Source organism: Zingiber officinale, chromosome 7B (assembly GCF_018446385.1).
Source record: "Zingiber officinale cultivar Zhangliang chromosome 7B, Zo_v1.1, whole genome shotgun sequence".
Taxonomy (NCBI): domain Eukaryota; kingdom Viridiplantae; phylum Streptophyta; class Magnoliopsida; order Zingiberales; family Zingiberaceae; genus Zingiber; species Zingiber officinale.
In genome coordinates, this window is record NC_055999.1 from 57,780,354 (window position 1) to 57,852,442 (window position 72,089).

General features: G+C 40.0%; 2 protein-coding genes across 4 annotated transcripts; both read right to left on the reverse strand.

The window, feature by feature from the left end:
* Positions 1 to 1,701: 1,701 nt before the first annotated feature.
* LOC122005776 (protease 2-like) lies at positions 1,702 to 23,674 on the reverse strand. The gene is made up of 10 exons (XM_042560973.1): positions 23,107 to 23,674; positions 19,940 to 20,162; positions 19,728 to 19,869; positions 19,445 to 19,642; positions 7,291 to 7,425; positions 5,932 to 6,060; positions 5,100 to 5,509; positions 4,607 to 4,823; positions 3,042 to 3,232; positions 1,702 to 2,335 (listed from the first exon to the last, which is right to left on the reverse strand). Exons 1-10 carry the CDS (start codon positions 23,669 to 23,671, stop codon positions 2,155 to 2,157), a joined length of 2,391 nt encoding a protein of 796 aa, XP_042416907.1. The 5' UTR covers positions 23,672 to 23,674; the 3' UTR covers positions 1,702 to 2,154.
* Positions 23,675 to 27,597: 3,923 nt separating this feature from the next.
* LOC122005777 (diacylglycerol kinase 1-like) lies at positions 27,598 to 34,204 on the reverse strand. Of its 3 annotated transcripts, none has more exons than XM_042560975.1 (8): positions 34,051 to 34,204; positions 31,329 to 32,451; positions 29,985 to 30,351; positions 29,833 to 29,909; positions 28,844 to 28,963; positions 28,356 to 28,520; positions 28,126 to 28,263; positions 27,598 to 28,007 (listed from the first exon to the last, which is right to left on the reverse strand). In XM_042560975.1, the coding sequence occupies exons 2-8, from the start codon at positions 32,439 to 32,441 to the stop codon at positions 27,858 to 27,860; spliced, it is 2,130 nt and encodes a 709-aa protein (XP_042416909.1). In that variant the 5' UTR covers positions 32,442 to 32,451; positions 34,051 to 34,204; the 3' UTR covers positions 27,598 to 27,857. The 3 variants fall into 3 exon arrangements, with proteins under 3 accessions (XP_042416909.1, XP_042416910.1, XP_042416911.1); XM_042560976.1 differs by lacking the exon at positions 34,051 to 34,204 and adding an exon at positions 32,921 to 33,895; XM_042560977.1 differs by lacking the exon at positions 34,051 to 34,204 and having other exon boundaries at positions 31,329 to 31,467; positions 31,568 to 31,699.
* Positions 34,205 to 72,089: the final 37,885 nt, after the last annotated feature.

A 72,089-nucleotide genomic window follows, 5' to 3' on the forward strand; every position in this document is an offset into this window, starting at 1 on the left:
ATCTTTTTGTAAGATTTTTATAAATATTTATAAATTTTATGGAAACTTGATTTAAGAGGGTGTATCTAATCTTGACAAAAAGGTGGAACCGCCATCCTAGCGGTCCCCTGGCCCCTAGGTGTATCTAATCTTGAAAAAAAGGTAGGTGGTCATGATCTCGCATGATATTTATTTTTAATAAAACCTAAAATACCTAATTAAATTTATTTTTTAATAAAATAATAAATATCATATTTGCCCATAAATATTTTTTTTCAACTTTTTATACTTTTATTTGGTTTTGGCTAAAAACAAAAAGAGAATAACGTCTTATAATTTTTTTTAAAAAAATTAATAATATAATTTAAAATCCAACAATATTATAACAATTTTAAATATTTTTATTTACAAATTTTATCTAAATTATCATAAAATATTAATCAACCCTTTAATTTGATCAAATTTTTAATAAAGTGTTGAATTAATAAATTTGATTAGTAATAAAATTAATAATAATATTATTACTATGATTAGTAATAATATTAATAAAATAAATAAATATTAATATATAAAATTTATTTAGAAATTTTTAAGACTTAAATAAATTTTATAGAATATTTTTAGGGAGAAATTAGACTTTTATTAAATTATTTATTAATTAAGTTTAGAATTAATTTGATTTATTAATATATATTTTATATTAAAACATAATGTCTCAAGTTTTTCTTCCCTGTACGCATAGCGCCACCGTCCAAATTGACTTCGACCTGCTCGCAAGTAGCTGACGAAAGCATCACCAACCGCTTCAAACAATTTTTCTGTTTATTTTCCTCCTTTCCGACGCACTGCAAGCTTAACCTGACTCCTCATTATTTCCCATCACAAGCAATCGGAGAAAATTCTCCGCCTGTAGCTTGCCATTGTGAGCCGCCGCCGAAGAAAAGGTTGCAAGCGGCGTCGTTCCGTTCTAGCCGTTTTGATCCATTTTTTTGTCATTGTAACGTTGGAAAATGGTGTTTCAGAGGACTTACAACTTCACATGAAATGCATGCTGAGAGGTTGATGCATGTTGCCGAGAGGTTAAAGAAGGACAGAGCCTTTTAAATCAAAGAAATAATCAAAATTGAAGAGTCAGAGAAGTTGAAGAAGGACATAGCCTTTTAAATCAAAGAAATAATCAAAATCAAAGAGTGGGAAAGAAAAAAGACTTATTCATAAAAAATTAAGACGATTTGAAGTCGATAGAAATCTCAAGGATGAGGAGAAGTCTTTTTATTTTATTTTTAAAGTTGTACCAAATGTTTTGAAGAGCTCTTATTGATTAAAATTTATATCCATGAATTTTAAAAAAAAAACCATGAAAATCTATTAAAACCTTAGATACCAAAAGATTTTCATAGAGTTTTAAAAAGTCAAATTTTGAATACCACAAAGGGCTTTTTAAAACTCTATAAAAATTTAATTTGAATACCAATAGATTTTTATTAAGTTTATAAAAATCTAGATTGAATACACCTAAAATTTTAAAATCTATAAAAATCATTCAAAATAATTAAAAATAGAACATTGAATACATCTCCCTTAATTTTTAATCATTTTAATATAAATAATCTTCCTCTTTCTTTATTTGAATACTGATCCTAATCATACAAGATTTCTAATGGAATTATATTAAGATAAATAGAAAATGATTAATTATTTTGTTTCCCACTACATTGCCTATTTTATGAAACTATCCAAGATTATTTACATGCGTCACATAATAAACAAAGGTACATTATGAACTCTGATGAAACAACCGGAATAAAAAACTAACTCAAGACCAAATAATTTATATCTTGCAAAGTCCTCGTTCTACTCCGTAACATTGTTTAACAAGCTACAAGAACAAAATCGCTTTAGCATCTCAATCGACGATCAACAAGGCAACTGTTGTTAGGGTCACTGAAACATCCACTGTAAGTGATGGCATTTTAGTTCGTTTATCTGAGAATCACATTGATAATTCAGATGATCTGCTTAGGTTGGAAGCTGCTTTTAACTTCACTAGTTTTCTTCCTTGGCAAGACCTGGACGCAATTAGCACATTCGCCAGAAACCATGAGGAAAGGAAACCTCTGAAGAAGGCAACAAAAGCATTGGATTCCATCCATGTTCGGTGCATATGGCTTAGGTCTAGGATTCTGACACCATTTTTATGAGAAAAGCAGCTTCCAGGGCACACTCTTTGGCCTCTAGATACTTACTTTCTTCGACTATATCCGCTGTCAGATTAAACAGGATTGGCCTCTGAGGATCATAGACGGTCAGCTCTCTTACTTTTGCAACCCATTTAGCTGCTTCCCATATCCCAAACCTATCACATATGAAACAGGTTTCAAACATATGTAAGAACATCTTTTTGCAAGTTTTAACTTGAAAAACTATTTGGCTACAATGCAAAAATATGTATATTCAGAGGAATCAGCTAATTATGAAATTAATTGGAAGCTAAAACTCAAAAATACAGAGAAACTTTAAATCACTGAAGCATAATTTAATGTTATAATTGATACTCATAAAAAATACCAACCAAAAGCTATCGAGCTAGAATATGATGCATTATTGTTGAACAGAAAATTCAATGGTACCAACTATTAGTTCAGACTCCAGATATGAGCAAATTAATGATTTTTGTTTATTTTCTCAGTTTGTGAATTGTGAGTTATTGTTAGTTTATGGTCTTTAGGAGAATTTTTTTTTTTACAATGGATATAAATTCATGTGTAATGGACAACTTGGTCTCCAAATTTAAGCTAATTACTACTATCTTTCTTTTCTTGAGACATAACAAAATTAAATAATAAAAAAAATTATATGTTCAGAAACAAGAATGCTTTTGACAGTGCTACAGAATGAGCAGGCACTTGCTTCTAATCTTATAGTCATCTAAACTTCAACTCACAAAAAAGTAAGGCATAATAAAAGTTTGAATAGGGTGGCAAATATAGCCAAAAGCAAAAGCCAGCCACTAAATTCAGTTCGCAATATATTTTATTTTGGTAAATAGAGCTGGAATGCACCTTGTATTCAAAGATGACGTTACCAAAACAGCTGGATAAGGAACATCCTTTTGAATATTATCGTAAGGGGAATACTTCCTGATGGCAAGAAAATCTTCAACTTCAAAAGGATAGCCAAATTCCTCATAATCAGCAGGTGTGAGAGGCAAAACAGGGTGGAGCAGAGTGTTACAGACATCTAGAAAAGGAACCTGAAGATTGAAAAGGTAACCAAGTTCTTTCAGTATAGCAACCGAAGGAAGAAGATACAGTTCTATAAGGGAAACAAACATATGAAAAGAAATAATTAATTATTAGAAAGAGATGTTAAAACACGTTTTTATAGAGGAAACTAATAGTGTTGCATTGGTCTAGTGATGATCTGAATTTAGCACAAATATAAAGCTAACACAACAGATTTTTTGTATCACAAAAGTGGCATCTATAGTTCCAAACTTATGAACAGTCAAAGCTATATGGCAAATACTTAAACAATTAGATTTGAAGCTGTCTGATTGAAAATACCATAAAACAAACATGTAGAAATTTCTCCACAGGGATAATAGAAAAGATAGGAAAAGGACAACCCAGGTAAAATAAGAGATAATAATAATAGTGTACTCTAACCAAGATTACTACAACATGTCGAATACTGGTAATCAAGAACCACATTTTAAACTTTCATGAGATGCTAATAAATTCTTCTTAGTATCAGCAAAAAATTACAAAAGCATTTTTACTGAAATAAAACTGTTTGGTGTATTGTTGTAAACAGTCGTGCAATATATGACCCAAAGCCCAATTAGTACAATCTGCATGCTTCCAAACCTGCAGCTACAAGTGAGCTTTAACTATGCTTCAGCTTGTTTATTAGACAAATGAACAAACTCAAGCTAAGCTCAGTGTTAACCAAGCTCAAACAGGCCAAAGGTTTAAGAAATTGTATATACAAATTTGGTCATAAGGTTAGCTAAAAATTATCTAATTAATGAAACTATTGTTTTTTTATCAGTTCTATATATGTATTTTAGAGCCTTAAAATTTTTATGAAAATTTACAAAATATTAACACAAATATATATATAGTTTATTATGGACTTTGTGAATATACAGTTTATATTCATTATACATTAAAAAGCTATCAGAAACATGACAAGCAAATTCTTCATGAGTTTTGTTAATGGGTGTTAAAATCAGAAATCACTAATGTTTAAATGTCTGTTTTTATTGTCAAGCTTAGCATATATTCAAACTTACATCCCTATTTGGACCACAATTTGAAATTGTGAAAAGAAAACTACACAAGCACTGAGTCTTCTTTAAAGTTTAAACTATTGTTTATCACGATCCTTCTAGAGTTCCATCATCTAAACAGGATCCATATCTTGAAACAAATGAAAAACATCTCAAGCGAAGCAATTTTTTGGTGTATTACCCCTTATCTAAGGCACTGGAAACATTTTTAGATGGGCACCATTGTCCCCCCAATGTCACAATATGGAATATTTATCATTATCACCTCAAGGAAAAGTACAATGCCTTTTACACAACTAGTTTGCATAGGAATGCATCAGCCATCATATGTACCTTCAAAACTGCAGCCTTGAACAAATCTGGACGACTGTTAAGAGCTGAAGCAACCAAAAGCCCTCCGGCACCACATCCCCAACCCGCAAGCTTGTTCTCTTGCACAATACCTTCTTGAACTAGAAAATCAGCACATGAAATATAGTCGATGATTGAATTCTGTTTTCTGCTACGCTTTCCATCATTGTGCCACTTCTTACCACCACCACCACCACCTCTGTTGGCATATTTTAGACACTAAGTTAGCTAGCAACTTACTAAGCAAGATTTCAATATAATAGTGAAACATGGATTTATAAATTCTGAATATTTAGGAATGGAAAAAGGTTCTTTTTTCTTTTATGTTTCTGACCACTAAAACACTGCCACATCTAAAACCTCCTATTCTTTTTCAGTTCAGATCACAAAAGATACTGAAGCAAAGAACCAAGACCATAGAGATTTACGAATGGGTAACTAATAAGAAATCTTAAACTAGGCACAGAATAAAAACCTGACATCAGCATAAGCAATCACCCAACCACGATCCAGTAGGCTTTTGAACTCACTTTTCCAGCGCTTATCTAACAGTTCACCATAAGCACCATAACCATGAAGCAGTGCTGGACTATTCTCATGCTTGTGCTTTCGAGAGTATATGATTGTTAAGGGGACAAGGACCTCATTGTTTGAAGGAACCTCTAAATATTCACACACATAAAACTCAGTAAGCTCGTTCCACATACCATCTGAACCATGGGGATGATCATGGCTGCCTACTCCTTTTGAAACTGGTGCTTCTTTAGTGTCTGAAATGGCTGCAGGGCCATACAAAGTTCGCGTGCGCTCATGCAAAATATTATGTTGTTGCACTATGTGCCACTTTCCATTTGTTAAGTTATAATCAACAGTGGCATCCGGCATCTGCAAAATCATACTCTAAAAGTTACTATTCACTCAAGAACAATCTAATTGCTGCTAAGTTTCAAGGTGTTGATGTCATCATAAACCATTAATTAAACTAGTGTATTAATTGTTACATAATCCACTCTAGACATAAAAATCTAGTAAACCTCTTTAAAAGACCAGAATAAATGGACTAAATTCACGTTCTTCCAAGGAAAACAAGTAAGGAGATTAGTTTTAATTTACAATATTTCAGTTCAGTGTATTCACCAAGCTAGAGCCTCTGCTGACAGAAACACAACACTAGAATGAGGCTTGGAGCCGTTATCAAAATTAATGACAATATGACAATCTTTTCATAAATTTATGGATCCATACCAGAATTGACTGCATTCAGAGAAAAAAAAATACTAGACATGTTGAAATGGTAATCTGCATACCACAGGTGACGAAATTATAAATCGCATAATGGAGGAATGATAATCATAATTTGGACCAGGCATAATCTGACAAGCATGTTCAGGAAGTGGCAAAAAGCAAGGCTGGAGAGCTGAAAGACGCACAGGTCCCTGCCATTAAGAGTTAGGGAAACCTATGTGAAGTGACATAATGCATATAGATAATAAAAAGTGACAGGCATTTGCAAACAAGAAGAAAAATATGGTTATGCTGTAACTCGACAACATTGAGACAATGCATATGGCAGCAGTTCAACAATCACCTGTAAAGTGTTAAAAGGTCAATTTTGACTTGTCAGCTCAAATGGTTTAAGGAACATCAGGTTTCTAAATATGCTACAAGCAACATGAAATCAATGAATGTGAAAACTAATTACAAGTTTTTTTTATCCTTTTGTACTGTGTAACAGATAAGATATGCAAATCATTGTCCAATATGAAATAAATAAAATCACAACTAAGGTTTATAATTTTGTTCCATGACAATCAGCACCATAATATACTTCTCCACCTTTGGGGATAAATCAACTTCCTCACTAGGCAAGACAACTTCAGATGAGGCTCGTGTGGTCTGCGAGTCTATGATCAAGCTTCCTGCAAGACTCGTGGAATCTATGATGGTAGTAAAGTAGTGATACATGCACCCTCCTCCTCTGCTATTGCCGCCTAGTTCTCCTCTGCTTAGATTGATGCTCAGCACAGCCACCGATGTTAGTTGTTCTTCTGTGCGTAGTTCTCCTCATCCTGCCTAGTATTGGTGCTTGGCGCACCCACTAACACTGGCACAAAACACAATCGACATGCCTCATCCTAATCAGGGACCAAAACTCCAGCTAAATATAAGATTTCAACCTTGATCACAGCTGACTAACCCAATCCTTTTGTACATCATATCAAACATGAAATTCAAGTCAATGTCCATTAAAGAATAAAAATATCACAATCAAAGCCACTAATCAATATTCATCCACACCCAGTTTAAGTAAGAGTTCTGCTCACGAGATAAGAACCCAACTGTAAACCTTATCCCTATTTCTTATTTAAATTATACTACAAGTTATTGCATTGCATCTAATACTAAATAACTGCAATATTTTTTTATGACACATTTATCCATGACCAAACGGTCTGAAAATAAGCAACAAATAATTTAAGGTTAATTGGTCTTCGATAAATACACCCTTGTGAAAGGTCAATGAGAAAAATACAGACACATAAATGTATTAATTCTTACAAACTACCATATGTAATCATTCAGGTACAATTAGAGGTAAAGATAAACATATTCTAATATTTTATTTGAAAATTATAATTAGATGAATTTGCAGAGTCATAACTTACTTTTCCATCCACAGATAGAGGTAGAGGTATAGAACATAATCTGAACAATTTGCCTTCTTTAAGAATAAGAACCATGTGAGTTTCACAAAAATCAATGTCTACAATGTTAACACCAAGATCCTCAAGAAGAAAACTCTGTGAGATGGCAAGGAAGAATCATCAATTAAATCAGAAAAATGGGAAAATGAAAATACCAAAATTACATTTCATTGCATCATGGACAACAGCAAATATGATGCAACCGAAAGCATCTTAGTAAACATGACCAACCCAATTTCTTTCAATTACCATAAGCGATAAAAGGCAATCAGGAACTTCCTTTGATGACAAACTATCATGAGATAATTCACCAAACCACACGGAAGCTAAATGAGCAAAGCTTTCTTCTTGAATGAAGTTTCTATCAACCTGGTGATTATCTGTTACCAGTATTGCTTCTTCTGATCTGTGCACATAAACCCGATGATGTGCATCATCTCTTCTGGAATGATATAGTACCTCTGCAAGTACTATGGATGCTCGCTCTTGCATTGAAAGTTGTAACTGGGCTTCTGGTTCCAGTTGTTGTTCAAGGGTATATCTTGTGGTTCCTCCACCAGTAAGTTGACGCCCAATCCGTCTTGCTGCTTGTTGAGTGTTATAAAGGCGTCGCTGACTCCTTCTGTAGCTTCTTATTTGATCTTCAAATAAAGGTGTAGCAGCTACCTGTTGTCCAGTTCTGGTGATAGCCATGTACCTTTTAATTTTTCCTGCTCCTGTTTTAGGATTTTATATGGATCCTTAAATACCCTTAACTTTCCTGGCTTTTCCTTGGGTTTAGAAATTAAGTCTTGTGGGAGAGGAGTGTTTTGTCTTCGAAGCTCCTGCTAGATTTCCCTTAAGGTTTCAGCTATTTGGATAAGTAAATGGATTTTGGTGTTGTTTTGCTTAATAATAGTAGCGATTCCAGGCGTTAAACCTTGAAAATCACTGGGTTTAGCAAATCCAATAGAAGGGGTTTCTATGGGTTCAGTGGCTGAAACAGCTTCTCGATAAGAAATAGTATTTCTTGCAATAACAAAGGTGCTCATAAAAACTTATCAGAACTTACAGGGACTCTTGTTCTTCAGGCGAGGGCAATTCCTTCCCGGAGAATCTCATACAAATGTGCCCTTGACTTCTTCAGGCCTCCTTGCCTTTCTTTATCAAGTTAGGATCTGTTCTTTTGCTTCTCAGGGTTGCATAATACCAACAAGCTTAAAGAACTAGAGTATGACAAGCTCTGATACCAAAAAGAGAGATTGGCGAAGTGGAAGCACGGAAATTAAGAAGAAATTAGGAAATTGATAAGTTTGCACCTTACAAGCTACCTCAAGTAAGATTTGAGTGAATGCTCGATATCCCACAAGAGGTTCAATTCCCATTCTTATAACAAACGTCGGGTGCGCCTTGGGCCCCATCGTCACGTTTGTTGATAAGAAGGAATCTTTAGTACAGACTCCATTTTACAGCTAGTGGAGCATCTACTTTAGAAAAGTAGTGCAGACTCAACTTTACAGCTAGTGGAGCATCTACTTTTAGAAAAGTAGTGCATTATTTGATAGGACAACACTACTTTAGCGCGAATCTTTGGGTCAACCATGCTTATACTTTAAAATTGCCCATTCTGGTTACACAATCCTGAAGGAGATACGCAGCATGTGAGAGTTGTTTGTCGCATTGCTCTAATGCGGGGTACCAGTCGTTCCACCAATTATCTTTTCCTCGGCACTTATTGCATTCTTGCCTTTTGAGGGAATGGATAATTCTGAGCTGTTGCATCGCATTGACGGCTCGGATGGCAGCTCTTTGCTCAATAGTGTGTAGATCTTCTGTGATTTGGTTGAACTCTTTTTGTGGGATTGGTTTCCCATGTCTTGTATTAACCTTTCTATGGTATTGCTCAGCGAAATCAAGAGGGTTTGAACCATCTTGTTCAGCAACTCCTGAGCTTGCGGATGTGGCTGGCTCTGGACTTCCTTTATATCTGGTACCAGTAAAGTGTGTTGGTCTAGGTGCTACTCCGGCCATTCTGAAAATATTAACACGTGAATTAGACGAGATAGAGAATCAGCTACTTGATTATTTTTTCCGTCTATATGTTCGAATTGCACCATTGGTCCAGCTCCCGTAATGTAATCAGTAAAAGAAATCCATCGAACCCTAGAGGGTTTATGATTTGCCGTTTTCCCAAAAAAACTTATAATTGCCTGGCAGTCTGTTTTAATCAGAAGTTCAGCTTTATCCAGGAAATAGATCTTTAGTGCTTCCATAGTGTTCATAACAGCATATAACTCAACATCTATTGTGGATTTCGGTGGGTTAAACTTGCCGCTAGAATAAGCACAAATCTTTTTCGAGGAGACAGGGTCAAATTTTTTCTTTTTCCATTTGCAAATACCGCCCCAACCATCCATGCACCCGTCTACTTCTAGAATCATATAGCATTCTGGTGGAGGTATTTCAAAGTCTGGTAACTGCCGTACCTTGGTCTTGAGTTGATGAATCAGATCTCAGTCGTGCTGATTTAATTTTCTCTCTCCATTTGGGGATGTCTTAGCATATAAAGGCCCAAGTAGTTTAACTAAGTTAGGTATGTAATTCCTGGCATAATTCAGGAGTCCTAGCCATGATCTCATTCCTTTGGTTGTCTTGAGTTCATTATCATTGAAGTCCGCAATCTTTGTAATTACATGGGGTTGAAGTTTAATTCTGCAATTTCCAATAATAGCCCCTAAGAACTCAATTTCAGGGACTGCAATTTTCATCTTCGTAGGGCTCAAGATTAATCCATTCTTCTGGCAAATGCTCAGCATCCTTTGAAGATGTTGTTCATGACTCCTTTCATCCGGAGAAAATACTAGGATGTCATCTATATAAACAGCAATGAAATCTTCTGTACCCCTAAAGCATGCGTCCATCTTTCTCTGAAAAACTGCTGGTGCGATTTTGAGTCCAAAGGGCATGACCAGCCATTCATATAAACCATCAGGGACCCAAAATGCAGTTCATTCAATTGAATCAAGATGCATGGCAACCTGGTGGAAACCGCTTTTTAAATCAAATTTAGAGAAAATACAACTGTTACTGACCTTCTTTAGGATGGTATTGATACCCGGTAGACTGTATTGGTCTTTATGTGTGATATCATTAAGACGCTTGTAATTGAATACCAGTCTTTCCTTTCCTTTCTTTTCTTCTTTTGTAATGGGGTCAATAGTTGTACCAGAATTCACGATTATGACAATCGTTCGATGTCGGCTCTTACTGGGTCGAATTATCCCCAAATCCAGTAGGGCTTTAACATGCTTTGTGAAGGCTTCCTTTTGTATAGGAGTTAAGTGTTTCAATGGTCGGTCTTCTATAATAAATTCTGGATTTTTAATATCCAATTGACACACAATCTGATTCTTCTGCCAATGTTGCAAGGGGTTCTCCCCAATTATCCCTTGATCCTTTAATTTTTGTAGAAGAGGACTAAATTTCTACTCAAAGGATTGGTTTCTTGCCCCAACTGAAATGTGAACCATTTTCTTTATTTGGATATATTCTTCCTCATCCAGCTCCAATTCTTCAATAGCTGTATTTACAGAGGGTAACGTGTTAATGGTTGTAAGATTTTTATAAAACGTTACCGTATTTCCTTCAATTCTGAGTCCTCCGTGCATGGCTCTTATGAAGTTGCATCCGATGATAAATTGTATATTGTCTCCCAAAGTCATTGGAAAGCTATAGGTATAAGGGATTCTGAAAATATTATCACCGATAATCATTCGGCCATTTTTCATCTTCATTTTTGCCGTTTGCTGAGAATTAACTCCACTGAAGCTTACTATAAATGTATTCTGCTGCAGAGAATCCTTAGGTACTGATCGTTGATCTACGCAACAAGTTGTAGCTCCAGTGTCCAATATTGCTTTCAATTTGAATTTTCAAATCCCTGGAATGTCCATTTCAACCGTTAGGTTATATAACATGTTTTTTACCAACCTGGGGCTTGGATTAGAAGCTACTACTTCTTCTATTAACATGTTGGCTGTTTCTTCTTCTTCTTCTAGGTCATGGAAATTCTTCTGCAGTCTTTGTTCCAACTGTATTGCTTCCAGTTGAGACTTATAGTATTTGACCTCTTCCTGCAACCTTTTTATTTCTTCTTCACACCATATAATATAGTTTCGTTGCCATATATAAGATTATTAGGATTGAATGGTGTAGCAGGAGCGGGAGTAATTGGTACCTCTTTATTGAAGTAGTATGGCCCGCAAAGGTTGCATACTGTAAGAAGACACTCAGGACAATGTATCCTTGCTCTTTGTAGAGTTGCTCGCTTGCAACATGTGCACATATGGGATTGAGGGGCAAATATCCTTTCGTTGTGCTTCCATTGATGTAAGCAATTTGATTGTTCTTCCGATAACCGAATCTGTTGTCGATAACCCCCATCCTCTAGGCCAAGCATATATATGGAGTTTATTTGAAGAGTTTGAAGGGATTAATGTACCTCATATATACTATCTTCTCCTTCAGATATAGCATCACTCTGAGCTTCTCCTTCTTGTACTGAGAGTATATCACAATCTTCTGGAAGATCCTGCTCAAATATTGCTACTCTTTTTACATTTCTTTTCTCATTAGGGCAATCTCTTGCGAAGTGCCCTTCTTGTCCGCACAAGTAGCATTTACATTTTTTGTTTCTTAGTAAATGCTTTCTTTTTTCAATTCTTGCATGAGAGCTGTGGGGTTTACCTTTATAGGTTCTGGATGGTCGCACACCCATCTTCCTTGTTCCGGATTTCTGATAATAGCCTGGAATAGGAATTTGGCTACAGAACGTAAGGTCTTTCAATGATCTTTTAAATGTTGCATCATTACATTCTTGTTCTAAGAACTTGTGAGCAAAGATGACTCTGGGTAACACTCCTACCGTAAGGCCAGGGTGTTTTGTTTCAAAAGCTGCTTTAATCCTGTTTCCAAGATCTCCAGGCATCTTAAGCCAGAATTTTTCTGATAATTCTGGTCCTGCATATAACCGTCCCGTTTTAGCAGCTAATCTCATATAATCATTGATGTACTGAATTATATTCTTCACAATGTCATAGGAGAGTTTTTCAAGATCCCTATAGGCAGAATTTTGTATTTCGGTAGATCCTTGGGTTGGGTCTTCTGCTGAAAATACCCTTCTCATCTGGGATAACACATTTTGAGTTCCTTCTCGGCCTTCACTAATTGTTATCAAGGAATCATATTCTGTTGCATATGTCATTCGCCATTGGATCCACGTAATTTTTTCTATTTCACCCAAGAGGTTCTCGATAAATTCAACCTTCTCCTTTGTATCTGAAAATGATTATGACGCCACAAAATTTTTTGTTATAGACTCCCATCTTGAGAAAGCATCATCAAAAAGATTTAGCTGTTCCGGGATTACTAGCAGTTTTGATAGAAACAAAACCAGGAGTCTATGTCTATTATGATGGGGAAGCTGATGATTACTACGAGGAGCAAAAATCAAAATATAAAACAGGAAGATGGGATACTCTAGGGCAACCTAGTGGAAAATTTGACTACTATGTCAATTATGATATCCCAGAAATTCCTCCTTTTCCAGAATTTCCTCCTACTGGATGGGATGATGAAGATGGTGAGACAAAAAACTCACAAAAGGAAGAATCCATAGCCGCAAGTGAAAGGTATTCTCCAACAACCGAACCACATATTCTCATAAATAAAATTACTCCAAATGCAGTTACACCTTCAAGGCAATCGGAGGGATCAGCAGGGCTAGACATCTCAGCAAGTCATGCAGCAGTCATAGAACCTTATGGCCGAGATTTAATCCATACCGGCCTACGAATTGAAATCCCATACGGATACTATGGGAGATTGGCATCAAGATTAAGCCTGGCTTGGAAAACTGGAATTGAAGTTGGGGCTGGAGTCATTGACTCTGATTATAGAGGAGAAGTTCAGGTACTTCTATTCAATCGAACTAACCTCCCGATTTATATTTCTCAGCAGCAGAAAATAGCACAGCTAATACTTGAAAAAATAGTCATCCCGGAGGTTTATGAAGTTCCTCATCTTAGTCACACAGAAAGAGGAAACAAAGGATTCGGATCAACTAAAGCCCAAAACCAGATAACTATAATCCCAAAAAAGGACCAAGCTTTTACTTCATAAGATCCACGGTATTTTACCTCACAAGATATATTTGCCCTCTTAATGCCCAAGGAAACAACAGCAGTCCTTGTTCAAGATGATTCATTCCCAAGTAATTTCGAGCAAGACCATGCAGTGGATACAAGCACAGGGGCCGATGTACCACGGTCCATGGACCCTACTCTTAATTATCGGGATCTTGATGATTCTTATCTAGATTATATACAATATTTATCCACTCTCAGTGGGCAGCAACCACCACAATGGGATACTTATCCTGATTCTGAAGACAACTGGACCAACCCATTTGCAAGCGAAGGTGGTGGGAGGCAAGAGGCATTTATTCAATTAAACCCTCAAGAATGCGACAAATTCATCGAACTAGTCGCTGCCAATGTAGAAATGGAGTATCCTTGTTTAAGAAGGTTAGTGGAAGAAGTATCACCAGCCACAGAGCAAATTTATTCTACTAGCACTGTGATATCCCCATATTGCCCTCCTACAGATACAGCTATGGGTCCCCCAGGATACCCCCCAGCTGATGATTTAATAAAAAAATCCTCCGACTTTTCAGCATATCTATAAACAGCAGCCACCAAAAGCTAAATTCAAGGGAGGAATGAATAATGAGTTATGGGCGCTCCCCTCTGCACAGCAGCAAAGTGGTGCAATATTTGTAATCTCGGAATAGCTAAATCTTTTTGATGATGCTTTCTCAAGATGGGAGTCTATAACAAAAAATTTTGTGGCGTCACAATCATTTTCAGATACAAAGGAGAAGGTTGAATTTATCGAGAACCTCTTGGGTGAAATAGAAAAAATTACGTGGATCCAATGGCGAATGGCATATGCAATAGAATATGATTCCTTGATAACAATTAGTGAAGGCCGAGAAGGAACTCAAAATGTGTTATCCCAGATGAGAAGGGTATTTTCAGCAGAAGACCCAACCCAAGGATCTACCGAAATACAAAATTCTGCCTATAGGGATCTTGAAAAACTCTCCTATGACAATGTGAAGAATATAATTCAGTACATCAATGATTATATGAGATTAGATGCTAAAACGGGACGGTTATATGCAGGACCAGAATTATCAGAAAAATTCTGGCTTAAGATGCCTGGAGATCTCGGAAACAGGATTAAAGCAGCTTTTGAAACAAAACACCCTGGCCTTACGGTAGGAGTGTTACCCAGAGTCATCTTTGCTCACAAGTTCTTAGAACAAGAATGTAATGATGCAGCATTTAAAAGATCATTGAAAGACCTTACGTTCTGTAGCCAAATTCCTATTCCAGGCTATTATCAGAAATCCGGAACAAGGAAGATGGGTGTGCGACCATCCAGAACCTATAAAGGTAAACCCCACAGCTCTCATGCAAGAATTGAAAAAAGAAAGCATTTACTAAGAAACAAAAAATGTAAATGCTACTTGTGCGGACAAGAAGGGCACTTCGCAAGAGATTGCCCTAATGAGAAAAGGAATGTAAAAAGAGTAGCAATATTTGAGCAGGATCTTCCAGAAGATTGTGATATACTCTCAGTACAAGAAGGAGAAGCTCAGAGTGATGCTATATCTGAAGGAGAAGATAGTATATATGAGGTGCATCAATCCCTTCAAACTCTTCAAATAAACTCCATATATATGCTTGGCCTAGAGGATGGGGGTTATCGACAACAGATTCGGTTATCGGAAGAACAATCAAATTGCTTGCATCAATGGAAGCACAACGAAAGGATATTTGCCCCTCAATCCCATATGTGCACATGTTGCAAGCGAACAACTCTACAAAGAGCAAGGATACATTGTCCTGAGTGTCTTCTTACAGTATGCAACCTTTGCGGGTCATACTACTTCAATAAAGAGGTACCAATTACTCCCGCTCCTGCTACACCATTCAATCCTAATAATCTTATATATGAGCAACGAAACTATATTATATGGTGTGAAGAAGAAATAAAAAGATTGCAGGAAGAGGTCAAATACTATAAGTCTCAACTGGAAGCGATACAGTTGGAACAAAGACTGCAGAAGAATTTCCATGACCTAGAAGAAGAAGAAGAAACAACCAACATGTTAATAGAAGTAGTAGCTTCTAATCCAAGCCCCAGGTTGGTAAAAAACATGTTATATAACCTAACGGTTGAAATGGACATTCCAGGGATTTGAAAATTCAAATTGAAAGCAATATTGGACACTGGAGCTACAACTTGTTGCGTAGATCAACGATCAGTACCTAAGGATTCTCTGCAGCAGAATACATTTATAGTAAGCTTCAGTGGAGTTAATTCTCAGCAAACGGCAAAAATGAAGATGAAAAATGGCCGAATGATTATCGGTGATAATATTTTCAGAATCCCTTATACCTATAGCTTTCCAATGACTTTGGGAGACAATATACAATTTATCATCGGATGCAACTTCATAAGAGTCATGCACGGAGGACTCAGAATTGAAGGAAATACGGTAACGTTTTATAAAAATCTTACAACCATTAACACGTTACTCTCTGTAAATACAGCTATTGAAGAATTGGAGCTGGATGAGGAAGAATATATCCAAATAAAGGAAATTGTTCACATCTCAGTTGGGGCAAGAAGCTAATCCTTTGAGCAGAAATTTAGTCCTCTTCTACAAAAATTAAAGGATCAAAGGATAATTGGGGAGAACCCCTTGCAACACTCGCAGAAAAATCAGATTGTGTGTCAATTGGATATTAAAAATCCAGAATTTATTATAGAAGACCGACCATTGAAACACTTAACTCCTATACAAAAGGAAGCCTTCACAAAGCATGTTAAAGCCCTACTGGATTTGGGGATAATTCGACCCAGTAAGAGCCGACATCGAACGATTGTCATAATCGTGAATTCTGGTACAACTATTGACCCCATTACAAAAGAAGAAAAGAAAGGAAAGGAAAAACTGGTATTCAATTACAAGCGTCTTAATGATATCACACATAAAGACCAATACAGTCTACCGGGTATCAATACCATCCTAAAGAAGGTCAGTAACAGTTGTATTTTCTCTAAATTTGATTTAAAAAGCGGTTTCCACCAGGTTGCCATGCATCTTGATTCAATTGAATGAACTGCATTTTGGGTCCCTGATGGTTTATATGAATGGCTAGTCATGCCCTTTGGACTCAAAATCGCACCAGCAGTTTTTCAGAGAAAGATGGACGCATGCTTTAGAGGTACAGAAGATTTCATTGCTGTTTATATAGATGACATCCTAGTATTTTCTCCGGATGAAAGGAGTCATGAACAACATCTTCAAAGGATGCTGAGCATTTGCCAGAAGAATGAATTAATCTTGAGCTCTACGAAGATGAAAATTGCAGTCCCTGAAATTGAGTTCTTAGGGGCTATTATTGGAAATTGCAGAATTAAACTTTAACCCCATGTAATTACAAAGATTGCGGACTTCAATGATAATGAGCTCAAGACAACCAAAGGAATGAGATCATGGCTAAGACTCCTGAATTATGGCAGGAATTACATACCTAACTTAGGTAAACTACTTGGGCCTTTATATGCTAAGACATCCCCAAATGGAGAGAGAAAATTAAATCAGCACGACTGGGATCTGATTCATCAACTCAAGACCAAGGTACGGCAGTTACCAGACCTTGAAATACCTCCACCAGAATGCTATATGATTCTAGAAGTAAACGGGTGCATGGATGGTTGGGGCGGTATTTGCAAATGGAAAAAAAAAAATTTGACCCTGTCTCCTCGGAAAAGATTTGTGCTTATTCTAGCGGCAAGTTTAACCCACCGAAATCCACAATAGATGCTAAGTTATATGCTGTTATGAACACTATGGAAGCACTAAAGATCTATTTCCTGGATAAAGCTGAACTTCTGATTAGAACAGACTGCCAGGCAATTATAAGTTTTTTTGGGAAAATGGCAAATCATAAACCCTCTAGGGTTCGATGGATTTCTTTTACTGATTACATTACGGGAGCTGGACCAATGGTGCAATTCGAACATATAGACGGAAAAAATAATCAGGTAGCTGATTCTGTATCTCGTCTAATTCACGTGTTAATATTTTCAGAATGGCCGGAGCAGCACCTAGACCAACACACTTTACTGGTACCAGCTATAAAGGAAGTTCAGAGCCAGCCACATCCGCAAGCTCAGGAGTTGCTGAACAAGATGGTTCAAATCCTCTTGATTTCGCTGAGCAATACCAGAGAAAGGTTAATACAAGACATGGGAAACCAATCCCACAAAAAGAGTTCAACCAAATCACAGAAGATCTACACACTATTGAACAAAGAGCTGCCATCCGAGCCGTCAATGCAATGCAATAGCTCAGAATTATCCATTCCCTCAAAAGGCAAGAATGCAATAAGTGCCGAGGAAAAGATAATTGGTGGAACGACTGGTACCCCGCATTAGAGCAATGCGACAAACAACTCTCACATGCTGCGTATCTCCTTCAGGATTGTGTAACCAGAATGGGCAACTTTAAAGTATAAGCATGGTGGACCCAAAGATTCGCGCTAAAGTAGTGTTGTCCTATCAAATAATGCACTACTTTTCAAAAAGTAGATGCTTCACTAGCTGTAAAGTTGAGTCTGCACTACTTTTCTAAAGTAGATGCTCCACTAGCTGTAAAATGGAGTCTGTACTAAAGATTCCTTCTTATCAACAAACGTGACGATGGGGCCCAAGGCGCACCCGACGTTTGTTATAAGAATGGGAATTGAACCTCTTGTGGGATATCGAGCATTCACTCAAATCTTACTTGAGGTAGCTTGTAAGGTGCACACTTATCAATTTCCTAATTTCTTCTTAATTTCCGCGCTTCCACTTCGCCAATCTCTCTTTTCCAATCTCTCTTTTTGGTATCAAAATATAAAACAAAGACCTCTCAATTTAGTATCACATTATTGATGGAGGGGAAATCCATATGTAGTTTGGAGGAGCTACCTCACCCAAAGCCATTATGGATTGGACAAAACCTCACTCCAGAAAAATGATTTGTCATGTTGGCAAATAAAATACAATTTCATTGATTGAAAATGTACAACAAAGAATAATCAGCCATGTCAATTTGGAGAATCTATTAGCCAAATTGAATCTAGTTTGTGTTTGCATAACTAATCTCTGAAAAGGTATCTCTTCTATTGAAGCTAAAATATACTATAAAGTATATAGAAATGGACAATATTCCATAAAAACTCAAGAAGTATGAGAAGTGCATGAACCAAAAATAAATTTTCTTTGATGATTAATATTAGCTTAGTAGGAAGCCTGCAAAGAACAGATCAATAAGGTCTGTATGTTCAAGTGCATTATATTCTGTAAGAAGCATCATTCTAAATTGGAAGATACAATTTGTAAACTACGAGTTAATTCTCACTAGCAGAACATTATTGTAGCAAAAGGTAATTACGCTCACCTAGACACCCCTCACAACTCGTCCTCAAGCTATGTAAGGGAGATCAATCATGGGGTCAACTTATAACTGACCGTCAAGTTGGTTAGGGGTTGGGAGAGGTTTTTTTCCGAGGGCATGCGCCCATCGGGATTTGATCCCTTGCCCTATTGTAGCAAATCTGTCCCAGGTTATTGTGATGCCTCTTGCAGGTCATAATCACGAGTGAAGACTATAATATAAAACAAACATGTCAAACTTCATTTCTTTGCTTCCTGATATTCCAGATACCTATACTAATGCAGAATTGTTTGCTTTGTATCCCACATAGTAACAAATAGGTAAGGACCTTATGAAGCTTGTAGCTAGACAGAGCCAAACAAAGCTAAAGTCACAGAGAATATTGAGCCCTTGGCTATAATTTTTGGATTGTTTAAAACCATGACCTATGTACTCCAAATGGCTTTAGAAACAGAAGCCACGGGTGCCTGATTGAGTTAACAAAGAAATGTATGTAATCCACTTGGTGTAAACTGTATAAGCTATCTAGGTTTAAATGAACAAATGTAAAACACATACCTCCCAGTTTCTGGAATCATAATCTTTAGCAGCACGGCGAAGTAAATAATGATAGTCTACTGCTTCACCTCCTCTAGCAGCATCTGTAAATAAATATAACCAACCTTGGTGGTGTTCCACTATGCAATGAACATAAGGTTCACATTCCCACACTAATGTCATGCCTGAAAATGGATCAGCGGCATTTATCAAGAACACCTACCATGAGAAAACATAAGGCTAGTTTATATCATACAATTATAAGGCAGTTAATAAAAAACTATGTGTTTAATCTGGAAAATACCTTTGATGAATTGTTCGAAAAAATGTTTACAGTTATAAACTGAAAGTCTTTGGTATTTCTAATCTCCACGACAGCATTATCCTTGGATTCTTCGAAAATAAGAATATCATCTTTATTAGATCCAAGAATGCTACAAAAGATCCTAAAGAAAAATAAACAGCAAATCAGATTACAATATAAAGAGAAACAAACAAGACAATTATTTTACTGACCGATATGGACGTTTATCATTATCGGTGACAGTGTAGAGTAATGCTTTCCCATTCATAGCCCATGAGAGATTAGCAACTCGATCTGCTTGAGGTTTGTCACATAGCATGCCAGTAGTTAAATCCCTCACACATAAAGTGAAGGAATCTTTTTCTTTATCATACATAGTATAAGCAATAAAATGATGGTCTGGAGATACCTCAGATCGTTCTTCATATGAGCATCCTGGTATCAAATAGTGTAGTATGTTTAATGGCAAGAAAACTAGCATTACTTCACCCACGGGAACATAAATGGCAACACATCTACCAAAACAACATTAGTGCTGATATAAATTTAAAAAAAACTCCAAATTATCTAAAACCAAGATATAAATGGACAATACAAGAAGAAGAGAAGAAATAAAGCTAATCCAAGGGACACACACAATCCAAAAGATGCATTCTCGAATAGAGGTTCCAACTAGCTGTGCCTAGGCCGAGCAAGGAACAGACCCATCTTATTTCTGTGTCAGGCCAAGCTAGCACAAGAAAAAGGTGTCCCACTCAACCTAAGCCTGGGACAATATGCCTTAGGCATGAAACTAGGTTCATGGGTTGGATTTAATTTAAAAAAAAATCCAAAGATTTCTGAAAATTAGAAAAATATGAATAGCTAAAAAATTATTATTTCAATTAAATATCATTCAAAATATCTAATATTTATAATAATTAGTATAAATTTATAACTAAAAATTGAGCCAGACTTGGCTCGTGGGTAGGGCTATCGATGAATCAAACCAAGTCAAGCTTTGTATTATTCAAACTTATTTGATTAAGTGACCAAGCCAAGCCAAGCCTCTAATGAACCTTGCCGTTGAAATGATTGTTCAAGCTTCCTTAAGCTTGGTTGGTTTTGTTGGTGCAGAGAGCATAGACGATCGAAGTTGTGTTTTGATAATAGCAAAGGGGCTCAAAGTTAAATTATCTTGTTGTCTAATACGTTGAAATAAGTGTGCAAGAAAGTCCTAAATGATCTTAGGCAAAGGAAAGTCCTAGCTGCGGTTAGGCAACGAAGTCTTGATCCGAGGGACTAAGCGAAATCTTGGCGGATCGAGGACTTTGGGCGAAATCCTAGAATCGAGGACTCTAGGTGAAAATCCTGGAGTCGCGAACACCAGGTGGAAAACTGGATGGGTTGTGGATCGGACATTCAGCGTGAAGACCTGAAGTCTCGAACTGAGCAAAAGTCCAGACGGTCTGGAGGACCGGTCTGGCAAAAGGTAATTTCTCCTGAGAGGAGTATATGAGGACACATTTCCCGAAAAGGGAACAATAGGCGTCGGTCCGACCTAGAGTTTCAGCGAAACTCAAAGTCAGGATCGGACAGTCAGAATGTTGTCAAAATCATACCTTATTTATATTGTTTTGTCTAGACTAACTTTATTTTGCAGAAAATGAAGTTGCTAGAAAAAGCTGGTCCAGGCGCCCGGAGTTGGTCCGGGCGCCCGAGATGCCTTTGCCAAGCAGCAACCCGGGCGAGGGCTAGGTGCCCTCGCGGTCCAGGTGCCCGGAGCTGGTCTATGCGCCCGGAGCTGGTCCAGGCGCCCGGACCATGATATGTTTGCTGAGCTGGAGCGCGAGGATTGGTCGGACCTGCGTCACGGTCCGGGCGCCCGGAAGTAGATAACCTTTGCTGGATCGAGTTTCGGCAAGAGCACGCCACGTCAGCATGGTCCAAGCACCCGAGAGGGGATCCAAGCACCCGGAACAAGCTATAAACGAAGCCTTCGACCAGTGGCTTCACAACAACATTCTAAGCAACTTCCGCTTCTGTGCGCCGCTCTGATAAAGCCTCTATGACGCTCAAAAGCTGCTCCGACGACAACCACGTTTAAGATCTGATTCTCCAAGTCGTCGGTATTATTTGTTATTGTTAAAGTTAATTGCTTAATTGTAATCATTACTGTAACTTTCCTAATTGATAGTGATTGTCCAACAAAAGCGATCGATGATTGCGGGCCTTGGAGTAGAAGTCGTCACAGGCTCCGAACCAAGTAAATATTGGTGTGTTAGTGTTGTTTGCTTTTCGTTTCTATCTTTATTATCTTTATTCGTTGCCCTTATCTCTTCGATTTTTGTTTTAAAATGAACATGAAAGTCACGAGCGCTATTCACCACCCCCCTCTAGCGTGCATCAATCCTACAGGTTTAGATATTATTGAGCTCTACTAAGCTCTTAATTTGAGTTTGTTAATGATTTGAAACTTTTGTTTTTTTAAGCTTATTTGGTTGGTTAATCAGCTTGATAAAATAAGTTTATTTGTTCATTTTAAGAGCTTCTTTGTTTTTGATAAGAGCTTTATTAATGATTTTACAAATTTTGTTCGTGACCATTGTTCATGAACATTGACAAACAATTCATAATCTTTGTTATTGATCATTAATAAGCTTAACATATATGTGTTCAGAGTTGTTCATTTAATTTAGAGAGTTGTTCAAGTTTGTTCATTTAATTGACCTTGAGTACATTGAACAAATATAAATAAGATATTACCAACCCAAATATCAACCTTGATCACAAATGTTTGGTTTATTTATAGCTCTACCCGTGGGTCATGCCGAGGCAAACATGACCCAGTTCGGGCTCAAGTCATGTTGGATAGTGCTGCCGGCTAGCTAGCGCATCCAAATAACACAAGACAAAGGTAAACAAGGAACAATATAAAATATATAAATACCACAAAGGTGAGTGATTTCTCCATGCTTTGTTTATACCTGAGAAAATAGAAAATTAAATGTTCTTTAATTTGTATTGATGTGAAGATGAAATTCTAATAGAAGTACCATTTTATATGAAAATAAGAGGAGGTCATGGAGGAAGTGAAAAAATTCAGAATAAGCAAACTTTTAGTAAATGAATTTATCAAAAGTAAATGATTTTTATTCTATTTTTTAAAATAAAAAAAAACATCGGAACAAAGAGTTTGGCTGCGACCCGTTTTTTCTCTTTTCTTCTATGATACTAGAAACTAAGATTTGAGATTTAAATAAGGTTCAAATCAAACTGAGCTGGCATTTTAGTTTAAGCATTTTCCGTTGAGCTCAAGTGTCCTTGTTTCTCTCCAAGTATTGAATGGGTATGTATCTCTTCAGCTATCAAAGCAAAATTATATGATAATAACTATTACCACCAAACCGCTCAGCTTCTTGGTTGTAATCCACCAGCTTCTGCTCGATCCTTCTCCCGGACTGGAAATCGAAGCCCACCGACGGCTCGCTGTAAGAAATAAACTCCTGGTGAAGGGCCGCGGACCTCCTACAGAGCACATGGAACTGCTTCCCCTCCTCCGCCCGGCGGTAGTAAAGCCACGGGCCCAGCTTCACAGGTGGCGTGCACAGATCAGCCGCCATCCTCGGGGCCATCTCAATCATGAGCTTGCGTTGGAACCGGTCGGCGCCGGAGGCTATCAAGACGGCCTCCGTGTACTTCTCCTCCTGCTCCATGTACACATCCATGTGGCGCATGGCGACGGGGTCTTCGAAGTTGGACATCCAGCTGTAGGAGTCGTGCCAGGTAACGCCGAGGAAGGTGAAGGGGGTGGGCTTCTTCGGCGGATTCGGCGGGCTCGGGGGCGGAAGAGGGGGAGTAGGACCCTTCTTCCTCGAGGTCCCCGCCCTTCGATGCGAGGAACGAGCGCCGGCGGCAAGAAGGCAGCGGCCGCCAGAGAAGGGGTGCGTTCGGAGGCGAAGCATCGGGATGCCAAGAGTGAGTGTGGGCGAGGACAGAGAGGTTTATAGAGGACTTTCAAACCCATGCCCAGTACGTTTGGGCTGCCATACTTACATGGGCCATTAAGACTTGTAGATTGGGCTGACATTAGTGGCCTAGTGTAGGGCCTACTGCAGCCTCCAGAGCTGGCAGTCTGGCATATGTGCCGGCACTTGCAAAGTCATCCCCTTTCATAGCATTTTACACCAGGGAAAAGATCCTCTAGTCCGCTAGTCCGTAAATGTTAGACCATCTTCTAATTTAATATTTACATTAGTGGGAGATAATGATATCCACCTATTTAATATGTGAAGGTCATTGTCTTTCACCAATCCATCTTTCCTGGTCCGCTTAGAACATCCATAATAACTTGGGATATTTCTCCCAAGTATTTGTGGACCCCACTTCCACATCAATTTTCAAATATCCAACTATTCAAATATCTTAACTTTCACAATGAAATATTTCACCATCCAAATATTTATAGGTCCCACCAATCAAATATCTCACTCTCAACTATCCTCAACTTCACAATCAAACCTCCCACCAACCAAATATTTATGGGTCCCATAACTATTTTATTAACTTACATATATTTTTATATTTAAATAAAATTAATATATATTTTTAATATATTTCGTCTATCATTTATTCATAAATATATTTTAGAGAATTATTCAATATAATTTTTGTAATATTAATATTTTATTTAAATGAAAACAATACAACATCAACAATACAACATCGAGCGTACACATTTTAAAAAAAACTACAACATAGTTCAAATATTTCACAAAATCAGAATTGAATAACTAAATATTTCATATATAATAAATTAGTTATTTACTCATCACGATGGCCTGTTTCCCAGATGTGTTCAACCAAATCATGACGAAGTTGATGATGCACCTGAGTATCACGTAACTCGGAATTTCTTCGAATGTATTCAGCAAATTCACTGGTTGAGCCATGATTCGCTGTTATTGTATCTTGTTCTTCGCGATCCCAAATCGATATTGCACGGCCTTCGTCCTCCACAATCATGTTGTGTAAAATAATGCACGTATACATGATTTCTTTGCATTTGTCCATAAACCAATGTCGCACTGGACCTCTTATAATTGCCCAACGAGCTTAGAGTACCCCAAATGTCCGCTCGACATCTTTTCTTGCAGCCTCTTATCTTTCCTTAAATTTAATTCTTTTCGGATCCTGAGGGCAGGAAAAACTCTTGACGAAAGTGACTCATTCCGGATATATACCATCTGTTAGGTAGTACCCTTTTGTATATTGTGTACCGTTCACAATAAAATTAACTTCCAGTGCATTTCCTTTCAAGACATCATTAAAAATAGGTGACTCATTAGCACATTGATCTCATTGCGAGATCCAACAACTCCAAAAAATGCATGTCATATCCACAAATCGATAGATGCGACTGCCTCAAGCACAATTGTTGGATAGCCATGATCGCCTCGCGTGTATTATGCCCTCCACGCAACCGGACAATTTTTCCAGGCCCAATGCATGCAATCAAGACTTCCTAACATCCCAAGGAAACCATGCTTTTGTTCATGCATTTCAAGCAAACGAGTGATGTCAGTTACATTGGGTTTTCTTAAGTACTCACCTTCGTATATTTGTATCACACATTGGCAAAACTTGGACAAGCATTCGAGGGCAGTTGTTTCACCCATTCGCAAGTACTCGTCAAATTGGTCGGTAGAACCTCTATATGCCAGTTGACGGATAGCCGCCGTGCATTTTTGAAGCGGCGACAGACCTTTTCTCCTTGCTACATCTTCCCTCCATTTAAAAAATCCACTAGGATGATTTTCCAAATCAGTGACTATGCGCAAAAATAACTCTTTTTTCATTCGAAATCGTCTTCGGAACATATCATTAGTATACACCGGCTCAACACAGAAATAATCATTGACAAGTCGAGTGTGTCCAGCTACACGATCTATGTTAATTGTTCTTCTTCTTTGTGTACTCCCATGATAATCTTGCACGAATTCAGCTACTCTAAATTGATTGCGTACTACCATCATAAATAACGCCTCACCGGGATCTGATATTGTAGGCCTCGTTGTGTCTTCGGAAATATTATGACAAACTTGAGAACCTTCTTCACTAGAATTTTCGTCGTTACTTGGAGAGTTGAACAAATCCATTTTTCTCTAAATTTTTGGTAGGCAATGAGTATGGAAATGATGAAAATAAATGAAAGAAATGATGTATATATAGAGAGAAATTGAACATTATCCAATGTTTAAATTTTCGAACATTTATTTTTCTGAACGTTGTGTTTTTGAACGTTACCTTTTATTTTATTTTTAAGTTTTTAAAGTTCTGATTTTACTTTAATTAAAAAATATATAAACTGTAAATAGTAGCACCCACTTTTAATGTTGATTTGGAACGTTTATTTTTTAAAATTTTTTAATATTCTGATTTTTATTAAAAAAGTTACCCATTTTTTAGGTGGGACCCATCGTATTTATTTAAAAAAAATTAAAAAGTTATAAATAGTGGCAGCCCACCAAAATGGTGGGCCCTACAAGGGGAAATCACCGAGCACTAATGAGTGCCCGATGATTTCCATTACCACATCAAATATCCCCTACAATGGGGGATATTTGGGAGTGGGGGATATTTGAAGAAATATCCCCTCCAAATATCCTCCATTGGAGATGCTCTTATGTGGGGATCATTGTCTCCCACCAATCCACTGATCAAGAAAAGTGGTCTAGAGGATCTCATTCCTTTTACACTGGGTGAAATTCATTAGTTTGGGAATGGGATCCTCTAGATCATCTTTCCTTATCCTCTCCTGGACTAGGAAAGGTGGATTGGTGAGAGGCAATGGCCCCCACATGTTAGATAGGTGGGGGTCATTGTCTCTCACTAGAGGATCCCTTCCAGTTAATTTGATGGTCTCCAAGGATTATCTTATACCATTGAAAATGAGTAAATTAGAAAATTAAAATTAATCATCATATAAAAAGATAATTTTTCGATCTTTATCATAATTTGATTCTTCCTTAATTCTACAAATTTATTATATGATAACCAACTCGTACTATATCTTGGAATGTCGTCCCCTGTAATTATATTATACAATTAGAAGGGAGCAAATCAGGGAATTAAATATAATCATCACATATGAGGATAATTCTTTGATCTTTAATAGGATTAGACCCTTACTCAATTCTATAAATCACGTGAGCATCCAAGGTCATCCCCTTTCACAGCATTGCAATATGCTCTCGTGCATGATCTTTACCATAATCACTTATTGTTCTTGTGCCATCAAGGTGTAGTTAAATTAGTATCCAATTGGTAGATTTATATGTTCGAGTTATGACTACCATAAATAACCCTCCCACTTCCTTAGAAAAAAGCTGAATTAATATCCAAGTGATAGATTTACATGAATGGATAAAGATTTGAATAGCGGCTGTGGTAAATAATCCTCTTATTTAAGAGGTCGCTCTGATTTATCTCTCTTTCTCTCACCCAACCGATAAAGAGCGCTTGATAGGAGCAGTATCGTCCCCACGGGTTGGATCAACTGAAAAAATGCCTGATTTTTATACGGAGTTAAAATCCTAGTCTACTATGCCAAAAATTCCTACGACCCCCAGTCACCTCTCTTGCTCAGTATTAACCGTGATTTACTCCCTCTAGAATCCTAAGGGGCCAGGCCCAAGGGACCGCTAGGATGACAGTTCCTTTTTTTTTTTTTTTTTTTTTTTTTTTTTTTTTTTTGCAACTTGATAGGAGCAGTATCACATTTTTCCATCAATCATGTACTATTCTTGTTATTGTCGGTGATGGTAATAGTTGTACATTTGTACAAAATACCTTAATCACCTCCTCTATGAAATGAAAACAATGAGCAATCTGAGCTGAATTGACGTCTACGCAAAACCAAAATATTGTACATAACAATCTCAGTTGTATATACATCACAGTCACCTGTCGTCACCTTTTGTTTATACAAACTTAATGCTCTACAATATAATCAGAAGGATTTGAGTATCTTCATTCATTTCTCCACGAGGATTGCACTTGTGCCTTGTTGCAGTATAGATGATCTAAGAAGCCCTTGAAATAACTAATACCAGAAAAATTGAGGACTCGCAGATTGCAGGGCTGTAGATCTCAAGAGAGCCTTAAGGCCATCTCCTGAAGAAGAGATTTTTTCTGTTTCGCTGTGATAATTCCATTAATTTCAGCAGTTTCAAGAATATCAGTGATGGTGGCTACAGCATGGCCGAGAGGCTCCTCTGATACATTCTTCAACATGAAGACCTGTGTAGAACCAAATGCGGCAAACTTAAATTCTTTATGATCATGCAAAACAATGTACTTAAGTTCTTTAAGATCATGCAAAAGGTAAGGCCGAAATAAGTATGTTTAGGGTTAGAACCTGGCCATGATGAGATACTTCCAGGGTGCAGGGTTGCTGATACCATGGCTCCCCATCCACTTGAACAGGCATAGAAGCAACAAGATGGATCTTGATAAAACGCCCTTGTGCAAGCCTTCTAGCCCGAGAAAGCCCTACCTGTCGGGGAAAGAATTCATCGTTAAGCATCCGAACAAAAAATAGATACTTTAACAGTAGTAAAAGTGAAGTTCAAACAGTACACTACTAACCTGAAGCCTTCCTAAGTGCCATGTTCCAGTGAAACAAACAACTTCCAGCAACTTATCGTGCATTGATTGTGGTCTAAAGTTGTCATAATTCCCATCTTCATTTTTCCATAAATCAACCCCTCCCATGTAGCTGCCAATATTAGCCACAAGGATACCTTCTGAATCCTGTGATCCAAAGGAACTAGTCAGAGTGTCAAGTGAAGCCTCCCTTGATTAATGTATTTAGTAGCATTACTATTGTCATATGGACCCTAATTCTTCTTTTTCATTACTGTGTCAGAGGAAAAAATCAAAAACAGCATACATGGCAAGTTTCCAGTATTTCGTCAACACATTAACTTTTGACTAAACTATTGGATATATGGTAGATTGATACAAAGCTAAAATAGTAGTCATACATCTAGCACATGAAGATTAAGCCATAGACTCTAAATCCATATTTTTGTTACAATTCTACTCCAAAATGGTGAATAATTTTAGAGATGTACCTGAGGAATTTCAATCTTCACCCCATCTACCATTAATCTGATTTGCAAGGGAAAGTCAGCAAATGTCCTATCCATCAGGTTCTTTGCTCCTTCTCTTGCGTACAACATTTTGTTCATAAACTGCACATTCCATATAGGCATCAACTATATCTGGCAAGTACAAACAAAAGAATCACATAGAACAAACACTAGAATAAAGGTAAGGGTGTAATCGAATCGAGCCAAGCAGTAAGAGGCTCGAGCCTAGTTCCTTTTACAAAAGCTCAAGCTCGGCTCAAGTTCGATTCGAGCTTTAATTCTTAAGTTCAAGCTGGCTCGTAATGAAATTAAATAGTTCACAAACGGCTCAAGCTTGATTCGATAATAGCTCGTTTAAAAGTTAAACGAGCTTAGCTCGAATTCGGTTCGAAAATGACCTGTTTAAAAGTTAAATAAGCTTAATTTATACTCGGCTCGTTGATATATAATATTTATAATTCATGTTTATATATATATATATATATATGAGCCTTTTAATGAACATGTTCGTGAGCCTCTTAACGAACACGTTCGTGAGCCTCTAAACAAACATATTCGGGAGCTCATGAATCAAATATTGTTAAGCTCAAGCTCAGCTCAATAATATTTTAGAACTCGAAATCAAGCTCGAACTTGACTCGTTACCTTAATCGAATGAACTCGAACAAACTTTTTTTCGAACCAAAACCCGAATAGCTCACAAGCGGCTTAGCTTGTTTACACCCCTAAATAAAGGGGGCAAAATGCTGAATGACCAACATGTAAATATCAAACAAAATGATACAGTGAAGGACAAGTTATGTTTTTTTCTATCCTGATCAGAGTTCACTTGAGATCTAATCAAGATTCAGAAAATAAGTTGATCCATGTTTGTACCCAGAAACAAGAATTTCTCTGTCAGAATTTTATTGGTTTATCTTCAATTTAAAAAAAACAAAAAGCTTAAGCTATTAATAAAAAAGGTGAGTTACCTGGTTGTAGAACTTTTCAGGGTTTTCCTCACGCAGATTATGGATGTCTAAAGCAATCTTAGCATCGCATCCAATGCCTGGGAACATAATGAGGCATGAGTGGAAACCCGATCACATATTCATAGTGTCAGGAAATATTTCACTTTACTGACCAAGATAGTTATTCATAAACTTTGGAGATTGAGAAAGACCATTTTGTGCAGTTTCAGTTGTTATTTTCCATCTATCAAGAAGGGTGACAGCAGAATGTTCTATATCTTGCAAAATTTTGAATAAACCTCCATTCTTCTCAATGGCGCCAAGACCAGCACCCCATGATAAGACTCTTGCAAGATCATTACCAGTACCAGCTGGAAGGATTGAAATAGGCGGAGGTGATTCAAATTTTAGTTTGTCAATTGCACTGAGAACCCAACCAATTGTACCATCTCCGCCACAAATGAGAATCCTGAAATTTGGTACCTTGTTGAACAAAGAGAGTGCTTCCTCTGGTCCATGTTCCCAGCTTAATTCAAAGATCTAGAAACAAAATTTGATATGGTTTCACATGAAATATTTTCTATAGCAATACCATAGCCAAGCTTGATTTTGATCTAATGTTTATTTATGTAATTGACATGATCAATGTTTTATTGATTGAATGCATACATGCATTCAGCAAGAAAATTTATCGAGAACTCTAACCAAAGCATAAGTTCCAACCATTTAGAGCAGCTATAACACTTATCCAGGACTCTATCTAAAGCTAAATGCATGTATATGTCGATGTATGAATAAGGAGAGGACGATTGATTTAATACACTCTTTTGTAGCAAAAGGTGATTACACTCACCTCGGGCGCCCCTCGTAGCATGTCCCAGATTATGTGAATAGAGGTAAATCACAAAGTCAGCTTATAGCCGACTGACAAGTGACTAGAGGGTGGAAGGGTTTTTTTTTTTCCCCGAGGGATGCACCCGTCGGGAATTGACCCCTTACCCCATTGTAGCAATGTTGTCACCCTCTAGCACATCCTGTGGGGACCTTAATTTAATACACTCTTGCACCTATATAAGCTGGCTAACCAGTGAGCAGCTAGAAGTCTCAACTAAAAAACTTGAAAAGAAGTAGCTACTGATTTACGCGGAGATCCTATGCTAAAAAGTTCTATTTTTTCTATTTTGAGAAAATTAAATATACAGGTACATAATAAGATTTAAAAACAAGCTATCAGGATCATTACCAGCAGTTAGAAGTCTCAACTAAAAAATTTGAAAAGAAGTAGCTACTGATTTACAAGAAGAGCCTATGCTAAAAAGTTCTATTTTTTCTATTTTGAGAAAATTAAATATACAGGCTACATATTAAGATTTAAAAAACAAGCTACCAGCATGATTAACAGCAAAGCCAAAAAAAAGAGAGAGCTCCAACTATAGATGGAAAGCAATATTTCAAAGCTTAAAAATATATACAGCTATTAGCATTAGAAATGAGCATTCAGAGTAAATTAGGTCTACCTGCATAGGATTTAGAAGAATATTTAAACGCCGCATTAGTGCATCACCATGCTGAGCACCACTTCTCTTGTTGATGAAGACAACCAACGGTCTAGCATCTGAAGGCAACTCCAGAAGTTCATATTTCTGATTATTTCCTCTGTGACAGTCACCATTATTAGATGTTGACCTGTAAATTTCAGAATTTGGGTCTGTGCATGAATTGATATTCTGACTTTGGTGATTAATATTCATTGTACCTTCAGAGTTTAAACAACCCCCATTGCTTGACTTGCACAAATCCATGTTTATATCACCTGAATCAATGGATATTTCCTTGTATTTCTTATGTTTCTTACTATGATTCCTAAGACGTTCACGTACTGTAGATGCTAACTCATTTGCCCCATGAGTCAGAGAGCTTAAAAGCCCTCCAGTTCCAGATTTGCTCAAGTCTTTTACATAAAGAGGTGAAAGTATAAGCCTCCTCAGAGCACCCAAGTCACAGGAGTCACCGTTCTCATGGGCAAAACTAGCTTGGCAGTTGATGTGCACTAGCCTTTGACACCACATACAGTACCAAAAGGGTGAGCCACCTAGCAAATACCCACTGCAAGGTTCTTCACAATAACTGCAGAAAGAAGTTTCTTCAGGTTGATCCGCTATTTCAGCCCATTGTACAGCCCATTGGTGCTTTACATGCTTATAACCAATCATAGACACACATTTACAGTCTTCATAAGTGTTCGACAAGCAAGACAAGTGTGCAGCAGCACTACAGATATCACAGCGATAGATGCTCTCATCTGGTGATTGAGATGGTGATACAGAATATAAGCATACAATGCACTTAAGTCCTCTTGACCGAGAACAAGGTTCTACTTTCCATACATGTGCAGATCCAGGAGCTCTATTTTTAGCTTTTCTATTCTTCTTTGATCTTGATCTGATGGCCTTCATCAAGCTTAAACTAATATTCGCCTTCAATTGATTCATAAGAAACAATGTCATCAGGATTCCAACAGCAATAACCGTAAGATAGGATAAAATGAAAAGCCAATGTCCTGCTTCATCGAATAAAGGGGCATTCAATACAGCACTTCCCATAATCGATTTGTCTCTATTGTCATCCATTTCTCAGTGCCTAGGATCACATTCAAAATGATGAAAAGGTTAGAGAATATATTATCTGAGACAAAGTAACAAAGAAGCCATAAAGAATTTTCTGGGGGGATAGAGAGTGAGAGAGAGCTTTAACAGATTTCCTTTTGACCAATTTCCTTGACACGCCAATGAGGATCTTGGTGATTTTCTATCACTGACTTATATTATCTTGTTTATGCTTGGCATCCTTTAAAATTGAGACTTCTTTAATCAACCATATGAAATTGTAAAATTATACAAAGAGGAGGTGCAGCCTAGGATATTGCAGAGAACAAGAGGAAGCCACTAAAATTTTATTGATTTGTCTCATGTATGGGCAGAGGTGTGTTGAGCATGGATGAAAACTTTTCTATCATTTGCCTAATCTGTCCTTTTAAATGTTGTGGAAGTCTTTACACTCATGAACGAAAAGTCATTCTTGATTGAACATCATAAAAAGTACTTCATGCCTGTTGTTTCTTTTGTGCTTTTTTATGTCTTTCTCCTACTAGTCGTGCTTGGTGTAGATTTGGGTTGATTGATTCATCACAACCAGACAACATCATCTTCAAAAAAGGGGTATCATGTCATCAACCATAGTATCCATAATGAAATTGATCATAAATCCTAGGTAGGCAAAAAAAAAGCTTGTACTTCAATAAGAAAACTCGTCAAGCGATGGGGTATAGCACCTTATTCTTAAAAGGAAACCATTAACCTTTATCAGTGATTGATTGATTGATAGATAAAACAAGAAGGTAGAATTTGTCACCTTTTGTTCACCTCTACAGACGGATAAAAAGGTTGAAGCATAGGTGCCAAAGAACTCTATCCAAAGCACCTAGTGTTCTATCATCTAACCAATTGTGAATAAAAGAAATATCAGCATTTTAGGCGTGGTGGATGGGCAATTCAATCACTTCATCATTTCGCCCTGACAATTTGGGACAACTTGACTATATATATTGATAAAAACAAAAAGAATCAGTTCACTTACCAATAAGGCTTTATACAAGTGGTCAAGAAGAAACAAAGAAAGAAGGGACATCAGGTGCGGGCAAAACTCTCACTTATCAACAAGTGAATCCTCTAGAAAACCTCTTTTTTTTTGCTCATGCTGTACAAATGAGCCCATTCCACCAACTCCGCAAAATTTTCTGTTAACTTCCTAACTTTCTAACTATCAACACGTTTTCCACCTCCCATGCCCACTCCTAAAAAGTTTGTTTTCCTTATGATAGTTCAGAAACACTAATACACACTACATAAGAAACTTGGAACGAAATTTCCTCTCGAGCATTTGCATCCGTGTACCTTGACCGTCAATATCCAAACAGCAAAACAATGAAAAAACTAAAAAAGAAAAGAAAATGAAAAGCAGAAACCACGTTGCCTAAATTGACATGCTCTAGTAAAATAACATGAAGAGAGAAGAAGAAGAGAGACAGTAAACAAGAAGAAAAAGATCTAAGCTTGGCATCTCCGTAGACATTTCACACAGAAAAATAACCTAAAAGTCCTCAAAAAAAAAAAAACTCCTTTGACTGAATCGATCGTGTTCTAGTGAAAGAAATTGAAAGAATGATAGAATAGATCTTACAAAGGAAATAGTAAAGCAAGTATCAGAGAAAGCGTTGCGAATTGGAGCATCTCCTCGCCCTTCCAGGCTTCCACAGCACTCCACCTTTGCTTTGATTTCTTCGAGCCCGCTGCATCGCGCTTTCTCAATTGTCTATTCGGCGGAAGTTTCTACACCAATGACAGTCCACGACGGCAGGGCCCTACGAAACGACGTGTCGATCTTTTATACATCTACGAATGGGACCATTAACACGAACCCGTTCCAGGCTCAGTTTCTGGGCCTCCCTAATTTTATGCATTTGATTTTAACCCGATGTGGAAATATTAAATTTGGTGCATAATTTTTTTTAAATAAAAAATAAAACAAAGTAACATTTTAAAATAAAACAAAAATATTTTTTTAAATAAATAAGAAAATATTGCCATAGATATAAACAAGATTACTTCTATACTTATTATATATATATATATATATATATAAAGGAAAATATATGAGGGAGACTTAGTGAAAAATCCCTAGCCGCATATATATTTTTATGTCCGCTCTCTATACGAGTCATCCTTATCTTATACTCCCTAAAATTTATTTTACACTCCCTGATATATCAATTTACAAATTTACCCCCATTAATTACTTTACCTCTCCCCTATTTCTTCTTCAAACACGATCTCCATCCGAAAAACCCTAACCAAACAAATCCATAGACAAATCCATGCAAAATCCTAAACACTGAGATTCAGTGACCAGCCAAACACTCCGACGAGGAGACTGAAGCAGCCGTCGAAACAGATAGTCGAAGTTTCTTCACCTTGCATTAAGCCTCTTATTAGTCCGATCTCGTTTCTTCCAACTAGTCACCTTGAAAAATAGTAAGTTTCTTCCCTTTTTATAATTTTTTGATTGATTAGTCGCATTTTGTTTGATATCCACAGTTCATTATTTGTTTAATGTTAGTTATTGTTCGAATTTGTTGGCTTCTTGATTTTCAACATGTCATTGTACGATTTGTGCAAAATTTTGTGCTATTGGTGATGGTTTATAATATTTTGGTGCCCACTAAATTAATGATGACATGTTTTGGATTAAGAATCTCTGCAAACCACTTTGATTTATTATATTTTTTTAATCATTGTTCAGTGCTTTCTTGCTGGAAGGAATTTGCATGAGGATAACCACTTTGGGAGGTTGGGCAAAGAGATACTTAGCAAGAATGTGATACTGCAATGGGTATATTAAATAGATTCTTTGTCCAAAATATGGAACACTTTGTGTTGGATATTTTTATTTTAGAGAGAGCAAGCATATAGAACCAACTAATAGAGGGTTATAGAATTTGAGAAATTACATTGTGTGTTCCACTTCCTAAAGATAATTTTCTAATGTTATAGAAGAATAAAGGCCAATAATATTTGAATGAGTATATTGTTCCTCATTTATGTTGTGTTATGAAATTGTATATCATTTCTCAATTTATTTTGTAATTGATATTATGTTATGATTTGATTATGAAATTGTATAATGTTTTCTAATGCAATTTCTCAACCACTTAGGTAACGCAGGTTTTTGTTCAATTTCTTGGAGAAATGGAATCTGGATCAGGATCTTCGAATTTTTCATTTCTGGGTAGTTGCAAGTATAAAGAAGACCTCTATATGATTTCAATTTTTAATGGCTTCAGTCTAATGGAGTTGTTTCTTAATCTCGGAAGAAAATGTGAGGAGATTGTTCCACAAAATGTGATCTTGCAATATCTAGCTCCGCATCAGAATATGTATGTGACATTGAATGAAGATGATGACGTTTGTATTATGACACATCTTTACACGTCTATGAGATTGACAATAATTAATATGAGAACAGTGAAAAAAGATGAAATGGGTTCCCACAATCTTGAAAGGTAAAAAATTTCTGCCTTGATTTTTTTTCCATAGGAATTGGGTTGATATTGATGATGATGCAATTTATTTATTTATTTTTTTGCTTTGCTTGATATTTCATTTGTAGATTGCAATTGCTGATGATATCTTGTTTAGTTATTTATCATTTTTTATCATATGTTTCATGGAGATATGTTATGGGTGTGCTTCTTGTGAATCTTGATCATGCGTGAATGTAGTTTTGAAGACATTGGATCATTTGAACTATTAAATAGAACATGACTATATTCCATTTATGTTGCATTATAATTTATTAAAAGGTAAAAAATGAGAGATCAACAAAATATTGAACTACTTAAAATAGTTAAAAATGATATCCTATTGTTTAGATTTCATACGCATCCACATTTTGTATTGTACACATTTTAGTTTCATTAATAAGTCTTTGATAATTATTTTAGAATTTAATGTTGTGTGTTTTGGTATATAGATAGTAGGTTAACTAAAATTGTTTTATGCGTACAATGATATTATACTCATTGTTAAATTGATAAGGTTTGAAACTGAAGAAGAGACACACACTAGTAATGATGACCATCTTGAAGTGGGTTTGGTAAGAAATTCCATAGACGTTTGGAGTCTTTGCATCCGTGGAGAGGGTCAAATATTAAAGGATGCTGTAGAATTTCGAAAAAGTGCTAAAAATTATGCAATTGCTACGAAATGGTCATTTTTGTATAAAAAGAATGATAACAAGAAGGTTATTCTTGTCTGTAGCACAAGCAACTGTTCTTGGAGAATATATGCTTCAAGACATAAAGCTGACAAACTTTTTGGTATTAGAAAATGCAATCTAATTCATACTTGTGGAGATGACTGTTGGTGCAATCGACCTCCAAGGGTTTAATGTCAGACAAATATATTTAAGCATGTTTAAGTATGGAGCTTGATCTAGGGAAGTCCTAGTTGGAGGCTAGGCAAGAAGAGAAATCTCGGTATATCGTGGAAGCCAGGTGGATAGGTCTGGAGGACTTGATCCCTGGGTAGCCGAATACTGAGTCCTAGTTGTAGGCTAGGTAAGGGAAATCTCAGTATATCGTGGAAGCCAGGTGGATAGGTCTGGAGGACTTGATCCCTGGGTAGCCGAATACTGAGTCTTGGTGAGTGAAGCCAAGTGGAGAAAATCCTAGGGGGTGGTAACATTAGGTAACGAGAAGTCTTGGAAGAATGAACTCCAAGCAAGGTTGTTCGGATGGTTTCCGGTCGACCGCGCGCGGTCGATCGGACCAGCGAATCTCTGTAAATCTAGGTTTAGGTTTATCATTGTATTCTGTATTACTATTATTACTGTTGGCTAATGTAGTATTGCAGAAAAAGTCTTAGTGGATCGGACATTGAGCAGGCAAAAGTCCAAACAGGTATGGAGGACTATGTTTGGTAGGTAAGTAACTGGAGGAGCGACAGTGAGGTCGAGTTCCCGAAGGGAACAACCTAAGGTCGCTGATCCAACTGAAGAAACCGGGAAGGTTTCCAAGTTGAGATCAAGATAGTTCTACTGTCTAATATTACTCATGCTTAATATATTATTACTGTTCTAACCTTTGTTTTGTAGGAATATTGTTTAACTCTGTTTTGTAGGTTTGGCCTAATCGGTCGACCGAACAGGAGGATCAGTCGACCAAACCAGCTTGACTCAGCACTGGACAGCTCATCAGCAGCGATCAGCAGAAAAGGGAAAAAGGGTTGATCGGTCGACCGAACTAGAGATCTGGTCGACCGATCCAATCAGAATTAATTGCAGCATTAATGAAGATCTCGGTTGATTTCGACGAACGGGGAAATATACTGTTCGGTCGACCGAAAAATAGGTCCGATCGACCGAACCATTTATGAGCATTTACTACAAAAGATCGAGCCAGCTTCTGTTTTCGGCGAGGAAGGAATGGAGCTGTGTTCGGTCGACCGAACAAAGGGATCGGTCGACCGAACGCTCAAGGAACTTATAAAAAGTGCTCGAAGTCAGAGGCTACTTGCAAACCCTTCTGATCAACTCAAGTTCTATTCTGCAAGCTGTTCGTGCTTCATTAACTCTGCAAGTCATTCCGATAGTGCCGACCGAGCTTCGACTTTCAAATCAATTATCGGTATCTTTTATTTTGTATTGCACTTAAATTCATTTAAGATAGTAGGAGTGCTACTATCTTAAACATCTTTGTATCTGTAAGATCTGCTTCTTTCCGAGGGTTTCGGAAAGAAGGGTTATAGTACTTTGCCCATCGGTGCGGTCAAGGACCGTATGCCTTTGAGTAGGAGTCGAGCTAGGCTCCGAACGAAGTAAATAACCTTGTCCCTTTTCTTATTTCCGCTGCACGACTTTGGTTTCAAAAGGTTAAAGAAAAAGTTTTAAACGCGCGATATTCACCCCCCCCCCCCTCTATCGCTCCAAACGATCTATCAATGACAATCTTCGTAGTAGAGGACATCCTAAAGCTGATGCTGTCTGGGTTTCTAATATTGTGATGGACAGATTGAGGGGAGAGCCCTTGTATCGACCATGCATGATGTTGAAAGATATTCATAGAGATTATGGGGTCGAGCTTAATTACAACAAGGTTTGGAAAGGGAAGGAATTGGCAATGCATGACATTCATGGTGTAGAGGAGGGGGCGTATGATAGATTAAGATGGTATTGTAGTGCTATCAAAGAAACTAATCCTGGAAGTTTTGTCGAGTGTGAAATTGATCATTGTAGTAATAACTTTAAACGATTATTCATCTGTTTCAACGCATGTGCAACTGATTTTATCAATGGATGTAGGCCCTTGGTTTTCTTGGATGGCACTCACATAAAGAATAAATACAAGGGATGTATTTTGGTTGCTGTGGCAAAGGATGCTAATGATGATCTTTTCACATTAGCATACTCAGTTGTAGATGCTGAAAATGATGATAATTAGGGATGATTTTGTTTCCAACTTAAAAGTGCTCTGCTTTCACATCGCTTTATTGGGTTTCATGAGTTTACCTTTTTCTCTGACAGACATCCTGGGATAATCAAGGCTATTCAGTTAGTATTCCCAGGCAGTCATCATGCCTGCTGTTTAAGGCATTTGGTAGATAATTTCGTGAAACAGGTTTGTCTAATGGTATACTTTTGTTAGGAAACATTACTTTTTAGATATTACTTTGTGCATACTAGTTTATATTCTTTTTTTTGTTATTTGAATGTAGGTCATGCGAAGCTACCCACTTCATAAAAAAAAATATTGGTCATCTGTTTTCAAGAAAGCTGCATATGCCCTATCGAGACAAGAGTTTCAAGAACATATTAACAATATAATACGTGTTCCTGTCGAGAAGCTGAGAAGACGGATCTGTCGGAATGACGTGTCTGGAAAGTTGACTGCATCTCCATGACCCGGCTGAAGAGCTGTCTCCTGTGTTGACCGAGTCGTCAGAAATCCTCCGGTCAACCATACCTGCAGCCAGCGACCAGGTTGCCCCGGTCTCTGGTATCTCGTGTAACGACCGGACCCTTTGGCCTCTTGGGCGGCCCTTGTGGCGGCCCACTGGCGGCCCTTGTGGCGGCCCTTATGTCGTCGGCCCATTTGGCGACCTCTAATGTCATCGACCGACGACCCTTTGGCCGTGTCGTTACTCACTAGGACTTTCCACCCCTGGCAGTGGATTTTTGCCTTTCCTAGGATTCGAACTCTAGACCTCCAAGCTAAATAGTAGAGTTTATAAATCCTGGTAGCCAAGTGAGCGCCAGGGCCGGGTCGTTACACGTCGGTGCTCGAGGCGGATCCCACGAATACATAAGCAGTCGAATAAATAGTGGCACAATGAAGTAAGTAACGAGCACGAGAACGTACCCTGGCCCCGGGGGTGGCCTCAGATGGATGGATAAGCTGATCAGGATACTGACCGAGTCGTCGCGACCCTGAATAGTAGGTGAAAGTCCGCCTGGTGAGTAGCTCGGAGCTGGACGCGATATGGATCCATAGGATGATGCACTGTCCGACTACAACCTCGGCTCGTAGGCCAGAATGCAACAACGGCACGAAGGACGAACACTCTACTGGCTCGCAGACCGAGATACAACAACGGTACGAAGGTCGGGCCCTCTCTCGGCTCACAGGTCGGAATATAAGCATAATACGATACCTGAGCCCTCGGACGGCGGCTGCTTGAAGGGTGACTACGGCGTCTGATCGGGACGGCTGTGGTAGTCGCTGGAGGTGTCGTCTGTTGGTTGCTACTCGGAAAGCCTAGAGGTTCCACTGTACAAAAATTTTATACAAAGGTCTGAACCTTTTCCTAGCTACCATGTGTTCTTTTAAATTAAATTTTGGATCGCCTGCGGAACTTAACACGTTTGATCCAAAACTTAATCTATTTGTTCTTTTAGGTTTTGACTTGGATCTCCTGCGGAACTTAACACGTTCGACCCAAATCACCTTAAGTTATTAATTTCATTAAATATTAATTTCCATAATTGGTTCCCAGTACTGACGTGGCGAGGCACATGGCCTTCTTGGATATGAGAGCAACCACCACCGACTAGACAAAACCTTTTATAGAAATCTAATATTTAATTTCCTAAAATAACTTTAGGTTAACCGAAAAGAACAATCAAATCACAAGGAAAAATAAAACAAAAGAACACAACTTCGAAAAAACATATTCGAAATACTAGAATCGTAAGCCTCTTGTATTTGGTATTATTTCCAAAAATAACTAGTATGATGCGGAAAGAAAAAATACTAGTTATACCTTTTAGAAAGACCTCTTGATCTTCTACCATATTCCTCTTCTAACCTCGGACGTTGTGTGGGCAACGATCTTCCGAGATGAGAATCCACCAAAGCACCTTCTTCTCCTTTCTTCAAGTTTCGGCCAAGCACAAAGCTTCCAAAAGATGAAGATCTTTTTCCACCAACCAAGCTCCAAGGGATACAAGCTTTGTCTCCTTCTTCTTCTTCTTCTCCAAGTAGTATCCGGCCACCACAAGAGCTCCAAGCCAATAGAGAAGGTTCGGCCACCACCAAGAGGAAGAGAGGAAGAGAGGTTGGCCGGCCACAACACCAAGACAAAGACAATGAAAAATATAATAGCGTCGTTAGCTTGAAGCCTCCTCTACCCCCTCTTTTATAATCCTTGATCCTGGCGAATAAGGAAAATTTAATAAAAATTTCCTTAATTCTTTTTCCATTGAAAAGGAAAAATTATTTAATTAAAAACAATTTTCTTTCTCAATTCTATTTGGCCGGCCACACCAAAGCTACAAACAAGGAGAGTTTTAATTAATTAAAACTTCCTAATTTGTCTTCAGAAATTTATAAAATTTCTCCAATAATTTAATCCCTTCATGATTGGTTTAAAAGGAAATTTAATAAATTAAAATCTTTCTTTTAAACATGTGGATAAAAAGAAAGTTATCTCTAAAAATTAAAATCTCTTTTAATCTACAAATAAGGAAAGATATCAAATCTTTTCTCAATCTTTTGTAGAAACTAATAAAAGAGAATTATTAATTTTTAAACTTTCTTTTAAATCATGAACATGGTTAAAAAGGAAAGTTTTCTTAAAATTTAAAATCCTCCTTTAATCAACAAATAAGGAAAGATTTCAAATTTTAAACTCTCTTTTAAACATGTAGATGATTTACAAATAAGGAAAGTTTTTACCAAAAATTAAAACCATCCTTTTAAACTACAAATAAGGAAAGAGATTAATCTCTTCTCTTAATCTTTTGTAGAAAACTATAAAAGGAAATTTTTAATTTTTAAACTCTCTTTTAAAACCATGATATCCACATAAGAAATAATTTTAATAAAAATCCTTTTTAATATTCTAGTGGTCGGCCACCTAAGCTTGGGACTCAAGCTTTGGCCGGCCACCTACTTGACTCATCCACTTGGTCTTGGCCGGCCCTAGCTTGGGTTCCAAGCTAGCTTGGCCGGCCCCATTGGATGGGTAAGAAGGTGGGTATGCGGTGGGTATAAATCTCTATATACTAGAGGCTACGATAGGGACCGAGAGGAGGAATTGGTTTTGGTCTCCCGATGAAATTAAGCATCCCGCCCCGAACACACAACTAAATTTCATCAATAATAATTCATTCCACTAAAGAACTATTATTAAACTACCGCACCAATCCCAAATTACATTTTGGGCTCCTTCTTATTATGAGTGTGTTAGTCTCCCTGTGTTTAAGATAACAAATGTCCACTAATTAAGTAAGTTACTGACAACTCACTTAATTAATATCTAGCTCCAAGAGTAGTACCACTCAACTTCATCGTCATGTCGGACTAAGTCCACCTGCAGGGTTTAACATGACAATCCTTATGAGCTCCTCTTGGGGACATTCTCAACCTAGATCACTAGGACACAGTTTCCTTCTATAGTCAACAACACACACTATAAGTGATATCATTTCCCAACTTATCGGGCTTATTGATTCATCGAACTAAATCTCACCCATTGATAAATTAAAGAAATAAATATCAAATATATGTACTTGTTATTATATTAGGATTAAGAGCACACACTTCCATAATAACTGAGGTCTTTGTTTCTTTATAAAGTCAGTATAAAAGAAACGACCTCTAATGATCCTACTCAATACACTCTAAGTGTACTAGTGTAATTATATAGTTAAGATAAACTAATACCTAATTACACTACGACCTTCCAATGGTTTGTTCCTTTCCATTATGGTCGTGAGCTACTGTTTATAATTTATAAGATACTGATAACATGATCCTCTGTGTGTGACACCACACACCATGTTATCTACAATATAAATTAATTGAACAACTACATTTATCATAAATGTAGATATTTGACCAATGTGATTCTTATTTCTAGATAAATGTTTATACCAAAAGCTAGGCTTTTAGTATACACTCTAACATCGTCGGCGGCTGGAGGTGGCATCAGATGCTAGAGTCGGTGGAGGCGGCGACCACAACCGCTGTCGGCGACAATGACAACCCCTAGAGTCGGCTGCGATGGGGGTGGCGATGACCTTAAGAGGCTGCGGCGGTGCCAGTCGGGGGCGGCGGCGCGTGCTGGTGGCAACGACGCTCGCTGGCGGCAGCGGCGCATGCTGATGGTGGCTGCGACGCGTGCTGGTGATAGCAGTGGTGGTGCTCCTCGTCGCCGTCCACCGGGTCTGTCGGACGGTGCCGTGAGGAGAAAGAAGAAGGAGGGTTGCGGTCGGAGTCGCAAGGAGGAGAGGAAAGCAGTGGTGCCCGGCGCCGGCGAGGAGCGAGAAGGGGAGAAACTGCTGCTCAGGTTGGCGGCAGTTGCCCCCTACGGACCCAACCCCCTCCTCAAAGTGAACAGTGTTCTCCTTTAAAACCAAGACCTAATTGGTCTCAAAATGTCCAAAATGCCCTCCTCTGCCCCTTAATCACATCCGCATCACAAGCCTCCTCTTCAAGTCTAGTCGAAGGAGGCGCAAGTCCGACTGACTAGACCAAGCCCCAAACAGAATCGCTACCGAATGCGAAATCACTGGGCTCGTCTTATCATGCTGAACGAGTAGTTGTGGCGATGTCGAATAATGCGGTCCGGGCAACGGAGATAATGCAGATCGCTTAAAAGACAGGCGATCGAACTGAGTGCGTGATCAAAAAGATGCCGATCAGGCGATTGAAAAATGCGAACCGAGTAATCGAGAGAGCGTCGTGCCGGAGATGGTAGCGATGCCTAGCGAACTACAAGAAATAATACCAAGTCGGCCACCGGACCGATGCTGAGCGAGTGTCGAGCGCGCGTCTAGCGAGCGACGAGTAGATCGAGCGACATGTGGGACCACGAGTAGACCGAGCGATCGAAAGAATGTCGATCGGGTGGATAGACACCGGGCGGACGATGCTGAGGGTGCGACGACGAAGATGCCAACCGGGCGATCGAAAGAATGTCGATCGGGTGAATAGATGTCGGGCGGACGATGCCGAGCGTGCGACGACGAAGATGCCAACCGAGCGATCGAAAGAATGTCGATCGGGTGAATAGATGCCGGGCGGACGATGCCGAGCAGACGCATCACCCGTGAACTGAACGGAAGCGTAGCCTGGAAAATGCTGGCGCACGGACGTGAAAGTCTTTAGCCGAGCGGGCATAGAGCTCGTGAGATCTTGGTCTGAAATCAGTGGACCTACTCTCGTCCACGATCATTAAAGATGTTTGACTCCGAACGAGTGAGATAAGAGATCTGATCAACTCACCCGAGCCCAATGACGACCACTCGACCCCGAACGAGACCCGATAAACTCGACCCTGAACGAGGGAGATGGATGCTCTGATAAGTTCAACCCCGAACGGGGGAGATGGATGCTCTGATAAGCTCGATCCCAAACAGAGGAGTAAAAAATATCCGATCTGGTCCGAGACCAGTGACGACCACTTGACCCTGATCGGGGGAAATATATCTGATAAGCTCGACCCCGAACGGGGGAGATGGATGCTCTGATAAGCTCGACCCCGAACGGGGGAGGTGGGTGCTCGCGAAGACTGCTCAAACCTGAACAGGGGAGATAAATGCTCGCCAAGACTGCTCGATCCCGAACGGGGGAGATAAATGCTCGCCAAGACTGCTCGATCCCAAACGAGGGAGATAAATGCTCGCCAAGACTGCTCAACCCCGAACGGAGGAGATAAAATATATGATAGTGGCAATCGCTCGACCCCAAACGGGGGAGATAGAATATCTGATAAGTTGGTCCGAGACCAGTGACGACCGCTCGACCCTGAACGGGGGAGATAAAAGATCCGATAAGCTGGTCTGAGACCAGTGAAGACACTCGACCCCGAACGAGGGAGATAAAATATCTGAAACTAGTTTGATATCAATGATAATCACTCGACCCTGAACGGGGGAGATAAAATATCTGATAAGCCGGTCATTCAACCCCGAACGGGGGAGATACACGCTCTGATAAGCTAGACCCCGAATGGGGGAGATGGGACATCCGATGAATTGGTTCATGAAGTGGTCTTCAAGCCAGGATTTTTATAGTCGCCGGTCCGATTCTGGAGTTTAACGTTGCCGCTCGACGGTCTTTAAGCCGGGGTTTTTACAGTCGCCGGTTCGACTCTGGGATTTAACGTCGCCGCTCGACGGTCTTCAAGCCGGGGTTTTTATAGTCACTGGTTCGACTCTGGGATTTAACATCGCCGCTCGACGATCTTCAAGCCAGGATTTTTATAGTCGCCAGTTCGACTCTGGAGTTTAACGTCGCTGCTCGACAGTTTTCAAGCCGGGGTTTTTATAGTCGTCGGTTCGACTCTGGGATTTAACGTAGCCGCTCGACGGTCTTCAAGCCGGGGTTTTTATAGTCGCCGGTTCGACTCTGGAGTTTAACGTCGCCGCTCGACGGTCTTCAAGCCGGGGTTTTTATAGTCGCCGGTTCGACTCTGGAGTTTAACGTCGCCGCTCGACGGTCTTCAAGCCGGGGTTTTTATAGTCGCCGGTTCGACTCTGGAGTTTAACCTCGCCGCTCGACAGTCTTCAAATATAACTCAAACCCGGCCGATCGGCGCGGGGTCTTTGTCAACGAGCTCAGGGCTCGGATAATATACACCCGGTCGATCGGAGCGGGGTCTTCGTCAACGAGCTCGGGGCTCTGATAATAAACACCCGTCCGATCGGCACGGGGTCTTCGTCAACGAGCTCGGGGCTCGGATAATAAACACCTGGCCGATCGGTGCGGGGTCTTCGTCAACGAGCTCGGGGCTCAGATAATATACGCCCGGCCGATCGACACGGGGTCTTCGACATCGAGTCGGTGGCTCGGATAATATACGCCCGGCCGATCGGTGTAGGGTCTTTGTCAACAAGCTCAGGGCTCGGATAATAAACATCCGGCCGATCAACGCGGGGGTCCTCGCTCGAGAAACTATGATAAATTCTATGACCAAAAGAGAATATAATTGAAAAATTAATTTGCCGACCAACAGAGGATCTGATTAAATTTCTCGACTCCCGAATACCCGTGGAGTGAGGAGGATACGATATACTTGTCAAAACCCATGAAGACCATGAGGATTGCGGAACTTTCTGGGTCGTCCGTCTTCACATTCCAGACCAGGTGCGTTCCCACAGATGTCGCCAATTTGATCCTATCCGAGCGGTGAGTCGACGGATGCTGGGGATGTGGCGCTCTCCGCTGTCTCCGTCTGACGACGTGGACCTCCGGTGAACCTGCAACAAAGCTGAGTCGGGAGGGGTTTCCCGGCGACGACCCTCCGACACTTAAGTCAAACAACGAAGAAGTAGAGAACAGAACGTTACTGTGGCTACAGTGATGAGAATCACATACCTCCGTCGAAGTCTGGGGGTCCTTATATAGGACCCCGGGGAGGTGCGGGCATGCTTCTCGATGCGTGCACGCTTCCCAAGCATACCTCAAAATGTGTGTGTCAGAAAAGCGCGCCTGACGCCATACCGCAACTGTCCGAGCATATCTCTGACATGACAGTGGAAACTTCCACCGTACGATCCTCGGTACGGCTCGACTGTCGACCATGCTAATTGTCAGTGGCAGCTGTCTCGAAGCTGATCTCCCCAGCTATCCCTTTTGTCCTTTTCTTACGTCTATCCTTGGGTCGGGTGGGCCAGCCGCTCGGCGCTCATAGCATCTGGGGATGCGAGCGTATCGGAGTGAATGGGAAGGCCCCTGTCATATGCCCGGATAAGGTTGCGCTCCATCGATATGCGATTCGGCCGGGCGACCTAGAAGCTCGGCGTATAAGCTCCTTTTCCTTGAGCGTCGGAAACTCAACCTGCTGTCGAGCTGTCTTTCATCCAACCTGGAAGATTTCCGACCTTCCTGACCTGTCGGATGACCAATCCGCTCGGTTAGACCTTAGGGTTGACCCTCTTGACCTTTGCCTCCTAATATGTGTCGCTGACCCCCTCCTGTGCGGGTCCCCCATCCTTACCGTCGGATTAATACGGTCAATGTTACTTGCTAAAGACTTCATAGTATCTTCGTGTCCAGAAAGTTGGCCAAATGCATGTTTTCTAGGAAATCGTTGGGGTGTTATGAATAATAACATAGCCGAATCTTGGAATAATTGGGTTAAAATAACACAGTTTCTTCCTATTGTGCCCATGGTGGACCATATACGCATTCAAATTATGGACATGATGCACAGATCACGTGAAGCAACAATGGGGATGGTTAAAAATTAAGTCCATCAAAGGAGAATGCTCTTGCAAAAACATATGCTGAATCTCGTAGCTTAAAACTATGTAAGGCATGTGGCTGGAGTTTTGAGGCTGTGGATGGGGATAAATCATTTGTTATTGATTTGTCTGCTATGACTTGTTCGTGCAGAGCATGGCAGGTTAATAGGTTTCCATGCAAACATGCATGTGCAACAATAGAGTCAAAGTCATTGTCATTATATGATTTCTGTGACAAATACTTTAAGATAGAGTTGTATCGTGAAAGCTACAGAGGAATCTTAAATCCAATCCCTACATGTCACATGTATGAGTCCAATCCCAAGCACCCATTTGTAATCAATGCTCCTGATGTTCGAAGCCAACCAGGCAGAAGAAGAACTCAAAGGATACCTTCACAAGTCAAAAAACGTGTGACAAAGTGTGGTCAATGTCATGGGCGAGGCCATAACCGACGCAGTTGCAAAAAAGCCATTAACTAACTCTGCTTTTGTTTTGTGAAATAGTGTGAAACTGTTTGATTTACAAGTAAATTGCTGAAATTTCTTTAAGGAGCATGTACTCATATATTTGAACTAAAGATTATGGTTGTTCTAAAAATAGCTAATATGTTTTCCAATGTACAGGAAAAGGGGGATGATAGAACAAAGAAGAAGCGAGGATGCATCGACAAGAAGGTGTACTCGATCTAGCGGCAATATTCGTGGCCGGTTGTTGCATTGATGGTCCTTTTTTGTTATTGTATTCTATTAAGTCAGTGACTCCTATGTACTATTTATGAAAGGTGAGCTTATTAGTAGTTGATGTTTGAGAATGGTGTGATATCTATATTTCATACTTTTAGTAAGTGACTTGTATTTGTTGTTGTTGTGTCGGTGTATTTTCTAGTTCAGTCATGAAATTAAATGTTTAGTATACTCTTTATTTCCATGTCATTTGTGGATATAGTAACATGCGTAATAGGATCTTGTCAAAATTTCATCAGTAAATAATGATAGTGAAATAATAATGGTAGCAACTTGTTTTGCTACTTAGTTACTAATTATATGTGAGGTTGCAACAAGATCATGATGGAGGTGCCACTAGAACTTTATACTTAAATTTCTTAAAATAATACACAATCTAAAACAATTCGTACTCAATTTTTCACAATGTATACTAAAAATTTACTATTCTGTACCAATAATTTACTTGCCCTTGGCATAATGATGGTAGTAAAATTATTATGGTAATAACTTATTTTCCTACTTAGTTACTAATTACATGTGAGGTTGCTGCTAGATGATGGAGAAGCCTCTAGAACATTATACTCGAATTTCTTAAAATAATACACGATCTAAAATAATTCGTACTTAAATGGTCACAATGTATACTGAAATTTTACTATTTTGTACCAATAATCCACTTGCTCTTGACAATTTCTTGGTAGTGAAATAGTAATGGTAGCAACTTATTTTCCTAATTAGCTGCTAAATTACATATGAGGTTGACTCGAGATGATGAAAGAGACACCACTGGACTTTATACTCAAATTCCTTGAAATAATACTCAATCTAAAATAATTCATACTTATATTTTCACATTATATACTGAAATTTGACTATTTTATACTTATATTCATAATTGAGTTTGCATCAATATCATAAAAGAGGTGACACCAGAACTTTATACTCAAATTTCTTAAAATAATACTCAATCTAAAACAAATGATGAAAGAGACGCCACAGGAACATTATACTCGAATTTCTTAAAATAATACTCAATCTTAAACAATTCATAATTAAATTTACACAATGTATACTGAAATTATACTATTTTGATTTTAATAATCCGCTTGCTCTTGATATTTTCTTGGTAATGAAATATTAATGGTAGCAACTTATTTTCCTACTTAGTTGCTCGATTACATGTGAGTTTGCATTAAGATCATGAAGAAGGTGTCATTAGAACTTTATACTCAAATTTCTTAAAATAATACTCAATCTAAAATAATTCATACTTAAATTTTCACAATGTATACTGAAATATTACTATTTTATACTAATAATCTACTTGCCTTTGGCATTTCATAATAGTGAAATAGTAATGGTAACAACTTATTTTCCTATTGGTTGCTAATTACATGTGAGGTTGAGTTGACATGATGAAGGAGACGCCACTGGAATATTATACTCAAATTTTTAAAAATAATACTAAATCTAAAACAATTCATACTTGAATTTCCACAATGTATACTAAAATAATATCATTGTGTACCAATAATCCGCTTGCTCTTGGCATTTTCTTGGTAGTAAAATAGTAATAATAGCAACTTGTTTTTCTACTTGGTTGCTTAATTACATGTGACTTTGCATTAAAATCATAAAGGAGGTGCCACCTTTTACTCAAATTTCTTGAAATAATACTTAATCTAAAATAATTCATAATTAAATTTTTACAATGTATGCTAAAATTTTACTATTTTCTACTAATAATCTGCTTGCTCTTAGCATTTCCTTGGTAGTGAGATAATAATGGTAGCAACTTATGTTCCTACTTAGTTACTAATTATATGTGAGTTTGCATCAAGATCATGAAAGAGGTGTCAACTGAACTTTATACTCAAATTTCTTAAAATAATACTCAATCTAAAATAATTCATACTTACATTTTCACAATGTATACTAAAATGTTACTATTTTTGTAACGACCCGCCTTCTACTGGCTAGGCTGTAAGGCCGGACCGTCACATTATGCTGTGCTATGCTATATCCATGACCATTACTAAGTCTAGGTGTGGAAAGCTGTACCAATTTAAAACTTTGCTAAGCTAATACAAGTTCTTGGTCCTACATGTGCTAAGGGATGCAATCTAAGGTATTCATGGCATACCCTACATCCTCTATGGTCAAGGAGCTGAACTACAAGGTCTCTTGGTCGAAACCCAACTTTCTAATCGATCCAAACTGAACTCGATCGATTGCAAGCTGTTGGATCGATCCACGGATCGATTCAGATGGCTACTGTGATCGGGGTGATAATCTGGATCGATCGGCTGATCGATCCAGGCTGGCCAATCGATCCAGTGATCGATTCCAGAGCTCTCTGTTCGCGGGAGCAATTCCCCGATTCCTCGATCGATCGGTTGATCGATTCGGCAGCTTCCTGTTCGCGACAGAAAGCGACTGGATCAATCGGCTGATCGATCCAGGAGCTTACTGGTGGCGGAACAAGTTCACCAATCGATCAATTGATCGATTGAAGACCCCCAATCGATCGGTTGATCGATCGGGGTTTCTGACTTCGCATCGGAAGTCTGATTTCAGCACTGTTTCATGCCAAGATCACATACACAAGTTCTAAAACAACTAGAGAACATTCTAATAGCAAACAACTAGCATTCTAAACATGGTCACTAACAATCTAAGCAGATTTTCTATAATTCCATGCATTTAGATAACTAAATAAGCCAAAAGTCACATGATAAGAAACACTAAGTTCTTTAAATGTTCTAGTTCTTCCAGGGTCTTTATTCCAGGTTCCATCCACACACATCCTCCTTGCATTGACCTCCAACCTCCGCTAGTCCATCTTTCCTTTACCTTTATCTGCAGTATAAGGAAAATAGTATCTGTAAGCTTGAGAGCTTAGTAAGAAACCATCTACCTCACTAAAATATGCATACGATGCAATTTATGTTTTTAAAGCATGCTAATTGAAATATATGCTGAACAGGTGAGAGCATGGCATGGTATCATACAACATAAAAACCAAAATTAATCATAGAACTATCACGTATCAATAATGAGGAGCTAAACTGAAGCATGAACTGAGTTAGAACTAAAACTAAGCTAGAACTGAATTTAAACTGTATACACAACTGATTTGTGAGTTTTGAAAACTATTTATCATAGATAGATTAAAATAATAATCATGCTGCTGTTTGGGCCCGACAACTGTACTTGCTATGCGCGCATCCCTAACTAGACCCGGGTTTGCAAGTCCCGAGTTTAGTAGGGTTTACTAGGTTGTCTAAACCTAGGGACGACTGTGGGAGCCCAACCCAATGGATATCTAATCCAGTACAGTGCCACTGCTAAAATAAAATACTGATTATAGCTGAGTTCTTCTTATATTTCTATATCTAGATTATCTGAACCTAGAGCTAGGTTATCTGAACCTAGAGGCGACTGTGGGAGCCCACCCATTGGACCGTAGTCCCATATGACTATAGAAAACTGTACATACTGAATAAATGCTTCTATTGCATTTACTAAGCTATTAAAATGCCTAAGTTGCATTCTTTTCCTGTGCTGCACATATTATCGAACACTTAGTGTGCCCTATTGCACAACCTATGTGTCAAAGTTCGTATGCTACTAAACAAAACAGAAATTCACACGAGAGCTACTTATACTGCAGGTGAGGGGTTTCTTACCTCCTGCTCTAATTTTCTTACGATTCTAATCGCTAGATTTCCGGAAAAGACGATCCTTTCGACGATCTTCTCGTGTCTATGCGTTCCTCTCGCGGAGGGGAGCGTCCTCGTGTCGGAGTCGTCGCCGGAAAGTAATCCTACGCTCCTCAAGATGGAACCCTAGGTCTCCTTGAGGTTGGCGCCGAGAAATGAGGGAGAAAGAGAGAGAGTCGGCGGTGAGGTTTGACGAAAAGGTTTTCTTGTTTAAGAAAATAACAATTCCTCACTTAAATTCCCTATTTATATTAAGTGGGTAATTCGGCTCAACTCAAATATAAATATAATTGTTCCCCTTTCCTTTTAGCACGGTCCTGCTGGGTTCACTTGGTTATTAGAGTTCACCTTAAGTCATATAACCCAATAGGTCTCGGGTTCAATTCCCGCGTAGGCTATTCTACGATTCTATTTATTTTTGCTACTTTTGCTACTCTAAAAATTCTGTAAAAATATCCTAAAATTCCAGAAAAATCATAGAATATTTCTAAAATACTTTTGAGAATTTTTAGGCGTTACAATCCCCCATACCTTATAAAAAGTTCATCCTCGAACTTAGAATAACTCTGGGTACTTCTACCTCATACTAGCTTCTGTCTCCCAAGTTGCCTCTTCCGCTGTGTGATTTTGCCAAATGACTTTTACTAATGGTACCTCCTTGTTCCGTAATTTCTTAACTGCTCGGTCTATTATCTGAATAGGCCGACTATCATAGCTGAGGTCTTCGCGGACTGGTACCGATTGGGGCTCAATCACCTGGGTGGCATCTGAGATATGCTTCTTCAGCATAGAGACATGAAATACATTATGGATGGCTGACATCTCCTGTGGTAGCTCTAGCTCATATGCTACCTTGCCAACTCTTCTAGTGATAAGGTATGGTCCCACATATCTGGGACTTAGCTTGCCCTTTTTCCCATAATGCATTACTCCCTTCATGGGAGTCACTCTGAGGAATACTAAATCCCCAACTGAAAACTCTAATGGTCTGCGCCGTGTATCAGCATAGCTTTTCTGGCGGCTCTGAGCTGTCTCTATCCTCTGGCGGATCTGCTGTATAGCTGCTGTGGTATCTGCTACTAGATCTGTCTGAAGTTCTAGTTCTTTCTGTTCACCACTCTCATACCAGCAGATTGGAGATCTACACCTCCGCTCGTAGAGAGCCTCGTAAGGTGCCATGCCGATGGTGGCCTGATAGCTATTGTTGTATGCAAATTTTGCTAAACTCAGATATTTGAACCAACCTCCCTTGAAATCTAGGGCACATGCTCAGAGCATATCTTCGAGTACCTGATTTACTCGCTCCATCTGACCATCTGTCTGAGGATGGAAAGCTGTGCTGAATTTTAACTTTGTGCCCAATGCTGACTGTACACACTCCCAGAAGTGTGATGTGAATCGACTGTCTCTGTCTGAAATAATGGTCCGTGGGACTCCATGTAGTCTGACGATCTCCTTGAGATACAACTGAGCTAGCTGTTCCATGGAGTAGGATATCCTGATAGCTAAGAAGTGGGCTGATTTAGTCAATCTGTCGACTATTACCCAGATGGTATCAAAACCATTCGTGGTTCTGGGTAGTCCCACTATAAAATCCATAGAAATATCTTCCCACTTCCATTCCGGGATCTGGATAGGCTGCAGAACTCCTCCTGGTCTCTGATGTTCTGCCTTGACCCTCTGACAGGTCAGGCAGGTGCTAACATATCTAGCAATGTCTCTTTTCATCCCAGGCCACCAAAAACGTTTCTTTAGATCTTGGTACATCTTGGTGGAACCTGGATGCATCGCATAAGGAGTCCTGTGAGCCTCGTCTAAAATCTTCCTCTTTAGTTCCTCCTGATCTGGAACACAGAGTTTGTCACTGAAATATAATGCCCCACTATCGGACACTCTGAATTCTCTATTTTCTGATTCTGCTAACCCTTGCTTGATTTTCTGAAATTCAGGATCCTGTTCTTGAGCTGTCTGGATGTCACCAAGCAGGGTAGATGCTAATGTCATAGTAGAGAGCTGTCCCACTATGAGTTCGAGACCAAAATATATGATCTCTTTCTGTAGGGGCGGTGACATGGCTGCTAGTGATAGTAAGGTGGCGCTGGACTTCCTGCTAAGTGCGTCTGCCACCTTATTGGCTTTTCCTGGATGGTAGAGGATGTCTATGTCGTAGTCTTTGACCAGCTCAAGCCATCTACGCTGTCGCATATTCAGATCCTTCTGAGTGAAGAAATACTTCAGACTTTGATGATCTGTATACACTCTACACTGAGCTCCATATAAGTAATGTCTCCAGATTTTGAGAGTGAACACTACTGCTGCAAGTTCAAGGTCATGAGTAGGGTAATTCTTCTCGTATTCCTTGAGTTGTCTGGAGGCATAGGCGATCACCTTGTCATTTTGCATCAGTACTGCTCCTAGTCCCAACTTAGAGGCATCACTATAAATATCAAAGCTGTTTGTGTTTTCTGGTAGAGTCAAAATGGGAGCACTGGTCAATCTCCTCTTTAACTCGCTGAAGCTGTTCTCACAATCCTCTGTCCACTGAAATTTTCTGTTCTTCCTGGTGAGAGCTGTCAGTGGGGAGGCTATTCTGGAGAAGTCCTCTACAAACTTTCTGTAATAACCTGCTAGTCCCAAAAAGCTTCTGATCTCACTAGCGTTCTTGGGTCTTTTTCAGTTACTTACAGCTTCTATCTTACTGGGGTCTACCATGATACCATCATTTGAGATGATGTGACCCAGGAAGGCTACCTGATCTAACCAAAATTCACATTTCGTGAACTTGGCGTATAGCTGGTTCTGCTGAAGGGTCTGCAATACTATTTTCAGGTGCTCTGCCTGTTCTTCCTGAGTTCTTGAATAGATAAGAATGTCATCGATAAACACGATAATAAATCTATCTAGGTAGTCCCTGAATACTCTGTTCATGAGGTCCATGAAAGTAGCTAGAGCATTTGTCACGCCAAAGGGCATGACTACGAACTCATAATGTCCGTATCTAGTCCTGAATGCTGTCTTGGGTATATCCCCTTCTTTAACTTTCACCTGATGATAACCTGATCTGAGGTCTATCTTAGAGAACACTGCTGCTCCCTTTCGCTGATCGAACAGGTCATCTATTCTGGGACGAGGATACCTGTTCTTGATGGTGACTTGGTTCAGTGCTCTGTAATCTATGCACAGGCGCATGCTCCCGTCCTTCTTCTTCACGAACAATACAGGCGCTCCCCATGGTGATTGACTAGGGCGTATGAAACCTTTGTCAAGCAGCTCCTGTAGTTGCTCATGAAGTTCCTTCAGTTCTGCTGGAGCCATGCGGTAAGGCGCTTTAGAGATAGGATTTGTACCGAGAATGAGCTCTATCTCAAATTCAATCTCCCTGTCTGGTGCTAGGCCTGGTAACTCTTCAGGGAAGACTGCTGGGTAGTCACATACGACTTGAACCTCTGCTAGCTGTTGGTCCTTGTCCTGACTGGCACTGACTACATATGCTAGGAATCCCGTACATCCTGAATCCATTAATTTTTGTGCTTTTAGAGCTGAGAGAAACTTCTTGGCCTTTCTCTTTGGTTCTCCGATGTACTCGAATTGTACTTCTGCTTCAGGTTGGAATACGACTTTCTGTTTACGACACTCTATAGAGGCACCGTATCTGATCAAGAAGTCCATCCCAAGGATGACATCATAATCAGTCATATCTAGCACTATCAGATCACAGAAGAGTTCTCTGTCTGCTATAATGACTGGCACTGCCCGAAGCCAGTGCGTGGACGCCATAAATTCTCCCGAAGGTAGCGTCGTCAAAAACCGACCACTGAATACCTCTGGGGGTACTGCTAACTTTTTGGCGAATGCCCTGGATATATAAGAATGGGTTGCCCCAGTATCGAATAAGACAGTTGCACTTTGCTGTAAAATACTAGTCTGACCTGTAACAACTGTCGAGGCATTCGCTACGTCCTCTCTGGTTAAGGAATAGATCCTCGCATTTGTCATAGCTGGAGGGGCTTCTAGTCTGCCCTGGCTGATGTGTGGACCATCTAGAGCGGCCTGCATCTGATGTAACTGAGTTGGCTGGCCTCCATACTGAATCGGCTGTGGTAGAGGAAGACTAGTCTTGTTCGGGCATTGCTTTGCCATATGCCCTTCCTGTCCACATTCAAAGCATCCTCGTGTGCCCTTGCGACAAACTCCTAGGTGAAATTTTCCACAAGTAGCACATTTGGGATAACTAGGCTGTTTGCTGGCTGGTCCTCCCTTTGGGTAACTCCCTGGTTTGCGTTTGTTACTGGAGTTCCCTTTCCAGTTGGAGCTGTGGCCCTGTTGTTTCTGAGTACTTGAGCCTCCTTGCCCTTTGGACTCTGAGAGGACTTGCTTATATTGTTTGATACTGTTCTGGTAGTGCTCGGTGGTTAGAGCACTACTGACTAATTCTTCAGTGGTTTGCGGCCTATGAACGCCGCCAGCCACGTTCATTGCTATTTCCGGCCTCAGCATCTTAAGCATCAACCAGACTCTTTCTTTTTCTGTGCTGACTAGTTCGGGGCATAAACGAGCCAGTCTATTGAATTTCTTCACGACTTCCTCAACTGATAGGTTGCCCTGACGAAACTCAGTGAACTCGTCGTAGTGGTGGTTTGTGACCCGCATGTGAGAGAACTCCTCGAAGAATTCTTTCTCGAAGTCGGCCCATGTCATCTGGTTCACTGGGCGCTTCGCTCTAATTCTCTCCCACCACATACGTGCATCTCCGCAAGCGAGGCGACTTCACCTTTTCATGCTCGCCACCCGTAAGCTCCATCGTATTTCCAGTGTTTTGAACCGGGCTTGAGCATCCCATGGTTCACCGGTGCCTGAGAAGTTCTCGGCTTAACTCTCGCCACCGGATCGATAGGCTTCTCTCTTTGCCGCTGATACTGTGTCAGAGGTCGGATCGGTGGAACCTCTATAACCAGGGGCTATGTTTGGTTCCGGGTGACAGTGGGAGTATTCTCGATTAGCCTTTAAGGTGGCTATCTCCTGTTGCTCTTCAGCTGCAACTGAGCCACTAATGTTGTAAGGTCTGGGGAAGGCACTGAGCTGTCTGCCTCAGTAGCTGGTGCCCTTCTAGCTGGGCGTCCTCTTGCCATTTCTAAAAGAACAAAGGACATACATAACTAAAGCATCATGTTTACATAGCTAATATTATCATGTTAGTTACTATCACAGATAAACATACTTTAGTTATCTAAAAACAAGAAAGCAATAAACATAACTAAGTGAGAGGTAATCTTACTTGGAAGCTGCAGGTTCAATGCTGATGTGTGTGTAGGAAGTAATGAACTTTGCTCTGATACCACTCTGTAACGACCCGCCTTCTATTGGCTAGGTTATAAGGCCGGACCGTCACATTATGCTGTGCTACGCTATATTCATGACCATTACTAAGTCTAGGTGCAGAAAGCTGTACCAATTTAAAACTTTGCTAAGCTAATACAAGTTCTTGGTCCTACATGTGCTAAGAGATGTAATCTAAGGTATTCATGGCATACCCTACATCCTCTATGGTCAAGGAGCTGAACTACAAGGTCTCTTGGTCGAAACCCAACTTCCCAATCGATCGAGACTGAATTCGATCGATTGCAAGCTGTTGGATCGATCCACGAATTGATTCAGATGGCTACTGTGCTCGGGGTGATAATCTGGATCGATCGGCTGATCGATCCAGGCTGGCCAATCGATCCAGTGATCGATTCCAGAGCTCTCTGTTCGCGGGAGCAATTCCCCGATTCCTCGATCGATTGGTTGATCGATCCGGCAGCTTCCTGTTAGCGACAGAAAGCGACTGGATCGATCGGCTGATCGATCCAGGAGCTTACTGTTGGTGGAACAAGTTCACCAATCGATCAATTGATCGATTGAAGACCCCCAATCGATCGATTGATCGATCGGGGTTTCTGACTTCGCATCGGAAGTCTGATTTCAGCACTGTTTCATGCCAAGATCACATACACAAGTTCTAAAACAACTAGAGAACATTCTAATAGCAAACAACTAGCATTCTAAACATGGTCACTAACAATCTAAGCAGATTTTCTATAATTCCATGCATTTAGATAACTAAATAAGCCAAAAGTCACATGATAAGAAACACTAAGTTCTTTAAATGTTCTAGTTCTTCCAGGGTCTTTATTCCAGGTTCCATCCACACACATCCTCCTTGCATTGACCTCCAACCTCCGCTAGTCCATCTTTCCTTTACCTTTATCTGCAGTATAAGGAAAATAGTATCTGTAAGCTTGAGAGCTTAGTAAGAAACCATCTACCTCACTAAAATATGCATACGATGCAATTTATGTTTTTAAAGCATGCTAATTGAAATATATGCTGAACAGGTGAGAGCATGGCATGGTATCATACAACATAGAAACCAAAACTAATCACAGAACTATCACGTATCAATAATGAGGAGCTAAACTGAAGCATGAACTGAGTTAGAACTAAAACTAAGCTAGAACTGAATTTAAACTGTATACACAACTGATTTGTGAGTTTTGAAAACTATTTATCATAGATAGATTAAAATAATAATCATGCTGCTGTTTGGGCCCGGCAACTGTACTTGCTATGCGCGCATCCCTAACTAGACCCGGGTTTGCAAGTCCCGAGTTTAGTAGGGTTTACTAGGTTGTCTAAACCTAGGGACGACTGTGGGAGCCCAACCCAATGGATATCTAATCCAGTACAGTGCCACTGCTAAAATAAAATATTGATTATAGCTGAGTTCTTCTTATATTGCTATATCTAGGTTATCTGAACCTAGAGCTAGGTTATCTGAACCTAGAGGCGACTGTGGGAGCCCACCCATTGGACCGTAGTCCCATATGACTATAGAAAACTGTACATACTGAATAAATGCTTCTATTTCATTTACTAAGCTATTAAAATGCCTAAGTTGCATTCTTTTCCTGTGCTGCACATATTATCGAACACTTAGTGTGCCCTATTGCACAACCTATGTGTCAAAATTCGTATGCTACTAAACAAAATAGAAATTCACACGATAGCTACTTATACTGCAGGTGAGGAGTTTCTTACCTCCTGCTCTAATTTTCTTACGATTCTAATCGCTAGATTTCCGGAGAAGACGATCCTTTCGACGATCTTCTCGCGTCTATGCGTTCCTCTCGCGGAGGGGAGCGTCCTCGTGTCGGAGTCATCGCCGGAAAGTACTCCTACGCTCCTAAAGATGGAACCCTAGGTCTCCTTGAGGTTGGCGCCGAGAGATGAGGGAGAAAGAGAGAGAGTCGGCGGTGAGGTTTGAGGAAAAGGTTTTCTTGTTTAAGAAAATAACAATTCTTCACTTAAATTCCCTATTTATATTAAGTGGGTAATTCGGCCCAACTCAAATATAAATATAATTGTTCCCCTTTCCTTTTAGCACGGCCCTGCTGGGTTCACTTGGTTATTAGAGTTCACCTTAAGTCATAGAACCCAATAGGTTTCGGGTTCAATTCCCGCGTAGACTATTCTACGATTCTATTTATTTTTGCTACTTTTCTACTCTAAAAATTCTGTAAAAATATCCTAAAATTCCAGAAAAATCATAGAATATTTCTAAAATACTTTTGAGAATTTTCGGGCATTACAATTTTATACTAATAATCTGCTTGCTCTTGGCATTTTCTTGGTAGTGAAATATGTAATAGTAGTAACTTGTTTTCCTACTTAGTTGCTCAATTACATGTGAGTTTGCATCAAGATCATGAAGGAGGTGTCAATTGAACTTTATACTCAAATTTCTTAAAATAATACTCAATTTGAAACAATTCATACTTACATTTTCACAATGTATACTGAAATGTTACTATTTTATACTAATAATCCGCTTGCTCTTGGCATTTTCTTGGTAGTGAAATAGTAATGGTAGTAACTTATTTTCCTACTTAGGCGCTCGATTACATGTGAGTTTGCATTAAGATCATGAAGGAGGTGTCATTGGAGCTTTATACTCAAATTTCTTAAGATAATACTCAATCTAAAATAATTCATACTTAAATTTTCACAATATATACTGAATTTTTACTATTTTGTACCAATAGTCCGCTTACTCTTGGCATTTTCTTATTAGTGAAAAAGTAATGATAACAACTTATTTTCCTACTTTGCTACTTGATTACATGTGAGTTTGCATTAAGATCATGAAGGAGGTGTCATTGGAACTTTATACTCAAATTTCTTAAGATAATACTAAATCTAAAACAATTTATACTTAAATTTTCTCAATATATACTGAAATTTTACTATTTTATACCAATAATCTGCTTACTCTTGGCATTTTCTTGGTAGTGAAATATGTAATAGTAGTAACTTATTTTCCTACTTTGTTGCTCGATTACATGTGAGTTTGCATTAAGATCATGAAGGAGGGGTCATTGAAACTTTATACTCAAATTTCTTAAGATATACTCAATCTAAAACAATTCATACTTACGTTTTCACAATGTATACTGAAATGTTATTATTTTATACTAATAATCCGCTTGCTTTTGACATTTTCTTGGTAGTGAAATAGTAATGGTAGCAACTTATTTTCCTACTTAGGCGCTCGATTACATGTGAGTTTGCATTAAGATCATGAAGGAGGTGTCATTGGAGCTTTATACTCAAATTTCTTAAGATAATACTCAATCTAAAATAATTCATACTTAAATTTTCACAATATATACTGAATTTTTACTATTTTGTACCAATAATCCGCTTGCTCTTGGCATTTTCTTATTAGTGAAAAATTAAGGGCAACAACTTATTTTTCTACTTAGTTGCTCAATTACATGTGAGTTTGCATCAAGATCATAAAGGAGGTGCCGCTGTTACTTTATACTCAAATTGCTTAAGATAATACTCAATATAAAATAATTCATACTTAAATTTTCACAATATATACTGAAAGTTTACTATTTTATACCAATAATCCGCTTGTGCTTGACATTTTCTTGATAGTGAAAAAGTAATGATAGCAACTTGTTTTCCTACTTGGTTGCTCAATTACATGTGAGTTTGCATTACAATAATGAAGGAGGTACCACCAGAACTTTATACACAAATTTCTTGAAATAATACTTAATCTAAAATAATTCATAATTAAATTTTACAATGTATGCTGAAATTTTACTATTTTGTACTAATAATCTGTTTGCTCTTGGCATTTCCTTGGTAGTGAGATAATAATGGTAGCAACTTATGTTTCTACTTAGTTACTAATTATATGTGAGTTTGCATCAAGATCATGAAGGAGGTGTCAATTGAACTTTATACTCAATTTTTTTAAAATAATACTCAATCTGAAATAATTCATACTTACATTTTCACAATGTATACTGAAATGTTACTATTTTATACTAATAATCCGCTTGCTCTTGGCATTTTCTTAGTAGTGAAATAGTAATGGTAGCAACTTATTTTCCTACTTAGGTGCTCGATTATATGTGAGTTTGCATTAAGATCATGAAGGAGGTGTCATTGGAGCTTTATACTCAAATTTCTTAAGATAATACTCAATCTAAAACAATTCATACTTAAATTTTCACAATATATACTGAATTTTATTATTTTGTACCAATAATCTGCTTGCTTTTGGCATTTTCTTATTAGTGAAAAAGTAATGGTAACAACTTATTTTCTTACTTTGCTGCTTGCATTAAGATCATGAAGGAGGTGTCATTGGAACTTTATACTCAAATTTCTTAAAATAATATTTAATCTAAGGTAATTCATACTTAACTTTTTACAATGTATACTGAAAGTTTACTATTTTGTACTAATAATCTGCTTGCTCTTGGCATTTCCTTAGTAGTGAGATAATAATGATATACTCAATTGAACTTTAGTTGCAATTTATAGTGAAATAGTAATGGTAGCAATTTATTTTCCTACTTAGTTTCTAATTACATGTGAATTTGCATCAAGATCATGAAGGAGGTGCCACCGGATCTTTGTACTTAAATTTTCTTAAAATAATATTCAATCTAAAAAATTCATACTTAAAATTTTACAATATATACTAAAATTTTATTATTTTGTACCAATAATATACTTGCTCTTGGCATCTCCTTGGTAGTGAAATATAATAGCAACTTATTTTCCTACCTACTTACTAACTAAATGGTAAACTAAATGTGTGGTTGCTTCATAAGTTCATACATAACCTATTATGTACTAGACGCTCAATTTATCAAAAATTATACTCAAGATTGTATTATTTGTGAATAACTTGGCTATAAGTCTCCCTATACTTATATATTCATTTGATAATGCATGTATGCATCATAAAATGTTTCATTTCAAAGACACCCTGTAAGTTATGGACTATTTCTATTATGAAAAATAAATTATATTCATATCAACATTTTTCCAAGTTTCGAACTAAATTAACTCAAAATAATTCAAAACCACTTATGACTACATATCATATATAACCAACATTACCTATTTTCCAGATTTCAACAACAAAAACATCCACTTTCCAAAATATTAAGCATACACACTTAAATAGCAAACAAAGTTTATCAAAGTCAAAATATCCACAGATACACCAACTCACAACCTAAACATGTTTTCCACCAACAACCATAATCACATAGGATAAATTAGCGAAGAATACTTTTCATAATTCCATTTTCATCCGACAAAATAATGGCTGCCATGTGTGCCCGATAAGTGTTCATTTTCACTTCTCTTTCATAATTCCACATTTCATCATCGTCATGCGCTAGACACTCAATCCACAAACAGGTGTAAACACCACAGTCGAGGGTCTCACCTTGATGACGACACTTTTTCTTAGTTACCGTGATAACACCAATGTTGAAACCCGAGAAATACATCATGTATCCAGCTAAAAATCGTGCCTGCAAATATAGGTTATGCTTTAAAATTTAAATTTTATCAGTTATTGAAATACAAATGATGAAACTCACATAAATTTTTGCTGTCCCAAAAAGAAGATGGATGAGGCTTTGGGTTCATCACCTTGACTTGACCTTCTATAGCTGAATAGATTAACAGAAACCAATGTCATCCATAGTTCAAGGGAAAAATAATATATTTGCATCTTTTAAATAAATTTTCATTCAGATCTTATAGATGGTTTCTTGTTACAGAAGTCAGTTTTCCAACAAAATCCTCATACTCCCCATTTCGCAGTGTTCGATTGTTTCTGTGTCGTTCCAGTTTATCAAGCACTTCTCTCTACATGTAGAAATAGAGTCATAATTCTTAAAGATTAAATAAATCAATTGTAAGGTTAAAGAATAACAAAAACCTGAATATCAATGTCCATGCAGAAAATTTCAAATCCTTTCTTGTGACTTTACTTTTTCATTATTTTCATTTAACAATCAATAATTTCCCCTCTAACTGGATTACGAAATAAAAAACCATAGAATTCGAGCCCACCGAGTACCACATGATCTTCCTCCCACACGACAGCACTACAAAATACGAAAATTTATTTTATATTACATTAGAAATGAATAATATTTCAAAAAAAATAACCACATACAAGATTAACATACTCCAACTTATCTCGAGAAAGATACTCTGTTAACATCTTTCGCTCTTCATCTGCTGCTTCTTCATTTCCACAAAAATATGCTTTTTCTCTAAATTCATTCATCATATCCTCAACAGCATTCCTTCGTATTTTAGTTGTGCTGGTGTCTTCCTACATGGGAAATATATTTAGGAACATAAGAAAAAAAAATAGAAACATGGTTAGCAACAAACAAATAAATTAACTCTATTTTACTGATTCCACCGTTACAGTGTCAATGAGCGATGCTAAAACCTCTTTGCCTGCATTTCTCCTACGTTTTGGTGTTGTACTCGGTGGTGTAACAAACATTTCAACCTTTTTTTTCTTAACACGATCTGCCCTTGTCATTACGGTCATTGCAATGGATGACAGGAAATGATGGGTCATGCCCATTGCTAGTGAACTACCAACAATGCTCCCTGAGTTGCTTTTATCATTAGTCCCCTTCACAAAATGATCTGCTGATATAATATCCTTTTCCACAGGCACTTCAAGAAATTGATCAATATCACCTTCACCATCAACTTTAACTTCTAATATCTTGTTCTCTGTTTTCTCACTAATATCTTCACTAGATTCATCTTTCTTCTTGCTTTTACACTCATCCGTATTATTTTCACATTTAATCTCTGGCTCATGTTGTGGCTCACCATCAATATATTTTGTTATCGGTCCACTATTCCACCAATTTGTACCATCAATGATTCTGCCACACTTTGCACATTCCGGAACCTAAAAAATTTGATTCATGTAGTAAATAAATGTTTTGTCAACTTCGTTTAACAAAATATTTAATTATTCATAATATTACCGAAAAACATCCTCGCTTTTGATGAAAAAGTTTATCTTCATCTGAAAATGGTACGATGGACAACACCTTTTCACAATTAAAAATAAATGGTCACTACAACTGATCATATTTGAATATGTCTATTAAAAGAATATGAACTTACTTTAGTATAATCAATGCATTTCAATAACTTCTCAGCTGAATCAGCTTTTTTAGGTATCTTACTTTCACACCAACGGAACAACCGGGGAAAAGCACATAGAGAACGCACAACTCCAAGGGAAGGAATTTTTTCATATAGCCATGCCTAAATAAATAAATATATTAATATAACAATACAAAACGTAATAAAAACATACTTAAAATACTCACCATCAAACCAACGGTTGAACCATCTAAATACTTCTTTCTTGGAACATTTCCATCTCCATTTTCAATATATTTTGAAATTTGGTAGTTCAAAAATCTATATGCTGCATCTCCCCACGAATAATCAAAGAAGGTTGTCAGGTCATCAATATATGACATAATGAATCGAGGTGTTGAGTAGTTGCCAACAGGAAAAATGATACAATTAAACACAAAACAAATAAACATCCTAACAAAATCATCAACATCAGAGTTATTCTCTGATCCAGCTAAAGAGGAAAGTCTCTCATAGATCACACTTCTGTTAATATTGCCAACCTTTCCTGAAAAATGCCGAGCTACAAATTTAGATTTCAGATTTGACATCTAGATCAACTGGTTGCCTTGAATAATGCAATCCAAGAACTATGGAAAACTCTGGCGATGTAAAGGGAACAACAATATTTTCACCAAACACAAATGAACGAGATTGCAACTGGAATCTTTTTAAAATTAGATCAACTCTAGAACTGTTGATGGGCAATTTGGGCATCTTTAGCCATGGACCAAATGGGGTGTTTTCAATACTTTTTTTTTGCTTATCACTCATTTTTGGGCCGACTTCAGCCATTACAACTCTGAAAAAAGTTGGTGAACAGCGCAATTGAGCTTTTTTGGCGCTCTTAACCTCCTTAACTTCTTTGCTACTTGATCCTGTCCGAATCAGAAGTCAACGGACGCTGGGGACGTGGCGCTCCCTGCTGGACCCTCGAGTGCTCCGGCGAACCTGCAACAAACCGAGCCGGGAGGGGTGTCCCGGCGACGGCCCTCCGACGCTCAAGTCTGGCGAGGAATAACAAAGAGGTGGCTTCAGAGATTAAGACCCGCGTACCTCCGATGAAGAAATGGAGGCCTTATATAGACCTCTCGAAGGAGCCTGAGCGCGCCAATCAAAGCAATCACCTGCTTTCGACCATGCTCAGGTATGGGTTTGTCAGAAGGGCATCCATAAGGCCATACCGCTACTGTATCAACCTCTCCATGATGTGACGGCGAGATCTATCAACCTCTCCATGATGTGACGGCGAGATCCTCCATCGTGCACTCTTGTGTACGGCGTAATCATCAGAGATGCCTTTGCTGACATCCCATATCCTGAGTCGAACGAATAGGCCGCTCGGCTAATCTTTGTATCCTCGCCCTTATCCTGGCCGAGCGGACCACCCGCTCGGCCCTTCGGTCCCAACCGAGCGGACACCCGCTCGGCCATTCAGTCTTCCCACCTTGGCGTCGGAAACCCAAGCCCATGGCTGGGTTATCTTTGGCTCCGCTCGGACCTACTCAACTGCTCGGCGCGGCCATTAACCGCTTAGTCATCCCTCCATCTGTCCTCAAGCTGGGACCCTTCAGGAAGTGGGTCCCCCATTCTTACCGCCGGATCACTTGCCTTCCCTTCAAGTCTAGTCGAAGGAGGCAGTGAGTCCGACTGACTGGACTATGTGTCCGAGCGGGCGGTCGTCGCCTTACCGTCGCTTATAATATCCCTTGAGCCATTCGGCCCTTATGCCAAATTCAGCCGCTCGGCTCTTCGTTTTGGTTGTCTTGTCGCTCAACGTGGATGTTTGCTTGTCTAAATCTTCTCGAAAATCACGCAAATCCTCTTCATTAAGCCGAAGCATGCGCGGTATGGGCGCATTAATTGCGCCTGGTGACAAAGCGCCACGTGGCTCTTCTTGCGTGGCAGTGATGATCCGTACGATGGGACACCGATTACTTTGAAATGGACGGTTAGATGATGACCTCGCCTCTCGTGACCTGCATCCGACGGACGAGGCCGACCAGCCCCGTTCGCATAAAGCCTTCGTCTTCGCCTTTACGCTGCATTCGCTGTTTCATTCCGCGTCTTCCGTCGAAGGTGCCCGCGACTGCCTCATTCCGGCTATCCTAGTTCTTGCCTCTTGGTGGTTTTCGGCTTTCTGGTGATCTTCTCCGCTCATCTTCCCTCAGTAAGCTTCTCCCTTCCTTTCGTTCGGCCTTTCCCTTTCGCGTGGGACTTCTTTCGTTCCCTTGCTTGCGAACTTTTATCTGTCCTCCGTTTCCGAGTTTCTTTCGGCTTCCTTCTTTCTTTTTCTTGGTACTTTAGTCATGGCAAGCACTTCCGTACCCACTGTTGATGTTCATGGCCCTTGGTATCTGACCATGGAGAGTCGATTTGATGAAGAGGGCGCTCGGCGCCTCGTTCGGACGTACGGGATTCCTGATGACCATGAAATAGTTATAGCCGACCCGACCAACCGGCCCCATGACCCTCCGATCGGCACCGTTTATTTTTTTCTAGACCAATTCCAGGGCGGCCTTAGATTTCCCACCCATCCCTTTATTTTGGAGGTTTGTAATTATTTCCGCATCCCGCTCGGCCAACTTGTGCCGAATTCCTTTAGGCTGCTGAGCGGGGTGGTCGTCCTCTTTAAGCTGCACAGTATCCCACTCAACCCCAAGATATTCCACTATTTCTTCTACCCCAAACAATCCGAGTTGGGCACTTTTATTTTCCAAAGTAGAATAGGCTTCAAATTTTTTGATAATATGCCGACCTCCAACAAGCACTGGAAGGAGTTCTTCTTCTATATGCGACTTCCCGAGCGGCCAGCATTCCGAACCAAATGGCAGACCGCTGTGCCGACCCCGCCGGAGCTCGGCAAATTCAAAAGCAATCCAGCCTACCTTCATGCGGCAAACTGGTTGTCCGGTTAGCAGTACAAAATCGACCAGTTGCTTCTCAAGGGGGTGTTGTACATTTTTGGACTATCTCCCGTTCGGGCCAATCTCCCCTACCGCATGAGTAAGGACTCTTTACTCCCTTCGCCTTTTTTATCTAACTGATTTTAATTTTTTCCACTGCAGCTGAAGTCATGTGGCGCTCCAAGGCTACCGATCATCTGAAACTGAAGGCCGTGGAAATTGAGGCGGCTACCAAAAAAGAACTCGCCGAGCGGGGTCTCATCCCCAGCCGCCCGGCAGATGCAGGAGAGGGGGGGGCGCAGTCCGCCCCTGAAACAGAGGTTGCCCCGTCCGCTTCAACGGAGGTTGAGGCGGATCCTGTTTCCTCCGCTCCAGCCGAGCTGGGAGTCCCCCGGGCCGGGGATTCACCACTGGAAGTTCGGCGAAAACGTCGAAGAGGCTCCAGCCTTCCGCCGACCCAAGAGGGCGATCCACAAGCGCCGATCGGGGTCGCTTCGCCAGATCGCACGCCATCGCAGATCGGGACCCCAGTGGCCTCGCCCACCGCACAGCCCTCTGGCTCTCCTCCACGGACTCGTCGTCGCTTACGACGGTTGGGCGAAACTTCAACCATAGGGGAGTCCTCGGGCCAGGCGACTGCGTCTGAGGAAGTGCCGGCCGGCCACCCTACCATCAAGACTACCCTTCGATTCCCCTCGGAGGAATATTTATTGTCCGCCGATCGGCCATCAAGCCCCGTTCATGAAATAACCTTGACGGGTCCGCTCGCCAAGCTTTTCGAGGATGCCCAGATTCGGGTGGCCCTCATGACGCCTAAGTAGCTAGGCGATAACAACATGCAGCAGGCCACTCAGGTAAGTTCATTTTTCTTCTTGTGCCCTGCTACTGTTCGGTTCCTGATTTTATTATTTTCCTTACAGCATTGGGCCGAGCAAATCACCACTAGCCATCGGCTAGCTGAGCTGGAGGATCTCATGGAAAAACTCCAAGTCTCGGGGGGTCCATCAGCCGAACGGGAGAAACAAGCCCTCGAGGCCGAACAGAAGAAGGCCGCCGACCTGGCTACAGAGGTGGCTCGACTCGAAGACTTGGTGAAGAAGCGCGACGGAGACGTGAAGCGCGCCAGTAGCCAGAAGAGGCGGGCGATTGCTGATCTGGACAAGATGAAAGTTGAAGTTCGAGCCCTAGATCAGCACTCTAAGAAACTGGAAGCCCAACTAACTGTTGAACGGGAGGGGCGCTCGGCTGAACGTACTAAAGCGGAGGTCGACCAGAAAGTTCTACAAGATTCACTTATTGCCTCCAGGGCGGCGCTTAGAAAATATAAAGAGGGAGAGACGAGTCGCCTAGCAGCAGCGCGCCAAGAATACCTCCGCTCGGAGCGGTTCGGCACAAAATTCGGTGGCAACGTCTCCTCAACTTTCGCCGAGGCGGTCAAGGTCACCATGGCGTACTTGAAGAAGGGTGGCCACCTTCCTGCGGGAATGCACCTTCCTGCCTCCGACCTGGCGGCCATGATAGATGATATCCCGGACGCCTTTTTTAATTTTGAGGACCCGGAGTGAGGCGAGTTCTTCCAAGTACTTCTTGTATTTCATCCGCTCTGCTGATGTAAATTTTTGCATGTGCCGATCGGCCAAATTGTGTTCCTTTGCCTGTATTTTTGTTTGCCCTTCATTGCCCTTTTTTAGTCTGTTTGGTGCTTATTCGTAGAATCAGTTAAGCTCCACGTGTTTCCCACTGGACGACCGATCAGGTTAATCAATTGGCTTGTTTTCCTCGAAATCGTTTAGCGATTGGCTGCACTATTTGTATTCAGTGAATGCGAAGTATTGGCAAAACGATGGCCGATCGGACTTAATCAATTTAGTACTTGCGAACGCTCATTATTTGGCGTCCTTAGTTCCGTCCAGTAAGTTCATAGTCGGGGGCCTTCGCTCTCGAGCTCCCAGCTCGAATATTTATAGCTGATCGGCGCGGCTCTCGATCTTTAACGACGGAGCTCGTCGGCGCGGATATTTATAGCCGATCGGCGTGGCTCTCGATCTTTAACGACGGAGCTCGTCAGCTCGAATATTTATAGCCGATCGGCGCGGCTCTCGATCTTTAACGACGGAGCTCGTCGGCTCGAATATTTATAGCCGATCGGCGCGGCTCTCGATCTTTAACGACGGAGCTCGTCGGCGCGGATATTTATAGCCGATCGGCGCGGCTCTTGATCTTTAACGACGGAGCTCGTCGGCTCGAATATTTATAGCCGATCGGCGCGGCTCTCGATCTTTAACGACGGAGCTCGTCGGCGAGGATATTTATAGCCGATCGGCGCGACTCTTGATCTTTAACGACGGAGCTCGTCGGCTCGAATATTTATAGCCGATCGGCGCGGCTCTCGATCTTTAACGACGGAGCTCGTCGGCGCGGATATTTATAGCCGATCGGCGCGGCTCTCGATCTTTAACGACGGAGCTCGTCGGCGCGGATATTTATAGCCGATCGGCGCGGCTCTCGATCTTTAACGACGGAGCTCGTCGGCGCGAATATTTATAGCCGATCGGCGCGGCTCTCGATCTTTAACGACGGAGCTCGTCGGCGCGGATATTTATAGCAGATCGGCACGGCTCTACGGTTTAACTTCTGGGTTAGACGGCCTTTCAGGCTAATTTTGATTCTTCCGTTCGACGAAGCTTTTTACCCTCTTTTTTTATCACTTTTGCTTCCGACGTTATGAGGCTATAGGCTAACCGAAAATATACAAAGAATTAGCGCCATATTACACCACTTTGCTTCCCGCACGTGGCCTTCGGTTTTTGTGTCAATGCTTGGGTATCGTACGCCCGGCCGAACGGCACGGGGTCTTCAGCATTGAGCATTTTGACTCGGATAATTTACCTCCGTCCGAACGGTACGGGGCCTTCGTTCTTCGAGCGCTTGGCTCGACCAATTTACCTCCGGCCGAACGGCGCGGGGCCTTCGTTCCTTTGTTGGCGATGCCTTATTTGTTCTCTTGATTTTTCATTTCTGCATTTCAAGTATTCAGTCGAAAAAAGTACACAAGATGATTTACATAGGCACACCTTTCACCCCGCCCGGTAAGGCTGGAGGTGGTTCGCGCTCCATGGCCTGTCTAGCTGCCGACCTGCCTCATCCTCCAAATAATACGCGCCCGAGCGGAGCTTCTCGATGATTTTGAAGGGACCTGCCCACGGAGCTTCAAGCTTGCCAACGTCGCCGACCGGCTTGACTTTCTTCCAGACCAGGTCGCTGACCTGGAATGATCTGGGAATAACGCGCCGGTTGTAGTTTTGCTTCATCCGTTGACGGTATGCCATCAGCCGAACGGATGCCTTGGCTCGCTCCTCGTCCACCAAATCCAGCTCCATGTTTCTTCGCTCGGCATTGCCTTCATCGTAACATTGGACCCGGACGGACTCGACGCCGACTTCAACCGGAATGACCGCTTCGTCGCCGTACACCAGATGAAAAGGTGTGACGCCCGTTCCTTCCTTAGGAGTCGTTCGGATGGCCCATAAAATGCCTGGCACTTCATCCGGCCAACTCCCTCCCAAGTGGTCGAGCCGAGCGCGCAGAATACGGAGAATTTCCCGATTGGCCACCTCGGCTTGACAATTGCTTTGGGGGTAAGCCACGGACGTGAAGTGTTGCTCGATGCCGTAGCTTTTGCACCAATCTTCTAGCACCTTCCCTGTGAATTGCCGCCCATTGTCGGAAACCAATCGGCGAGGGATACCGAACCTACAGATGATGTGTTGCCAGATGAATTTTTTTGACCATCTGTTCGGTGATCTTGGCTAGTCGCTCGGCCTCCACCCACTTGGAAAAATAATCGACCGCCACCAGCAAAAATTTCCTCTGCCCGGTCGCCATCGGAAATGGACCCACAATATCCATTCCCCATTGATCGAACGGACATGAGACGGTTGATGCCTTCATCTCCTCTGCCGGTCGATGGGAGAAGTTGTGATACTTCTGGCACGAAAGACACGTAGCTACTGTCCGAGCGGCGTCTATTTGTAAGGTCGGCCAAAAGTATCCAGCTAGCAGGATCTTCTTAGCTAGTGATCGTCCGCCCGGATGTCCTCCGCACGATCCTTGATGTACCTCTTGGAGGATGTAAGCCGAGTCCTCCGAGCTCATGCATTTCAACAGCGGGCGAGAGAAAGCCTTCTTGTAGAGCTGATCGCCAATGAGTGTGAACCGACCGGCCCTCCTTCTGAGCAGCTGGGCTTCATCCCGATCGGCCGGTGTGGCTCCCGAGCGGAGGAACTCTATGATGGGTGTCCTCCAGTCGCTTGGAAACGTGAGGCCTTGCATCCGGTCGACGTGCGCCACCAGCAATAACGTTGATCTCGCCCCGGGAAGTATTGCTCCTATTTTCCTCTTCCCGAGTGGACGGTCGGGACCGTTCTCTGGACGCTCGGCGATTCTCCTGTCTTGGAGATCGGTGCCGATCGGGCGTCTGTTGATGTCGCCTCTCGGTGCGGGTCCGGTCGGTTTCATGGGTCCTTTGTCTCCGGTCGATGGAAGGAGACCGTCGTTCGGCCTTCCTGGGAACGGGATTAGCCACGAAGGGAAGACTTCGACAATCCCTCGTGTTGTGCGTATCCGTCCGGTGGAAGGAGCAGAACATAGGGGTCCATCTCTTCTCTGGCTTGGTCCGAGCAGCAGCTACTTCTTGCACTTGAGATCTCACACGAGGGGAGCGGATTGCTTCGGCCCTTGGTCCTCTAGGCGGTTGATGAGCGGCATGCTGTCTCCGTTCGGCATGAATAGGCGCCCTCTCGGTTGGAGTTTCCTTTTTCCGGGCGACTTGCGCTTCTTCCACGTTTATGTATTCATGTGATCATAATCTCGGGGCGGCTTTCGGATGAGCGACCGGAAGAAGTCCCCATCCACTAGGCCTTGTGTGAAGGCATTCATCATGGTCTCCGATGTGGCTGTTGGAATATCCATTGCCACCTTGTTGAACCGCTGGATGTAAGTTCGAAGCGATTCTCTCGGCTCTTGCTTGATGGCGAACAAGCTGACACTTGTCTTCTGATAACGCCGAC

Excerpts from the sequence above, each read along its gene's own strand:
- LOC122005776 (XM_042560973.1), bottom strand. The coding sequence starts at position 23,671 with ATGCTTCGCCTCCGAACGCACCCCTTCTCTGGCGGCCGCTGCCTTCTT. Across the intron at positions 6,061-7,290 it reads CTCTATCTGTGGATGGAAAA|GGACCTGTGCGTCTTTCAGC; the intron begins GTAAGTTATGAC and ends TCTTAATGGCAG. Across the intron at positions 5,510-5,931 it reads TTATAATTTCGTCACCTGTG|ATGCCGGATGCCACTGTTGA; the intron begins GTATGCAGATTA and ends ATGATTTTGCAG.
- LOC122005777 (XM_042560975.1), bottom strand. The coding sequence starts at position 32,441 with ATGGATGACAATAGAGACAAATCGATTATGGGAAGTGCTGTATTGAAT. Across the intron at positions 30,352-31,328 it reads TTCTTCTAAATCCTATGCAG|ATCTTTGAATTAAGCTGGGA; the intron begins GTAGACCTAATT and ends TTTTGTTTCTAG. Across the intron at positions 29,910-29,984 it reads GTTTATGAATAACTATCTTG|GCATTGGATGCGATGCTAAG; the intron begins GTCAGTAAAGTG and ends TTATGTTCCCAG.